Source organism: Phodopus roborovskii, unplaced genomic scaffold, assembly GCF_943737965.1.
Source record: "Phodopus roborovskii unplaced genomic scaffold, PHOROB, whole genome shotgun sequence".
Lineage (NCBI taxonomy): Eukaryota > Metazoa > Chordata > Mammalia > Rodentia > Cricetidae > Phodopus > Phodopus roborovskii.
Window position 1 is genome coordinate 14,946,653 of NW_026126424.1, and position 66,398 is coordinate 15,013,050.

General features: G+C 39.8%; 1 protein-coding gene across 1 annotated transcript; it reads left to right on the top strand.

The window, feature by feature from the left end:
- Window positions 1-10,713: 10,713 nt before the first annotated feature.
- Palmd (palmdelphin) lies at window positions 10,714-58,909 on the top strand. The gene is made up of 8 exons (XM_051185606.1): window positions 10,714-11,150; window positions 25,688-25,768; window positions 30,073-30,197; window positions 50,174-50,288; window positions 50,423-50,456; window positions 50,574-50,687; window positions 53,138-54,232; window positions 58,536-58,909. Exons 1-8 carry the CDS (start codon window positions 11,106-11,108, stop codon window positions 58,577-58,579), a joined length of 1,653 nt encoding a protein of 550 aa, XP_051041563.1. The 5' UTR covers window positions 10,714-11,105; the 3' UTR covers window positions 58,580-58,909.
- The last annotated feature ends 7,489 nt before the right edge of the window (window positions 58,910-66,398 follow it).

Genomic DNA, 66,398 nt, shown 5'->3' on the forward strand with positions numbered 1-66,398 from the left:
CTAGGGCAGAAGTCTAAGCTGGAGCTATAAATAAACTTGGACATCTTAGCATTTAACAGGCATAAACTCTGTAAGATACATAGAGAATATACCAAAAAAAAAAATCATCAGCAACTAGGCACCAGCCTATGTCAATTTTAAGAGAACTAAAAGAAGGAACCAGCAAAGGAGGCTAAAGGGACACTGTAAAGAGTATGGTTTTTGGCCAATAGGAAAAGAAGATAGGAGGGACTAGGAGAAAATGAGGAAAGAGGAAGTAATAAGGAGGGTCAAGATGGAAAGTCTGGAGAAAACAAAATGCCGGCCGGCTCCTCGGTAAGAAAAATACATAGATCAACAAAAATGGGTTAATACTTAAGACAGAGCTAGCCGATAAAAAACTAGTACCTGGCCAACAGAATTATATCTAATACAGAGTCTCTGCACATTATTTGGGACTGGCGTGGCGGCGGGATCAGACCGGCAGCGGGAGGAAAAACAATACTCTTTACTGGACACCATTGGAGGGGGATCAAAATAGAAAGTAAGATGTTGGGTGACCAAGAGAGAAAAGGAAGAGAAGAAGGCTGGACTCTGCACAGCAGCACTATGTACCGTTCAAGAAAGATGAACAACTATACTGTAGACCATACCAACGTTTGTTTATCCTCTCAACCTTAAAGGTCAAGTCAAAGAGCAAAGGAATAAATAGTACTGTAGTCCTGACAATATAGAGTGCCCTGGAGTGAAAAAACACCAGTACCAGAGATCTCCTGTGGCATGTGTGGCTCCCTTAGTCACAGACCACTGCATTTCTTGCCCACAGTAATTCAGTCCCATTGAGGGGTCTAGAGCACTAGGGCGGGGTGTAGGACAGTAAGAATGAGGAAGAACTGACTCTTAGGATGGATTAACATGGAAACCTGTGATTCCAGGATAGTCTGGATGAGCCTTCCAGTGGTAGTTTAAGGAGAAATCTACTGAGCCAACTGTGCTAGCACACACCTGTGATGCCAGGAGTAGGCAGATGAGGCAGCAGATTGGGAGTTGGGCACTAGCCTGAGATCCTTAACAAGTTCAAAATCAGCTTGGGCTAGTAAGGAGACTCCACCCCAAACAAAATTTATAAAGGACAAATTTCAAAATAACAAAAAATCTACAAAGGAAACCAAGTGAGTATGGTGGCACGTGACTACAATTCCAGCACTCAGGAGGCTGATACAGGAAGACTGCCACAATTTCAAGGTGAGCCTAGGCCTTGAACAGTTCTGTGGTAGTTTGAATGCAATTGGCCTGCATAAGCTCATAGGGAATGGCACTATTAGGAGGCATAGGTTTGTTGGAATATGGCCTTGTTGAAGGAAGTGCACCACTATGGGGGTAGTCTTTGAGTTCTACTATGCTTAAGCTACCCCCAGTGTCACAGATAACTTCCTGTTGCCTTCTGATCAAGATGTAGCCAGCAGCATGTCTGCCTACACTCTGCCATGAACTCTGCCATGTTAATGGACTGAACCTTTGAACTTTAAGCCCCCATCTCAATTAAGCAATTTCCTTTATAAGAGTTGCTGTGGTCATGGTGTCTCTTCACAACAATAGAAACCCTAACTAAGGCGGAGAACCTGTATGGAAAACAAACAAACAAAAGAACAGTTTTGTTTTGTTTTGTTTTGTTTTTTGTTTTGTTTTTTTTTTTTTTTTAACTCTTATCATTAGACTTATACCAATTCAGGCCTCCAGAAGTCTGAAAAAGTTAGAAATCAATTTCCACACATGAGAACTGGTTTCAAAAAATTCTGAAAAAATGTTTCAAATATTCATCCTATAAATAACTATTCTAGGGTATGTATAAGTACATAATATTCATATTTATATCTATGTGTATACCTAAGCACTAAGATCTCATTTGCTTTGTCATTTCTATTCACACTTTTTTTTGTGCTGTTATAACATCTGCCACTGACTGTGTAAATTATAAACAACATAAGTTTATTCGGCTCATAGTTCTGGACACTGGAAATTTCAAAGTCAAGTGGTTGATCTGGAGGGGCATTTGGCTATATCATAAAGTGATGGAAGTTTTCATATAATAAAAAAGCACAAGGAAGAGAGAAGGGGAGAGAGAGAGGAAGAGAGAGAGAGAGAGAGAGAGAGAGAGAGACTCCCCTGACACAGATACTTTTTTAACTAGTGTAATACACTCACAAAGGTCCCTTGAATATAACCACCTCTCAAAAGTTCATATGTGTTGCTGAGGTGTATGTCCCACCATGTCCTGCCATTGCTTTAGCCCCAAATAAATACACAAAGACTTATATTAATTATAAAACTGTTGGCCGATGACTAGGGCTTCTTATTGGCTAGCTCTGTCTTAATTACTAACCCATCCCTATAAATCTTTCTATTCCACATGGTCTTATCTTATAGGAAAAGGGTCAAAACCTATTACTCCTTCCTCCACTACATAGTGTCTCTTTTATGAGCCTCTCTGCCTACCTTTCCCTGCATTCTCATCTCCTAGTTCTGCCTATCTTCCTGCCTCTTTTGGCCAGTGTTTTATTCATCAACCAATAAGAGAAACACATGTATAGAAGGACATCCCCATCACACACAGATTAAACTTTCTCCTACATTTTGGAAGGGATGCTTAAGCCACACCTAGCTTCTGAGTCCAGGCCTTCTTAAGACTAGGAAGAACTCTGAGTATTTTACCTCTTAGCAATTATCAGTGATATTTCAACATGTTCTCATAGGCACCCATTCCCAGTGCCTATTTCCTACCTTGTAGTATTAGTATTATTACTAAAAATATTTCATACAAATATATTTTAGCATGTTTCCCCTTCCCTAGTTCCACCCAAATCCTCCCCATCTCCCTGCCCATCCCATTTTATTCTCTCTCTCTCTCAAAAGAAAAAGAAACACAAAATGAAAATCAAAACAAGATTAAAAACAATATAGAAAAAAAAAGCCAAAACAAAGTCCACAAAAGTCCTGGGTTCCTTTTGGGTTAGTGACCTACTTCTAGGCATGGATACTGCCCTTATTTGTGGTTAACAAACAAACCCAATGGGACTCCATTGGAGAAAACTGATTTTCCCTTTGCCAGCAGGTATCAATTGCAGCTAGCTTCTTGGTGAGGAATGGGACTCCTTGTTCCATTCCCTTCTCAATGTTGGGTCTCCATCTGGCTCTAACCTGTACGGGTCTTATGTGTGCTGCCAGTCTCAGAGTTCATGTGTGCATCAGTGCTGTTGTATCTGGAAAAAACACTAATTACTTGGATTCATCCATCACCTTGCTCTTACAATCTTTCCACTTCCCCTTCCCTGTAGATCCCTGAGCCTTAAGAGGTAAGGTTTGATGAAAATAAAAACCTATTTTTTCCTGAGTATCACCTCCGTTCTAAATTCCTCTGGCTTGCCTTCCCTACCCCAAAAGAAAAATCTTTGTGCTTTCCTACAACAGAAGTGAGATCTGGGTGATAAATTGACTTTAGAAAAAGATCCACATTATTAATTGGGTGACTGCCCATTAGTTTGGGCAAGCAAATGCAGGATTCTGATGGATATATTCATCATGGCTGCTTTCTTGTTCTTAACATCAGTCAGGGTCTACAGTTAAATAAATATAAACAAAAGCTTTGAAGATTTCATCTTTGTTTTTTTTTTTTTTTCTCTTTTGTTTAAATATCCATCCAACATGGCATTTCCCTACATATGGAATTGGGGTGGGGGGATGGGAGGGAAGGGTGTTTAGAGTGCATGTGAGAGGGCAGAGAGGGTAAAAGGGAGGGAAGGAGGGAGGGAGGGAGAGGGAACTGGGATCGACATGTCAAATAATAAATTAAATTAAAAAAAAAAATGCTTTGACTCCAAAATTTAAGTTGAAGGACAAGTTACTGGGGAAAAGGATTTCTATTTTTGTTTCCACAGAAAATGAAAAGATGTGGATTCCTTCCAGACTAATGTGGCTTGATCACGCCAGATCGCCTGAAACAGAGTACAAGCTAATCCTACATTCAAAACAGCTGGACAAAACAGCCCTACAGACTACAGCCAGGATATCTGAATCTTCTTCGAATCCCCCCAAGACAGCGCCCCTTACCAGCAGGAAGTAGTTTGGAAAGAACGATGCCCAAATTCCAAAATATAGTGTATAAATGTTTGTTTCCATTTAATTGGACTTTGTTATATAAAATTAAATAAAATAAAAAAATCCATCCAATAATAATCAAATTTGATCCTGGACTAAGTCAGACTCTTACTATCTACTCCTAATTGTCTCTCCAGAGTAGAAAGAGAATAGAAGAACAAAGACCAACTTTTCTCAAGTATGATCTCGGACTCTTTTTGAAATGTATTTTTAATCATGTGTGTGCATATGCCTACAGAGGCCCTGGCATCAGATCTCCTGGATCTGAGGTTACGGGTGATTATGAGCCCCTGACATGGATGCTGGGAATCTGGGAGAACAAGACATGTTCTTAACCACTGAGCAATCTTTCCAGACCCTGAACTCTCGTTTTGTTTTGTTTTAATATTTTAAGTTAGCTTACAATGTAATGTATTCCCATATAGGATCTTCAGACACAATTCATTTTGGTTTGTTCTTCAACTCCCCACTCCCTGTCCCCATTTTTCTGACTCCCCTTTCTTTCATGGTACTCTCCCATTCCACTTAGATTTATTTTCTTCTCCATCCCCCTCCCTCTTTTTTTCTAGTCCCATGGGACCTGTGGTGGTTTCAGTAAGAATGACCTCCAGAGGTTCATACAAGTGAATGTTTGGTCTGAAGTTAGTGGAAGTTAATTGGGGCTGGCCTGGTGGCGGGACCAGACCAGACGGCGGGCAGAAAAACCATACTCCTTACAGATGGCACCACGTGGCTAATAAGAACGTCCACTTAAAATTTAACAAAAGCTTTAAAAAGGATTTTAGAAACAAAAGAACAGAGACAAGCAAGGTTTCTTGGTAGCAGGATTTTTCTTGGTTGAACTCTGCTTTGCGAGAAACAAGCAGATATTTGCACAGCTCCTTTAAGGGAAGATTTCTGACTCAGCATAAGCAGCAAAAAACCACACGGCTTTAAAAAAGCACTGCTAACAATTTATTGATGTGTATCAGAGCTGGCAATGGCTGTGACCACATCTCCAAGCTGGCAACCTGCTGCTTGCTGCCCGTAGACTAAGGCAGTGACCACAGCTCTCATTGCTGGTGGTAAAATAGCCGCCACCATCTTTGATAAACCGTGGCAGAAACAACAAAGACTTTCATTTTAGCAATGTTGTTGTTTACCTGATAAAAGACTCATGGCTAGAAAAAGATAAAGATTTACAGTAAAGACAGATTCATATTACGAAAAACCTCTAAAGGTTTACAGTGTGTTTTAAAAAATACGTAGGCTTGGGAGAGAGAAAAACAAAATGGTTTTTAAAAAGCAGAGAACAGCTGGGTGTGGCTGCATGCCTTTAATTCCAGCACTTGGGAGGCAGAGGCAAACAGATCTCTTGTGATTTCAAAGTTAACCTGGTATGCAGAGTAAATTCCAGGACAGATAAGAGTTACACAAACAAAGCCTGTCTCAAAAAATAGAAAAGAAGCAGAATAATAAAAAAGCCACAAATGGAAAAAATTAGGACACTGTATGGTATTATATTGTCTTTGTATTGCTTGACTGCTAAGGAAACAACAACTGTTAAAGGAAATGCTGCTGAATTAATTCAATTTATATATTTTAAAAATGCTTTGACTCCAAAATTTAAGTCTAAGGACAAATTACTGGGGAAAAGGATTTCTATTTTTGTTTCCACAGAAAATAAAAAGCTGTGGATTCCTTCCGGACTAATGTGGTTTGAGCATGCCAGACCCCCTGAAACAGCGTTCCTGGTGATCCAACATTCAAAACAGCTTGAACAAGGCAGCCTTGCAGACTACAGCCAGGATTTCTTCATCTTCTTAGGATTCCCCCATGACAGCACCCCCTATCAGCAGGAAGTAGTTTGGAAAGAACGACGCCCAAATTCCCAAATATTGTTTATAAATTTCTGTTTTCATTTAAATGGGTTTGGTTATAAATGGTTAATGATCACAACCAATATTCTTTTTAAAGGTAAAAAAGGGGATTATGGTATAGATATGAATACTTTGTTTTGGAATGGATTTCATTTATTGATACAATTTAAGGTCAATTTTGTGATATGTATATTTCTCTTCTTGTTTATGTATTGTGTTTATATAGCTCACTTAGAAATTTAATGTATAATGTAGTACAGATAATAGATAATTACCTATGACAGTCAAAGCTTAGAGTTAAGTTAGTTAGGTTTTTCAAGATACACAGAGATGTATTTGAAATAGATAGGCATTCTTCAAACCTTTCAAAGACCTATAGAATATGGCATTTAAAATGGTTTAGGGTTTTTCTTGACAATGAGACATAAATGCTCCTGGCAACACCACCTACATCAGAAAGGAAGATGAAAGATGGACATTGAAGAAACACGTTATGGAATTTACTTCCAATATGGCAATACTAGCCATTTGGACAAGATACTGCTCTTTTCTGGACTGTTTGACTTTATGCTGTATAAACTGGACATGCAGGTCCCACAGAAAAGTGACTGTTGATTCAAGATGGACATTGCTACAGAGTTCCTGCTTCATGGAAGAGTCTGCCAGACAGTCTGCAGGACACAGAGAAAAGTGACTGACAAACTGCCAATACAAGAAGACAGTTTAAGGTTTCCCGCTTTGCTGAAGAGTCTGCTAGACACACTATGGCCTATGGGCTGAAGATGGAAGATTACAAAAGAACTTCGGGTGACCAGGCAGTGAGTTGTCTCTGTCATTTCTAGAGTTTATATGTTATCCTTCTATGGCATTTGAAGGAGTTGAAGACAGATGGTTATGGTTATAGTTTTCCTTAGTTAAGCTTAGAGATAAGTTACATATAGGACTTTAGACTCACAAATATAGGATAGATGATAGAATAGTTTCTTTTAATCTTGCTAAATGTTAGTGAACTAAATATTGTTAACTGTGATTCTTATTTGATAACTGTTGTGTTATATATTTTGCTATGTTAAGGTTAAAACACTTCTTTTTATTTAGACAGAAAAGAGGAGATGATGGGAGATGTCATTCTGTATATATGTTTCTCATACTGGTTAATGAATAAAGCACTGTTGGCCAATAGGAAAGGAAAATAGGAGGGACTAGGAGACAAGGAGGAAAGAGGAAGTAGTAAGGAGGGTAAAGATGGAGAGACCAGGGAGACCAGACGCCTGCCCCACTCCCCAGTAAGGAAACCAGATGAAAATACATAGAAATGAGTTTATAATTAAGACAGAGCTAACCGATAAGAAACTAGTAACAGGCCTACAGAATTATATCTAATACAGGGTCTCTGTGTGTTAACTGGGCTGGCGCAGCGGTGGGACCAGACCAGGTGGCGGGCAGAAAAACCATACTCCTTACAGGAAGTGTTTTAGGAAGGATTAGGATATATGGCCTTGTTGGAAGAGGTGTGTCACTGAGGATGGGCTTTGGGGTTTCAATCTGCCTGCAGTCTGGGAATAAGATGTAAGCCCTCAGCTACTACTCTAGCACCATGCCTGCCTGCTGCCATGCTCCCCAACATGATGGTCATGAACTTGCCCTCTGAAACTGTAAGCCATCCCCCCCAATTAAATCATTTATAAGTTGCCTTGGCCTTGGTATCTCTTCTCAGCAAGTAGAGCAGTAACTAAGACAGAACGCTTTCTAGTTTCCTCATACTTTGCTCATATTAACTTCCATTTGTATACATAGTCAACAGTTAGACATGCTTACTGTTATTAGCTCCTGTCTGTATACACATAGTTAACAGTTAGACGTGCTTACCCATATTAACTCCCATCTGTATACACAGTCAACAGTTAGACATGCTTACCCATATTAACTCCCACCTGTATACACATAGTTAACCGTTAGAGGCCACAATTCCCATGTGAGAGAATGGGAATATAATATTTGTCTTTCTGAACCTGGATTACTTTACATGAAATAATGTTTTTCAGTTCCATCCATTCCTACAAATTTAATAACTTTGGTTTTCTTTATAGCTGAAGAAATCATCACATTTTCTTTATCTATTCATCTATTGACAGATGTGTGGGTTTTAGTCCCTTGCTACTATGAAATGAATTGCACTAAACATGGATATACAATTATCTTAATGGGAGGATGTGGCATCCTTTGGGTCTGTCTTCAGGAGTGGAATAGCTGGATCATATAGTAGTTCTGTTTTTATTTTTATTTTTTTTCTCCAACCTTCACACTGATTTCTACAGTAGCTACATTAGATTACACCCCCACCAAAAATGTGTGCTCCTCTTCCCCAAGTATTTACCAGATTTGTTGTCACTTGTTTTCTTGATAGTGGCCATCCTTGCTGCTTTAATTTGTGTTTCTGACGGCATGAGATGCAGAACACTTTTTAAAATACTTGTTTGCTATTTATATTTCTTTTTTAATTTAATTTTTTATATTTTTTTCTTATTTTACATACTGATCCCAGTTCCCTCTCCCTTCCATCCTCCCATCCCCCTTGTCCCCCCATCCCATCCCCCATCTACTTCCCAGAGAGGGAGATGTCTTCCCCCAAAATCTGTAAAGTCATTTGGAATAGGGGCTAGGCTCTCCCTCCTGCCTCTAGGTTAAAGGGGTATCCCTCCATGGGGAATGTGCTCCCAATGTCCTTTCGTGCACCAGGGATACAGCCTGGTTCCACTGTCAGAGGTCCCATAGACTGTCCAGGCCTTCTGACTGAGACCCAAGTTCAGGGGGTCTGGGTCGGTCCTATGCTGGTTTCCCAGCTGTCAGTCTGGGGTCCATGAGCTCCCCCTTGTTCAGGTCAGTAATTTCTGTAGGTGTCTGCAGCCTGGTCATTACCCCTTTGCTCATCACTTCTCCCTCTTTGCAACTGGTTTCCAGGGGTTCGGCTCAGTGTTTAGCTGTGGGTGTTTGCTTCTGCTTCCATTAGCTACTGGATGAAGGCTCTAGGATGGCTTATAAGGTAGTCATCAATCTCATTATCAGGGGAGGGCAGTTAAGGTAACCTCTCCACTATTGCTCAGATTGTTAGTTGGGGTCCCTGAACATTTTCCTAGTGCCAATTTTTCTTCAAATTTAAAATGGCTCCCTGTATTGTGGTATCTCTTTTCTTGCTTCTCTATCTCTATCTCTATTTTTTTTTTTTTTTTTTTTTTTTTGAACTGTACTTCTTCTGTCTAAAACATTGGCCCATTTATCAGTTGTCAACTTTATTTCTTTGGTATCTAATTTTTGCTGTTCTTTATATATCTAGATATTAAACCCCTTGTGATTTCAGATTCTTGAAAATGATGAGTTTCCTGTGCAGGTGACTGACTCAGGGTGTGGCCTCTGTGGTTAGGGAGATCAGAATAAAAGCATGAAGCAATCTTATCTCACTAAGCTCTTTAAATTTCTCCAGAATAGAGTAACATAGGGTTCTACGTAAAGTTTTCCATCCAGCTGTTAAACATCCTGAGAGGTTGATGGAGGAGAATCTTGGGGTCCAACTCCCTCATAAAGATTGATTAAAACTTCAGCCTGTGTCTCTCCTTGCCCTGTGTCCTTGGGCATTGCTTAATGAATGTCTGTTACAAAGTCAGACAGCTGACATTCCCATCCAGGCTTTGCTACTCATTAGCCATGTGGCAAATGATATCCCTGAGCCTGTTGCCTCATTTTAAAATAGGAATAATAGCACCTATCACTCAACACCTCAAAGATAAATAAGATGAAATGCTTTTGTCTATGGGCAAATATTGGCTACTACTATTATAAATATCAGAAAGACCAAAAAAAAAAAAAAAAAAACTGTAAGCCATGCATTCAGTACCAGGCTTGTCTATTTAACCTCTCCGGCTGAATGGCTATATTAAGGAGCTGATAGCATCCAAACAATAATAATGTGGTGGATGGTAATTGGGGTTCGCTACATCAAACTGCACCTAAAGAATAGGTGGGGGGGGGGGGGGGGGAAACAAAGTCAATTGCAGAGCTTCCTGACCTCTGCTTTGACCTGAGTTTCACCGGGCTTCACTGCCTTTCTCTAAAGGGTAGGACTATCCACCTAGGGTTACAGAGCTTCTGGTTGCACTTTCACAGGCTCTCTCTTGCATAACTACTGAGGTCAAAGTGGGCACCTTCCCGAAACTGAAGAGTGCCATTTCTGAATGGGATCCAGAGAAAAGAGCTGCATTCCCCAGACATCCAAGGTTGGCACCAAGAACTCCCAGGGAGCCAACTTTTTAATACCAGAGCCTTAACACCTTTGAGTTTTGCAAGACCTAAGATTCCAAGGTCTGTGACAGAAGGCTGGAGGTGGGACTTAGGGAGGGGAGGGAAGCTTAATGTAAATATTTTATTGTCAAGAGTTCCTAGGTAACTAACTGCTGAGAGACATCATTATTACCTAAAAGCCAAGCAGGGGGGAGGATGACAAACAAGTGACTTGGCACTTCTGCCCCAGTCTCTCTCCTCTGTCTCTCTCTGTCTCTGTCTCTCTCTCTCTCTCTCTCTCTGTGTGTGTGTGTGTGTGTGTGTGTGTGTGTGTGTGTGTGTGTGTGGTAAACTAAGTGAGGTAACTTTAAACACAGACTCACAACACACAGGGTATTGTGCGGGAACAGTGGCTGCCCTGACCCTCCGCACGCACGGCAGTTCACTGTGCCACTCCTGGAAAATAATGACCTGGATAAGGAACAGTTAATAAGAAAATGTGCCTCACTAACCGTGCGCAGAACAACAAAGAGCTGGCAGCCCCTGAAGGAAAAGGGCTTGTGCGGCTGCCGTTCAAACTTGTCAGTCAACTCGTGCCAGCAGCCTCAGCGTCTGCCTCCCCAGCACACTCTCATTACATGTGTCTGTCTGGTCTCATCTGTGCCTCGGCTCAGAGATCCCCTGACAAGCCGGGATTCTCTTCCTTTCTCACTGGTGCAAAGAGCAGATTTCTCTCAGTGTCTCTCCTGTCACCTCTCGCTCCTCTCCCCAAGGAGGCACCTTGATTTATGGTAGCTTGGGACTGCCTTCAGCGTCTGCCCGTCCTTGACTTCTAGAATGGAAGAAGCTGAGCTGGTGAAGGAACGACTCCAGGCCATCACAGTAAGTCTGCATAGAGTTTTAAGTCATGAAGGTGGTTGCTTGGATGAGGGGCACCCTTGCTTGCTGTCCTTCGGTCCTCACAAATGGAAAAAAGGAACTGTCAGCCTTCATGGACTCCTCTGTTTCCCTTAACCCTTGGGACCCTCTGTGACACTGGGGCTTCAGAACCTGAGATCAAGGAAAATATTTGTGGATTTTACAGATGGTGTTTGCATTTTAAACAGCAATCAAGAGGCTTTGGGGGTTTTGTTTGGTTGGTTGGTTGGTTGGTTGGTTGGTTGGTTGGTTGGTTGGTTGGTTGGTTGGTTTTTTTTTTTTTTTTTTTTTTTTTTTTTTTTTTTTTTTTTGTACTTTGTAAAGCCTCACTCACCTTCTGTGGATATAGAAATAGAGTTTTTCCTTCAAGTTCCTTCTATCTGACAAGAAATTTTAGTGGATACTGAATCACAAAACTTTTCAAAGCAATGCATATAACCCCCAAAGTTTATTCGTTAATTTATTTATTTATTGGTAAGGAGGAGAGCAAAGGAAGAGAATCTAAAACTTTCATTCTTAGTGTCATAGTATATTCCAGAAAAACCTAGCCAAATTAAAGCAAAGCTTGGTGTATACTCAAGCGAAGTGTTAAATGTTAAATGGGAAGAACACATGAGAGTAATTCTCAGAGATCAGTTTTCCAGGGCAGACATAGCCCAACTAAGATCTCGATAAAGGAATGCCATGCATGAGATGGATTGGAAAATACTTCCCTAATGCCAGGAAGAAAAGTAGTACATTTTGTGTTTATTCTGGGAAAGGATCAGAACAAGAAAGGACTTACTTTTCTTAAGTGATACTATTCTTTTTCTTTTACTTCCAAAGTGTTGTATCTGGCAGTAACCTGGAAAACCATCAACCATCATTAGCTGTAACTTGTGATAGAATTTTTCTGAGGAAAGGCAACTTTACAAACCCACACCCCTATGTGTCACATTTTTCTGCCACTGAAATTAACAGTCAAAAAGAAGTAAATACTGTTTTCAAAACTGATACTAAATCATGAAAGACACAAAGTTATTCCTCTCTGTCCTTTAAATTCTCATATTAATTAAGCTAATTCTAATATAGGGGTTTTTTGTTTGTTTTGTTTTATTTTGTTTTTTGTTTCCTGGTTTGTTTGTTTGTTTGTTTGTTTTTAACTAAGTGAACATAGTGGGGATGTTTTTTTCTTCTACCCAGAAAGGAGCCAATAAATAAAAGCATTTCTTCCCCCATTGAAAAGAAGCTAAGAGTCCACAGATAAGATTGGGCACTTTTCTATCGATAGAACTTTTTAATTTCTGAATCCTAATTACTGCATTTTTCCTTTCATCAAAAAAACCTTGGCCTGGATTTTCGTTTGTTTTGTTTTGTTGTTAAATGCAGCCCCGGTTTCAGCTGTCCTCCTTGAAGGGACAGGAACTCCACTGTGCCCTGTTGTTCTTGGCATGGCCCTTTCACGTTACAGCTGTTATCTAAAGGTTACTTCACTGCACTGAGTTGTTCAGTGCAGTTTCTTTTTGTTCCCCCAAAGAGTCTATCTCCTAAATTACCAGACGGAACCACACACTCAATGAAGTGCACTTCTTCTGTGCTTGTGCTACGGAAGTGGGGAAACATCTCATTTTAAAGCCTTGATAGACATGGTGTGCAGCTAGACCATTTAGTAAAGGGGTGCATGGTCCAAACAGATGGCTGCATGCAGTCAGAGAGCCTAGGAATTTCCATTGAGGGTTCAAATGCAAACAGCAATAGTAGGTGGGTCAAAAACACCTTAAAAGGAATTGAGTGGGCTGGTTCCTCAATATAGAGAATTTTTAATTATTAAAAATAATAAACTTTTTAAATTATCCTATGAGCCTAAACATATCCCATTAGCGTTCATTAAGTCTTTGAAAGAAGGTCACAAAATTAAGCTTGAAAGTAAAATTCTTGCTTAAAGCCCATAGGGCAAAAACTGGCAAAAGTTTATAGGAACAAATTTCCATTAGCCTACACCTCACAGGGCTCAGTCACATTTGTCACCACCTAGAGGGGAAAGGGAGCAGTGCGGTGTCCAAGGACACAACACAACTGCTCTCCTCCTGGCCACCCTGGGAAGTGCCAGCTTTCTCCACCCTGGCCTTGCCCAGGAAGCCACCCCAGCTATTCTTTCTACCCAGGAAAAGAAAATGCACAGTACACAGGGAACTTTCAAGAACTCTCTCATTTTGTGGAAGGCATTAAAATTATGGAACTCTGATCTAGACTAAAACTCAGAGATAACCATTTAGCCATTCTCCTACACTGAAATAATTTCTGCATACATCAATGACAACATCAGAAGCATTTTCCTAAGGCAGCAACAGACAGCAACACACTGACTTCATTTTGTTAGAAAAAAAAATGAAAACATACTTGACACTGTAAAGTTTGATTTTTTTTATTAATCTATGATCTCCTAACTCCCAGCAACAAAAATAAGTTCCAATATTATATTTACACTACAGTGTTACAAGGTTCTGTTTACTATAAATAATTTTAAAAAATCATCTGTATATAATCTGGCTGAACCAAGTGATAATATTACTTTTAAAATATTTTAACCCTGTGATGATGTCTTTCATTTCTCATATCAGTGAATTTAATTTTAAGATAATTAGTAAATTTTCACAAAGATCTAAAAACAATGCAGGCCAAATTATGAACGTACTCGGAAACAATGCTTTAAAGGAGGGTGTGTCAGTCTGCATGCTCCAAATAGACTTTTGTATTAACTGCATTCACATTCTCCCTTCATTGCGCCACCCTGTAGCAACTCCCCCATTTGCTACATTGATGACCAAAATACTCACTAGTCAATGAGTTCCATTTCCAACTGTCATTTGAAAACAGGGCAACTTTACACTGACTAAATATTATACTTTGAACCTCAACAGTTTCTTGAGGCTATTTTCAAGTTAGTACACATTTAACAAGTAACTGATTTTTTATATAGATGAAGAGCTGTCGAAGTAGATTTGTCATCCCGCTATTTAACCCTGGTGGCTTGGAATTCACCATGTGGACTAGACTAGCCTTGAACTCACACAGATTTGCCTGCTTCTGCCTCCAAAGTGCCATGATTAAAAATGTGGGCCAACACACTCAACTAGAAATTGATACTTAGTGTTACAGGCAATAATGATATCAAAGAGGTCTCTACAGAGCCCAAAGTTAAGAACAGGAAAAAAAAATCCTGAATGGATTCCTAGAGAACAGAGAGATCCCCCTTAGGTGAGTAATATCCAGTCTGTCCACATCCCCTTCTATGGGAACATACTGTCCTATCTTAATTCCTTTAGAAATGTCAGAAAGTACAACACCTAATATAGCAGGAATCAACAGAAAGACTCCTGGATCTTAAACATCTGGAAATTATAGACTTGGGAACACATGGTATTTCTGGGAAATGTTCTGATGAATTCTGAGAACTAATATCAATTTGCAGAGAACAGACCGAGTTAGGAGATGAGAGGTAATGAGTTAGCTGGTATATTTATTCTCACTGAAAGGCTTAACTTTGATGGTTAAGGATTTGCTTATCAACCCATTCGTTCACACCTTTACTCAAAGTCTGATAATATATTGAGTCTGGTGTGTTTAATTTGAAAGCTTTATGAGGAGAAATCAGGGGCATCTGGTGTGAAGATGGAAAAGGCCTGCAACTGTGAGTGGAGTGATGGCGTGAAGTGGTTTGGGAGGGCGGGCCTTCCAAAGAATCTTCCAAAGCACCTGGGTATGGGCATGAAGGAGATGGGCTCTGTCAAGAGTTAAATCACAGCAGGAATCCAAAGCCAAAGCACCTGCCTAGGCCTCCCTCCATTTGGCAAAGGGCCACAGAAAGTTCTGACATTGCAATCTGAGCATCGGAGCCAGATTTGCAGGCCAAAGCTGTCCATGACGTGAAATAAGAAGACTCTCTCACATTTCTCTGGATCCCCTCCCTATTTCTCTCCACTCCCGGTGAATATTTTCTTGACTTGTAAATATAGGAATTTAGGAGGCAAGAAGTTCTTGCAGAAAACAGAGGAACTCTCCCCATTTTTTAAAAGCAAATTAAAATCACAATTTAATACCAATTCTCAGCAGCTCTTTACTTCACAATCCCTGTCCCTGGGTGCCCTACTCACTGTGTTCTGGTTTTGTCAGTATTTGGGATCATCTAACAGTTGAAGTAACTGATCACCCAGAAGAAGGATGTCCTGTAGAAATGTCAGAGCCCCAGCACACAACCAAAATGCAAGGACCTTGAGATTTCAAGGTAGTGACACCAAAATATTAGACTCATACCTGGCCCTTTATGGACACAGTGTCTCTTGTGATTTCATGGGCCACAAACCCAAAAAGCCGTTTCTGCTTGTATATTCCACACTCAGCATATCCAACCTCCTTGTTTATTCTGTCTATGCAAAGGAAAGAGTGAAACCCACAGCAAGCCAGCCTGGTTACTGGCAAACTGTATACCTCTTAATTGGGTTTGGGTCACTGTATTATGTAAAGGTCTGAAGACTTCTTAAGGCACCAGTGTTTATAGGAGTGTGTAAGGCACCATTGTTAACCAGCAAACTTTCAAGTTAGACACAGCTATAACAACGGCATCCAGCTTGTCAGGAGTGTGAAGACATGGCAATTTCCTAAAGACACCCTGAGCCAGAATGTTCAAACAATGACTCTCTGCCCAATCTTTGACAGTGCTGTACCAAGATTACATGTTTCTTCCAGAATAGTAGAGGTTTCTTCTAACAAATGTGCCACGTTTCTCTGCCAAACACAACAACCCACCCTACAGGAGGTCATGTGATGAGGTACAATAATCTTGATAGCTCATTAAGGAAACTTGTTTCTGATCGTGGGAAAGTTTTTCCAATGTGCTTCAGAATGATAAAACTATTCTGTTAGATCCTTTACTGACGGAATTTTCTGGACCTCCCTGGATGGTCTAAAGAAAAATATGCTTCTCTAGAAAACTATGACTAAATCAAATTCTAGTGTCAGTGTTTAACCAGTCTAAACAAATGATGTCACCTGTTTCAATGCTAATATAGAAACAGAATTTCCACCTTCCCATCTCTAAGTCTCAAACCTTATTCATCATGTGTTTAATGTGAGGCAAGAAAAGTCCTTGATGGATTCTTCACTAAACCATGTCTTCTACTACCTGTAGTATCCTCCCACCTTTCTCTATCTGCTATGACTAGAAGTGGACAAAGATACTCTAGTGCCATTTCAAAAGCACTTGGTACTGTTTCTTAATGTTTGAAAGACTCAAAGTCAACTCTCAGAGTATATACTGTTCTAGCCTCCATTACCTCCTCCCCATCTGACATCCATTGTGATCATTTCCCTCCTGCCAGGACTTATTAAATCTAGGATATCTTTGCATCTTTCAGCTACCCCAGCAATGCACTCAACAGTAGCTGATATAAAATAATAATAATAATTTGAGCAAATACAATCAAGCTGCTAAGGGGAAGGAACAAACTAATGGTCATGTGACCCACTAGTAGAATTTTTTTCCACTGAAGACCCAACCAATCTTACCATAGCCTCTTAATAATTCAGGAACTTGTTTTTGTTTGTTAATTTTCATATTTGCATTGTGACTATTCATTAGAATAAACAAGGTTAGACAGAGGAGTGAAAGGACAGAGCCTAAACTATTTGAACATCCTGTAAGGTTAGAAAATGAGATTAAACTTGCAGGATGAAATGAGGTTTAGAAAACTAGAGCTTTTGAACTCGTGCTGTAGGTAGTAGTGACAGTCCAAAGCCCTACTGCCATGCTGGGTTAAAAATGTAGGTACTGGAGCAGCACTGGCTGCTCTTTCAGAAGACTTGGGGCAGATTCCAAGCACCCGCATGGTGACTAACAGCCATCTTTAACTCTCTTTCCAGGGGATCCCAATGCCTTCTTCTATCCCCTGTAAGAACTACACACATGATACACAGACATACAGGCAATCAAAAGACATGCAGGCATATAACCACACATTTTTTTAAAGATACAGAAATAAATATGAATAAAATAAAATAAATATCAATTTAAAAACTAAAAAAAATGTAGTTAAGATGCACATTAACTACATGTAGAAATCATCACAGGGCCCAGAAGTCAGTGATTTCCTTCTCCATGCATGTTCTCATCCTCTCTGTCCATTCTCAGTTACTGCATATCTAACACTTCTGGTGTGTGATGGCTCTAAATGATCTTCCACATGAGAACAATTCTCTGGCTTTATCTCTTCTATTCATCCACCCTGGCTCCAGCCACTGAGGCCACACAGTTTCACTTTATGATCTTGCAAGTTTCCTAAAAAGATTTCTAACAATAAAATCCCACCCAGTCCACTATTACTTCATCCTTGAAAACTTGATACAGAAAGCTATCCGGGTGGTTTGTTTTATATGTTTGTTGCATTTGGTTTCAGTTTTCTATCTGTCTTCTTAGAGAGCGCTGCTTCAAAAATACTGAGAGTTGATTTCAGAGAGGTAGCTCAGTTAGTAGGTTCTTACCAAGTAGATATTGTTAATTTTAACCCCCAGAAACCACATTTAGAAGCCCTGTTGTAGTAGAATATGCTCGTAATCTTGAGAATGTAGAAACAGGCAGATCCTGAGGCCTCATGACCAGTCAGCTATAAACCAGTGAGAGATCTTGTCTCAAAAAATAAGGTGGGTAGAATCTAAGGAGTGATTCTCAAAGGCTGCCTACAAACCTTCATATCTGTACATGCACACACACACACACACACACACACACACACACACACACACACACAACAGTCAATTTCAAATTGCTATCCTTTTCTTGTTAACATTTTCACAAACTTGAAAAACAGTGTTGTCTTAGTTAGGGTTTCTATTGCTGTGAAGAGACACCATGACCATGGAAACTTTTGTAAAGGAAAACATTTAGTTGGAGTAGCTGACAGTTTCAGAGATTTAGTTCATTATCTTCATGGCAGGAAGCATGGGAGTGTTCAGGCAGACATGATGCTGGAAAAGGACCACAGAGTTCTATCTATCTGTCGTCTGGATTGGCAGGAGCAGGAAGTGAATGTCTAGACCTGGCTTGAGCATTTAACACCTCAAGTCCTCTTCCTTAGTGATACACTTCCTCCAGCAAAGCCACATTTACTCTAATAAGGCTACCCCTCCTAATGGTGCTACTCCTATAAGCCTATGGGGGCCATTTTCATTGCTGTGATACCTGAGAGGACAACAAAGGGAAAAAATATTTATTACAGCTCAGAGTTTCAGGGATGTGGTCCTCTATTGCTTGGCCCCATGCCCCTGGTGGAGCATCACAATGGCAGGGGTCTGTGGTGGAAGAGCAGAGAAGAAAGGACTGAGAACAAGATGGCAGAGTCTTCACAGGCCCTATTCCCTGGAGCCTGCTTCCACTAGCTAGGCCCCCTCTCCTGAAGCTCCCCACTCAAATGTTTTCCTTTATAAGAGTCGCATGGTCCCAATACCTCTCACATCAGCACCACCAGCTGAGGACTAAGCAATCACCACAGAAATCCATGAGGAACACTTCAAAGTCAAGTCATACAATGAGGCTTTATTTAAGGTCACAGGGAAACCAGGAAATACTGCATTCCTGTGATCTAGGTGTCTTGGTTCCTAGGTTCTTTTACATACATTATAGAAATAAAATGGTTTCCAACCTCACAGAGACCTGAGGAAAACTAAATAAATTAATGTGTTTTTGTGCATTAACCGGTTCCTGACACAAGCACTTCATCAGTGTTAGCTATTATTTGGACTGTCATAATCCTCATCTCCTGATCTTGAAATAATTAAACCACACAAGGTCTGACAGGTGGGAGAATGAGTTTCAAATATTTAGGGTTTGTTTGTGTGTGTGTGTGTGTGTGTGTGTGTGTGTGTGTGTGTGTGTGTGTGTGTTGTTTTGTAGTGCTGATGATGAACCAAGGCTGCAACACATACTAAGCAAATAGAAACACTAAGCTATAGCCCCACCCTGTCTTTACTTTTCAAAACTAAACCCTGACTCCCAGACATTTCTATATAAATACAACATTCCTTGTCTAAATACAACTCATTCTACAATGTTGCCAGGAAATAGTCAATAAATTTATCAGTCTTCAGATACTCATAATACATCGTTATACCTCTTCCAAAAATTGGGACATTTGCCAGATGGTGTCTTTTGGTATCTTTCACTTCATCCAAGATTCCAAAGGGTTTGCATCACATAATTTTTTCAGTTGTGTTTATAAAATTTTCTTGCCTCTGAAATGAATCCCACTAGAGACTGAAACCTAGTGTAGCTGTGAGAGGTTCCACTTCCCCTCAAGCACCAATTTTTCCTTAGGTATTCAAGTCCTGCCCTTTCTGGGATCAGGCTTTTTCTCCTATATTAAAAAATATGAAAACAAAACATGAGTGAAACAGTCTTGTTTTATTTATCATTATAACATGTTATAATGTATATATCTTCAGTAGTCTTACTACCTCTCCCTCTCTTACTTTATCAGTGCAATGCATGTGCACACACACACACACACACACACACACACACACACACACACGTTGTTCTGTGTTTCCCATCTTCATGTCATTCTGAATTTTTGCAGCATTTACATCATTAAAAATGGTCATCACCATCTTATCTTTTTTGTTTGTTTGTTTGATTGGTTGATTGATTGGTTGGTTGGTTGGTTGGTTTTGGGGGGTCATTGGGAATGTGCCGGTTAGATGTTAAACTACTTAATGTGGCTTGTTTTGTTTCACATCTTTCTTCTTATTTCTGAGATAATTATTCATTGTGTTTAGACATTTCCATTCACAAATTATCTTTGCTTCATGATCTGTCTTTCCTATTGACACGTTTGTTCCTTTTCAAGAATTCTTTTCCAATGCTGGGATCAAGGCATCCTATAAGCTGGGCAAGTGTTCAGCCACTGTGCTATTCCTCCACCCACCTTAAGAATTATTTAAATCACTTTTTCTTTAAGTCTACTTTTACTAAAATCTAGCAAACTTCTTCACAGAGTCAGAATTCATCTTTAAGAAGTGTGTGTTCACATATGCCTTCCTCTCAGGGCTATCACTACCTACACATCTTCAACCAGCTCTGCATGTTGGTAGTATTTCAAGTCAAATGAGCAGCTTCTCCTGTTATTATTCCTGTTATTATTCTGATCCTAAGGATGAAAATAACAGTAAACTAGTCATGGCATCTCAAGCTACTCAGCTTCCAGCAGAATGAATATGAAAACATTTGCCTAATCAAAACCTCCCATGGCTGTAACCTGCCTCTTCGAGTTACTTCAGCTGGTTTTGGAAAGGCCCCCTTTCTGCTCAAGTAAGACCTAGTGCAACCACAGGATGCTTCTTTTTTTTTTTTTTTTTTTTTTTTTTTTTTTTTTTTTTTTAACTTTCATCTAAATTTACCTCAGTGCTCTCGTCCATGCTTCTCCCTTCTTTTGTGGAGATAGTAAGGAGAAGTGAATGGAGCCCAGAACTGAGAGTTCATGAGATCTTCTTACTTTGAGGACTCCCCATGGAAGGCCTCACCCTCCCTGGGGAGCAGAAAGCAGATGAGATGGGGGTTGTTGGTAGGGGGAACAGGGGAGGACAGGAGGATTCAGGAACTGGGTTTGACATGTAAAACAAGCTTGTTTCAAAATTAAATAAGAAAATATAAAAAAAAGAAAAGAAAAAGGAAAGAAAGGCTTATTGAGCAAGTTGACTTACTAATAAAGGTAAACTACTTAGAAAACAAAGTATGTGGACCATGTGAGCTATAAATCTCTTACATCTTACAATACCACAGTACAGTTACTGTTGTGACCTTTTGCTTCTTGCAATCTGTTTGTCTTCCAGTTGCGTCTTTTAGTCATGTGGCCCAATTCATCAAGTCGCATTACAAATATCATCTGACTGAATCTAAAATAAAATTCCACTTGAAAATTTCTACTCCTGAAGCCTAAGGATCTTACTCAGCCTTTCTTCTCTTCTCATTTGGAAAAAAAAAAAAAAGACAAAAACACAAAACACAAAAAGGTTTCCCATTGTGGTCTCATCCATCCCTTCCAACTGCCCCAAACTTTATCTCTAGTCCAGAATCTTCATCTCCCCGCCCATCCTTATTTCAAGCATTGAACAGCTACCTCCACCAAGTGGTCCCAAGGGCACCTCCAACTCGTTAGGAGTCCCAGAGTCTTCTATCCTTCCTCTGAATGCCCTGTTGTTGTGAATGAACCTGCTCTTCACTGTTACTTAGCACTGCATCCTGCATGATCTTTGCCTCCCCCTCCTCCAGATTTCTCAGAACCCATTCATTCTGCTTCTTCAGTCCAAACACTCACCACCTTTTGCATTGTTGCAATAGTCTAACCAGGTTTCCCCTTCAATGTCTCCCCCACTATACAATGAGGCTACATTCAACTTCTAAAAACGGAATTTTAACTGTTCTACCTGAAAACTTTTCATTGTTTATTATCTCAAACATACAAATTCCAAGTCCCTTGTCACGGAAATTCAAAAATCTCCATCAGCAGCCTGTCCTTTTCCTGTAATTCTTAGTTTATTGCATGCTACTCTATATAACAATTTAGATTCCATATTTGCTGTTTCAAATAATGTCTACTGTTCCCATTTTAGTGTGGGTCACACTAAACCTTTGACTTTAGTGCCCTTTCTCCCTGCTCTCCAGCCACCACCCACCTCACCCACTCAGATGCTGTCCCATAATGTCCCCTAATAGTATCAACCTTGTGGGACCTTCCTTTTGTGTAAGTCATGACCATGTTTCTCAGACTACAGTTTCTTGCTGAAACTATTGTTCTTCTTCATGAGAATGTAAGCATCTTAGAAAAGGTATCTGCTTCAGAAGCATATATTTATTTATTATAATATGTGTGTGTGACGTGTATGTGTGAATGTATGCCACTGTGCATTTGTGGAGGTCGGTAGACAATTTTCAGGGGTCAGTTATCTCCTTCCACTTTGTTAAGGCAAGTGTCTCCCTTGTCTCTGTCCCCAATCTCACCATAGGAGTGATGGAATTACAAATGAGTGCCACCACATCTATTTATGTTTATTTGTTTGTTTAAGGCAGACTCTAACTTTATAGCCCTAGCTACCAAGTAATACAGTGTGTTGACCAAGCTGTGCTCAAACTCACAGAGATCTTCCTGTCTCTGCCTCCCAAATAATAGGATTAAAGACATGTGCCATTACATCTGGTTTGGCAGGATTTTGGAGGGGAGCAGTTGTTTGGTTGGTTGGTTTTGTTTGCTTTTCTTTTTCTTTTTATAGACAGGGTTTCTGTGTAGCCCTGGCTGTCCTGGAACTCAGTAAGTAGACCAGGCTGGACTGACACAGAGATCCACTTGCCTGCTTCCTGAGTGCCGGGATTAAAGTCACCCACCACTACACTCTACCTAGGTCTTTTTTGTTTGTTTTTGTTTTTGTTTTTGTTTTTATGGGTTCTGGAGTTCAAACTCAGGTTATAAGTCTTGCATACTAAACACTTTTATCCACTGAATCTTACCAGAACCTCAATAGTTTTGAAATACTGTAAAACTCCTATTGGTATGGATATTACATTTGCACATGTAAGTATCTAAGTATTGGATAAATTAATAATAAATAACAATACAAATCCTGCTTGGAAGAATCAATCATATATTAATATTACTCATCAATAATTAATCAACATCTCCACAATACATTCTTAAGTATTGTGCTTACTTTTATGAAGTATGAGATGGAATAATATCATTGTATACTACTTGGTCATCATGACTTTCAATTGCACAAAGTTAAGTAGATTAATTTTCAAAATAAGTGGTAGTCTTTTATAGAATTGGAATTTGTGGCTTTCATCTACTGAAATGAGCTAAGTAAAGCAGCCAAAAATCCAGGCAGTTGCTCATTGAACCAAAATCTAATTGAGCAAGAAGTCTAATTGTACATTGATGAAGTAATCAACAATAAAAGTCACTCGGAATAGTCATAATAATAAGGGTTCAGCATGCCAAGTCCCCTTCTAGGGAAATGGGGGAAGCAGGTGGCATTTCACATCTATTTGTTTCACACCTGGTTGGAGAGGTTCTAGCTGGCTGGTATCCTTTGGTACAGCAGCAGGAAAACCCGTATAAAACTTAAAGTTGATTCACAGTTTATTTGGCAATATTGAAACTAAATTATTTCCAGAGTATTTTTTTTAGTAACTCATATGTATTACTATCAAACTTAGCAAAAGAATAATAACCTGCTGCTGATTAATACTTTATAGGAAAAAAACACTCCTATCTTAAAATAGGATCATGCCTATAACATTATAAAACTACCTTCCCACCTTCCTGGACTGATGGGTGAGAGGCATCACATTGCCTCCTAGTGACAAAACACTAGTATTCCTAAGCAACACTTGCATAATCCCTGTGTTGTCAAAACACTTTAGAAGTCTCACCTCTACCCATAGCTTCCATTACTTGATTACTAACCTCAAGAGAAAATCAGCACTGGCAGCCAGGGAGAGTAGGGAGGCATTGCTGGGTTGGGCAGAAAATGAATCACATGTTCTGTGCACTTCTCTGTGAGCAACTCCGGGAGAAGAGTGGGGAACTACACTAATAATGGGTCCCACTTCTGACCATCTGTCCTGAGGCTGCCTCCAAACCTCAGGGCTTCAAGATGCAGAGAACAAAGACAGACAATGGAGTTTGCTTGATGAATTCCCTAAGAGAATGCTAAGGTGATTTGGTTAACTTAGTAGTTATGAAAATTTGAATAGTTAATCTCCCTAAACGTCCATTTCCCCTTTTGTGAAAAGAAAATCATTATGGCATATCTTTGTTATTACAACTTATTAAGTGAAATAGTGCCTCTGAGCCACTTAACAAAGTATTTGGCACAAACAAAATGCTACTAATATTTGCTCACAGAGGTTTACAGAATTTTGTGACAAATGACTAGATAGTATCCCCCCCAAAAAAAAAAAATCCTAAAATTTGTAAGTTATTCTAAGGCCCAATCTTGTTTGTTGCCTAGTTGTTTTTCCCCCAGAGAACTATTTATAAAAATTTAAAAAGCAGTGTTGATGAAGTCATGTATTCTTCCCACACACAAAGGGAAGCCCAGCACAACAGCTGGGAACAATATGTTGTTTTCCTCAACAAATGTACCTGAACTTACACATCAAAAAAGAAGAGTTTTAATCTTCAAAGGGATCACCTCAGGAAGCTGTGTACTTTCAATAACCCTGCCAAATATTTTCATAATCTCCCTTCTGCATTAGCTCCTGGCGTGGCCTCAGATTCTTTCAGGTGCCTTTGTTGGCAACCAAATTTTATGCACTGAGAATTTTCAGTTCTGAAAGCATATTTAAGGCATGAATAAGATAAAGAATAATATCACCTTGGTTTTTAGGGGTGTTGGGGTTTTATATTTGGTTGGTTTTGTTGGTTGGTTGGTTGGTTTTTAATGAGAAAATGAGACTTTTTTTTTCTTTTAACTTGGATAGTCAAATATATCGATTCCAGCCAGTGCATCTCTAGGGCGTTTAGGATCAATAGAAGCCCTGTCAGTATGAGCCGGCTGCTTTCTGTACGAATGCTAAGTTATGTAGTTATTTATTGAATTTCACCAAACAGACACCTCTTGAGCACTGAGATCTTTCACGAGTACTAGTTTATCCTGTGTTCATGTCTTACTAGGTAGGTACTTTCAGTTTCCGGATTTCACAGTCAAGGTCACTGAGGTACCATGGACTTTTCTGTAATGACAGGGAGCAGAGAAATGGAAAAGTTAGAAACCAACCCAGGCTGCCTATTTAGCATCTATTCTGTTTTCCAGAGAACAGAACCTATCAGCAGTAATGACCTGCTCTTCTGTTCTGGCATAGATTGTAAGGTTGTTTAATTTTGTTGTTTGTTGACTCATTCATTGAGGTTGTATGTTTAAATTGGGTGGAAAATACATCTTGCCATGAATTGTTATTTTTCACCCTAGCTAATGGAGAGTAGCATTATCTAGGCTCCCTTTCTTCATTGTCTTGCCTGCTACACCAGGAGGAAGCTGTCTCACGCTCAGCTTCCTCACTCTCTGAGGATCTGGCCTGGCTATCTTTCCTGTTTTCCACGTGTGTAGGCCCTTTCACCCAGCAACATCTTCAGCCTGTGTCAGGAGCAGTCTCCTCCTGCCCTTTCAAAACTCCCTCCTTAAAACTCACCTTTTCCCATGACTTCACTTCTAGGCCTATGTCACCAATCTGATGGGGAAGGAAGAAAGAAAGATAGTGAAATGTCCCTTCTCCATTAAAACACACTTTTGTGTTATTTTCCTTAAGCTGAAACTTTATGTCACTGCCCCCCCCCACCAACTTTTCTCTCCTTTGTTGTCAAACACAAGTCCCAGAGTATATTGCTGCCTATCCCTTCAGACACTGGCACCCTCCAGATCGCATTCCTGTGGAAACTTTTAAAATTAACTATGTTTGAACGTTCCTTTAATTTCAGGATAAAAGAAAAATACAGGAAGAAATCTCACAGAAGCGTCTGAAAATAGAGGAAGAAAAATTGAAACACCAACACCTAAAGGTAACTTCTGACTTCCTTTTCCTTTTTTGTGTTCAAATAGCCTGACAGCATTTACAAGCCCACCACCATAAAGATGCCTTAGGAGAGAAAGGTTTCCCAGGTTAGTTCAACCAGTTAGTGACCCATAATTATATCTGAGATTAATACCTTTTGGCAAACTTGAGGAAAGTTTGGAACATGGTTTTATTGCATCTATGACTGAGTTCAGAGTTTCCAAATCTTCCTCAGTAACCTTGAGAAGTCAGCCTTGAGAATTTGGCCCTGGTGCAGCCTTGCTTAACATCCCTGGGGAGTGAATCCAGCTAGGAAGTTCCTTTTGAAATCAATGAAAGGCCAGCCCTTCCCCAGGGGCTGCTGCAAAGCAGAGTCTCGTCTGGTCAAGGATGCTTGTTTTCCAAAGCTCCCTGCAATGAGTCCAATGTTGTTTGCATATGGTTGGGTTTCTATTTTATTTTGTTTTGACAGAACATGAGATCACAACTATAAATAAGTCTCCATTTGAAAACTCAGACTTTACGTCTTCCACAGGGTGTGGCCATTTTGTAATTAAAGCACATAGGGTTTCAACATTGTATTACGTAGTTTGGTCAGAGGATCCAAGTAAAGGACAAACAGAAACTCCTTTTGAATAGGCCCAAGCAGGAAACTTCTTATCTGGCAGGGGTGCTATCAATAGATTGAATGAATTCCCTCAATGAACAATGCCACACAGTCATAAAAATCTCCCAACTTAAACTTGCTGGCTTCAGCTAAATCCATTTTTCTAATGGAAAAAATATTGCCCTGGGTTAAGCACATCATTCAGGATTCTGGTTAACCTTTGTCTTCTGGATTCTGTTGACTACTGTGCTCCTATCCAAGGAGACATTTCCACTGTTTCATGGGTGACTGAAAGCTTGCTGTTCTTACAAAGTATCATGCCGAATTTATGTTGCATAGTAGACACACTCAAGAGATATAATATGTTAGGTGAATGTGATATCACTAGGGATGGGGGGGGGGGAAACCAGGAGGAGAACAGAATTGGGGTATGTGATGTGAAACCCCCAAAGTTTAAGAAAAAAAAAGAAATATAACATATATATCCAGAAAAATCAATGAAATAAAAACAAAGCTTAGCAATTTAAATGAAGTCAGTCAATTCTCAAACATTTGGGATGGGTCCAGAATTATTTGTGCTCACCCCTTCCCTCCCAAACACACACACACACACACACACACACACACACACACACACAGTTTGAGTCCTGCCATGAAGAGGTTCCTACTTCAGAGTAAATGATACATCTCTGGCACTCAAGAGCTGCCACTCCTTCCTGCAGTATGGAAGTCCACATAACTACCGAGCTCACAGTAACAAAAAGGGCTTAACTATTCTCTCAGCTCTTTTGAGGAAATAAGTTTCACACAGGAAAAAACTAACTCACTCAAAGCTTCATTTCCAAGGTGCCTTGGTGGCAGTACATGTCAAAAACAGTCCCAACAAGAATATATAGTATGTCCTAATTATGTGCTTTCTGGAACCAAGGAGTATCTTCTAACTCAACTGATGTGTGTACCAAGCTTTGGACAGCTATCCACTGTATACCACACCATAAAAATGAGCCGCTGAAAGCCTACCCACACCTCTTGCCAGCTGCTCCCTCCAGGACCTGCCTGTACCTGAAACAAGAGATTTTCATTTTTTCTGTTCCATGGTGTTCTTTATGTTCCTTCAAGGACCCAAAAGGAAGTATATGAGGGGAAAGAGGAAAGTTTGAGATTTAAAGATTAAATTTAAGAAGACAAATTAAATGGCAGTGCATTTATTTAGACAATAAACATTAACTGTGAAATCTGAGCAAATCAATGAATATTTTCATAAAGATGCAGGCTTTAAATAGAGTCTCACTTAGATGGTTAAGTGGAATTTACTAAGGTGCACATGGGGCCTTTCAGTGAACATAGGTGAACACAGCACCTATTACTTTTGAAGTACTATACAAGACCCTAAAAATATAACAAAGCTTGTCCTGTGCCTTGTGAAATAATTGACACATGACTCCTAATGACATTTGTCCTGTGATGAACACTATTCTGGGGAAATGCAGGGCAAAGAGTGGATATTTCAACATTCTTCCAAGTTTGCAGAAATTGCTGGCTATTCCAACAAAAACCAGGCCCAATTCCAAAATTAGGCTCAAAAATGGGCAAAAGTATTTTTTAAATTGATTTTATGCTATTTCACTGAGTTTTGAAAGTTCTATTATCTATTTTCTTTTCCTTCCAGTTGACCCAACTCCCACGACTCTTTGCTGCTTCCCTGATCACAAGCTAGTTTATTATACCACAATGATACACATAGACATTTGTAAGCTTTGCTTCCTGTAACACACACGCATGCACACACACACACACACACACACACACACACACACACAGGGAGAGCAGAATAATTGGAGTACTCACTGTCATCATTAACTTCTGATGCTTTGACACACAGTGCATGTGCAAATTTCCATTGACATTCATTAAAATTACTATCAAGTAATTCTGAAGCATGTGTACTACAAACCTCCTTGCCTGTTACAACATTCATCAGGAAAAACAAATTACAGTTGATACATTTTTTTTCTTTTCTTTAAGTCCATTCAACGCACTGTAAGAAAAACCAATTTATTCCAAGTCTGCTGTAATTGTTAAGTCAGGAGAACGTTTTATAAAAACTGACAAATATGGCTTATATGTCATTATATCACTTGGCTTTTCATTTAGTTACTAGAGATATTGGTTCTATTATCTGTCTTTGTGGTGATGGTGATTAAACCCAGGGCCTCGTAGTCACTGGGCAAGCAGTCTCCAGTGAGCAACATACTCGGCCCATACAGCTTTTGATTCTGAACTTCACTGTCATGAAATTGATAACCTGGTGGCACCACAGATTTCTATCTGGCTCACTAGTTTAGTACCCTCAGACTGTGCCATCTGAGTGTTTCTCAGATAACAGGCAAGCAATGGCACTGTCCTTATGGATTCATAAACACTAGAATTTACTGATGGGTAAGAATGGATTCGCATGTAAAAAAAGATTTAAGGGCAAAGAAGATGACTCACTTGGTTAAATGCTTGCTGTAGAAGCATGAAGACCTAAGTTGAGATCTCCAGCACACATATAAAAATCCAAGCACACCAGTGTACACCTATTACCCTAGCTCTGAGGAGGTGGAGACAGGGGCTTGCTGTTAACCAGTCCAGCCAAATCATGTCTCAAAAATAAGGTAGAGAGCAGGCAAGATGCCTTATTGGGTAAAGCTGCTTGCTGCCAAGCTTGGTGACCTACATTCAACCCTAGGACCCTTATAGTTGGGGGAGAAAACCAGCTCCTGCAAGCTCCATATTCATCATCACATACTGCATGCGCACCGCCCCTGTACACATGCGCAAGTATATACACACAAGTTGTACACACTCATAGACCACACACACACACGATTTAGAAGTCTCAAAACTAGCTTCAGAAAAGACTCTAGAGTTTTCACAGAAAGAAAACACCAAAAAAACACCAAACTTATGAGGGCAGGTTAACAGGAGAAAATGAGTCCTCTCTACTATGACCACTATTATAATTCGTGAAATTTGAAGGCAACAAGAGATTTTTTTAAATTGTTGATGGATATAAGGAAATAAATGTCTTCTCTACTATACATCAACTGTCCTCACATTCCACCAATAAAAAATAAATTAAAATCCAGGTAAATTCTTAAAATGCTCATCAGTTTTCTTGGTGTCTTAAACCCCAGGAGTCAAGCACAGGCTTATATTATTTATTGTTCACTGGTTCTGGAGAGGGGAAAGTTTTGTAAACAGCTAACCAGCTATTATTATAAAGGTCTTGATTAACTGGGGGAAGACTCTCTGGCCCCAAAACAGACTAACACGAACTTCTCTTGAGGTGTGTGTTACACAAAATGACTGCAAATTCTGAAAGAGTCAACAAAACATTAGGTAGGGCTCTTACCTCATCTAGTGGTCTGTAACCCAGGTTCTGTAGTCTTCACACCTCCTCACTTTGACAGATGTTTGCATGATCGTGGTAGTTATTTGTAGTTATCGTAATATTGATTTGGCTTCTTATTAAAAAAGAAAGGGTCCAAGGAGGTTACAAAGAAGGAAATACTGCCACATTCATTAAGCTCAGTCAGTGGGAAAAAAGTAATCCCCTTTTAATACGTCCACTGTTGCCATTCATAAGACTTGCAAGCAGTAAGAGATTTGGGGAATTGTTGGCAAATATAAGGACATACATTTATATTTCCTGACATCAGAAAAAAGCATTGAGGGAGAAATGGCTCCTGGAAGGAATCGGCAGTGGAAAAGAACAGGAGGAGATGAAGAAGCAAAATCAACAGGACCAGCACCAGACCCAGGTTCTAGAGCAAAGCATCCTCAGGTACATCCTTTCTGGGGCATTTTTCAAATCCCCTTTCCTAAAAGTGAGCTAATGGTCATGAAGTAAACTGGAAAGTTTAAATATGAGATGGGATTATCAGTAATGCCACAAACATTGATATCATGGGAGAAAGACGTAGAAAAGTTATTTTCTAACCTATACACAGAAGACAGATGACATCTTGTGTGTGTGTGTGTGTGTGTGTGTGTGTGTGTGTGTGTGTGTGTGTGTGTGCTTATGTGTATGCAGGGGTGTGTTCTCACATAGCTATCCTATGTGTGACAGAAGACATCAGGTTGATGTTGGCATGTCTTTCTCTACTGCTTCTTCCCTTATTTTTTTAAATATTGTATTGCTTTTGCTTTTTTGAGACTTTTATACAATGTATTTTGATCATACTCACCCCAAGTTCTCCCAGATAAATCCCTTCCTCCCTATCCCCAGAACTTCATGTCCTTTTTTTTTTTTTTTAAATAAGGCATGGACTCCAAAGTGTGATGAGCTGGGCGTGGCAAACTCCACTGAAGCATGGTCACACTGCCAGAAGCCACACCTTTATACAAAATTGGATCTCCCTCTCACAGAAACCACAAATGGCCCACAGCTCCTCATTTAGAGGTGTGGGCTCATAGACTATTACCCATCCCATGCTAGAATGTTGACTGGCTTGATCTCGTATAGTCTTGTGCATCAACTGATGTGTGCAACACGTCTTGGTCCTTGGAACCTGACTGGGGACAGTGTGGGAATGGAGAAAGGACAGATATACATACGGAAAGACTGGGATCAGGAAGGGTATACATGTCCTATAGGAGCTGCATGAACTGCCACATGAGCCTGAAACCTCAGCATATCTATTCTGGACTGCACAGAGGGAGAAGTTCGCTGGTCTTGATAGGTTTCTGTGAGTGAGAAGTCTCAGGCTGTAAACATCCAGGAGCAGAAAGCTACAATTGCTACTGTTTGCACACACTGATCAATCATTTGTAAACACTTTAACTTGTACCATAGGAGAGCTTTGCCATTCTAAGCTGGACCTATATGGATAAGACTTTAGCAATTTTCCATGGGTCTGAGGCATAGGTCCTTGACATGGATGTGTTCTTGTCAACAATACCCATTCACTCTGGACTTCATCTGCTCTTCTAGTATTCAGTCTGGGCTTCCTCAGCTCCCCAAAGGCAATCACAGCTGCTGTGTGCTCATGAACACATGCTCCTATCATGTCCAGAAGATGCTGTTTAACTCCAATCCTCCCAGATGTTAGGCTCTTGCAATCTTTCCACCCCTTCTAACTTGGTCAGTGTTTCTATTGCTGTAATGAAACACCATCACCAAAACAACCTGAAGAGGAAAGGATTTAATTGGCTTACACTTCCACAACATTGTTCATCACCAAAGGAAGTCAGAGTAAGAACTCAAACAGGGCAGGATTCCAGAGGCAGGAGCTGATGCAGAGGCCATGGATGGGTGCAGCATACTGGCTCGCTCCCCATGACTTGCTGAGCCTACTTTCTTATAGAACCCAGGACTGCTAGTCCAGGATTGGCACCACTCACAGGGTTTCCCCATCAATCACTAATTAAGAAAATGCTGTACAGTCTTGCCTACAGCCTGATCCTATGGAGGCATTTTCTTAATTGAAGTTCCTTCATCTCAGATATGACAAGTTGACAGAAGCCTCTCCAGCACACTTTCTTCCCTGATGGTCCCTGAGTAAGCAGATGTAATATGGATGTGCTATTTGTGGCTTAGCACTCCATGGACACCTATTCTCTGCACTATGACCAGTTCTAAGTGTTTTTATTAGCCACTGACTGCAGTACAGAAATTTCTCTGATACAGTCTGAGCTCTGCACTCATCTATGGGTAGAGAGACACACATTTTGAAGGCAATTTGGCATTGTCCATTTTAGCAGAGTAATAATAGTTTATCAATTCTGGGATCTGTGAGCTCCCCAGTCATGGATTCTTGGCCAGATTTATAGTACCAAGCATGAATTCCCCCCATGGAACAGGCCTTAAATCCAATCAGAAGGTAATTGGTCCACCCTGGTTTTTTTGAAACAGATTATCTTACATAACTGATGAGTCAGGATGTCTCACAGCATCATCTAGGCTACTGACAAGCAAGCTACTGGGATGACAAGTGTGTACCATAATGTCCTGCTTTTAAATAGATGTTGGGGACTTGAACTCAGATCCTCATGCTGTGCAACAAGCACTTTATCCACTAAACCCTCTTCCCAACCCCCAAAAGATGGGATATCTTGTGGCTTAATCATGACAATAATTTAAAGCCTACTCCTCTCTAAAATATAAGGATCTTCCAGGGCCTCACTAAAGTGAGAACTGTGGGAAAGGGCTGGGCAGGAAGTATGATGTCAGAGTCTTCAGCGGTCCTGCTGTGACCACATTCTACATGCTCACCAGAGAAGACAAACAGATTTCATTAGTCCTGAAATGAACGATTTGGGAGAAAAGCCTTTTTTGTTTGTTTATTTGTTTGTTTTCTGGTGACTCCCAGTGCACTTGCTCGTTTGTATATGTCTTTAATAGATTAGATTCTGGCTGCACTGCCTTGCTTAGATGCCTTTAAATGAACAATTCTTAAATGATAATGTAATTCAGATTTTTAACTCTATCACCCCCCCTAACACTAGTTGTTCGCTCAGTATGTTTCCAAACAGTAGATAATAAACATTGTCTTAAAAAACAACAGCAAGGCCCAACTGCCTCTACAGTTGAACACTCCATCCCTTCTGAGGCCTCCCTCTAGCTGGAGTTTCATACCCAGAGTCCATCCAGCTTAAGCTGATGATGTCTCTCACTCTCTAGTCCCCAACTCAGGATCCTTATCTCTAATGACTCTTTCTAGTCCCTAACTCAGGATCCTTATCTCTAATGACTCCCAGGCTAATCCCTGTAAAGCTCCTCACCATGCTGACACCTCCTTGCTTCATGGAAGAACCTCCTTTTCTAGCCTGTCCACATATTGAACAGCTACAACTCTCCCTAACTCTGATGATAATTGAAGTAGCTATATACAGGCAGGCTGCAGGGATACATCCACACAGCAATTCTCTGTAATCTCAGAGTATTTACTAGGATTCTCTGATTGCCTTTCAGCCTTGCCTGAATGCTCCAAGAAGCACATAACTTCTAACCATACTGATAGTGGCTATCTAGACAGAGCTCCTGTCCAAGCAAGAATTTTAAAGAGAGAGGAGATGTTTAATGAGGTATAGAAGATATGCTGTCCCCATTTGGTCTTAATAACCTTTAGAGAAAGACATCCATCACCTTTTGCAGAGAGATCTGACAAAACCAGACAGAAAGGTTTTCCCTCATCCAACTCTCTCAGTGACTACAAAATGTCACACAACAACCACTGGGGACTCAAAAGGTCTCTCACAGAAAGGTGTTGTCTCTCATAGGAAGTCTTTAGTGTTCGGTCCCTTTGTTCTTGCTCTAAAACCCGCCCACCTCCCTCTGTTCTCTTCACCAAACTGTCACTCATGTGCCCTGTTTCCAGCATCTCACTGTAACTTAATTTTGGACTTTCAGGATGCTGTTAAGCCATAGGACACCTTAATGAGAACCAGATGAAGTTAGTCCACAGATATAAAGAATAGTAATAATCTCTCTTTGAAGAGTGCTTCATACAATTTATGACATACTCTCCTAAACAGGAACTCTTAACAGTCACAGTAATCCTAAAAAGAAAACCCTGGCAGCTCCATGTTATAGGTGAGGAAATGACCTTAGAGAAGATATGAGACTTTGCCCAGCCACAGGCCCACGAGGAACAGGCCAAGCACTAAAGCCAGAGCTCTGTGGCTAGAAAAGAAAGAAATTTTGAAATATAAATGTTTGGTAGGAATGATACAGTTGATATGGCCAAGTACCTAGAAAAATCAATACAGAGTTTTTTTTTTTTTTTTTTTCAAGGAACTATCCTAAAGAGATGTATTTGCAAGGAATTAGTAAAGAATTCACATCTTTGTTGGCCTTTAGAGACGCGTTTACCTTGTTCCTTAAAATATGTGCAGGAACCGGATGTTCTAAAACAAACTTTGAGTGTGAGTAATCTGTGTGCCCTTGTCTGTATTTCAGCAGCCCTGTGAGAGCTCTGCACCACAGAATCACATTGCCAGGCAGCTTTACCTGGCAGCTGAACACTTTTCCCTCCGTTATTTCTAACGCTGCTAAATAATCAGGTGCATGCTTTTCAACTCGATATTCTGCCTAAGTAACTACCGCAGTGCTTAAGAAGCTTTTATTACCAAAGAAACCAGTAGGTTCCTGCTAGTTCTCCATAGCCAATTGCCACAGTGAAACCCAGTTAAGCTGTGCCTCCTTCCCTGAGCAGAGAAAGAATCCAAACTCTGCCTGTGATTTATCACTTAGGTGCCTGCTCGGGAGTGACATTTGCCGCTCTGCCAGGCCCCAGGCAAAAGGATAAGAATTAAACAGTAACATCAAAATAGAAATGACGCCATTACCTCAGGGTTCGCAACAAGGCCAGCCCCCGCCTGTGAAGTGTCCACTCCTTCTATGTTCATGGTTTTGTGACAGTTCACCTTCAGCATCTTAATCTCTTCCACTACCCACAGTCTGTGAGCTTAGCTAGTCTGCTTGCACCACTCTCAGCCTCAGTTTCCTTGCTTGTAAGGTGGGGAAATTGGAGTCACATCACAGAACTCTTGGGAATACAGTCATTTCCCTAACACACAATAGGTGACCATGATAAATATATTGAGAGTTCTATAATTCTATTCTTTATTGAAAATATAAATCAAAGGGCTAGGGAGTTGGCTAAAGCCATTGCTGTGCAAGTGTCCTAGTTTAATTTTACCACCAAAAGCAACACGAGGAAGAAAATAGCTTATTTGGCTTAGTTTCAGCCCATTGTTGGGGGAAACCAAGACAGAAACCTAGAGGTAGGAATTGAAGAAGAGACTATAAAGGAATGCTGCTTGCTGACCTGCTTCCCTTAGCTTGCTCAGCTACCTTTCTTACACAGCTCAAGTACACTGTCCATTAATTAACAGTAAAGAAAGTTCCCCACAGATCAGTCTGATGGAGGAAATTCCTCACCCTCACCCGAGGCTCCCTCTTCCCAAATATGTCAAGGTGACAACCAAGATCAGCCATCACAGCATCCTGAGTTCAGATCCCCAGCATCCATGTAACAAGCCAGGTATGGCAGCCCATTCCTGTAACCTTAGCAGTAGAGGCTGACACAGGTGGATGGGAAGGGAACCTTAGAGCTAGCCAGCCAGTCTCACAAACTCCAAAAAGTAAAATAAACATGCCAACATCAACCTCCAGCATTCATAAACACTCATGCACAGGCACACAGGAGGGGGTGGGGGGAGGGGGGAAGGGACAGAGAGAGAAGAAAGGTCTACTGAAGGCTGAGCCTTAATTGATCCAGTACTTTGCAGAGGAGTACAATTTAAAACCAGTCTCAGATATAGGCCAACTAGGCAGGGTGACATAAGACCCTATCTCAGAAATAATTTTTTTTTTAAGAAAACAAAAAACCAAAACCTATTTTTGTGTAACAGAATATCACTGATCATTCATTCCAGGATACTTACTGTGCATCAAGCACTATGTACATATGTACACTTTATACATATGTATCATTAAATCTTACAACCACCTGTGAAGTGGTTAACAGAAAAATTAACATTTATAAGGGTTAACTCACCTTTCCCCGCCCCCATTGTACTGCTAAAAATATAACAGTCTAGATTTAATCTGAATTCAAATTCCTAATCATGAAACAGAACTGTGCCTTTAGTCCTTCGGAAATATTCTAGAAGTTAAGTCCTGAGCACTCTGACAGCGTTTTTTTGTTTGTTTGTTTGTTTGTTTGTTGTTTGTTTGTTTTGCTTTGCTTTGTTTTGTTTTTATTTCTGATACAAGCAGTGGCTTCACCCTTAAAGCTATCTCGTTATTTAGATGTTCACCTGAGTATTTAACACAGAGGAAAGGGCTCAAGGATTTCCAAACTCACATATAACCTTTAAGTAAAGCCATGTCTTTTACTCATCCTTGGGGTTTTTTCTTCCAAAGTAAAACAACACTGCACAAACTAAGTGGGTTTCCATGGTTTCTATCCCTGAATCCCAGTTGTAGCCCAGGAACATATTACTAAGTATTTTCCTGGTTCCCTGATTAATACCTGAGGAGGCAATGTTCCCAGAAGAAAGCCACATTAGACATCTTCGAAACTACTTTACTCAAAGCTTCGGTTTGCCTCTTAAAGGATTGCTGCTCGTCTTGTGACCTCTGAACCATTTACTTCATGATTGCTGGCACAGCTACTCTGACCTTTTGGTCCAGACTGCCATGCATACAAACATGTGGGCTAGTATAGACATCCTCTGACACTTTACTGCTAACCTGCACCCTACACTTCTTAGGAAGTTCAGGATTCCCCACACACACTCAAGAAGTCTGCAAAGGAGCTATGCTCCCAGCAAACTGTCATTACTGTCCTGGGTCCTTTCCTGCACCTGTCCTATAGTTCTGTGTGACCAAAATTGCCTTCAATCAAGCTCCTCTCCAAACACTTTTTACTTCTTGAACTGCATCCAAAGACCTCTGACTTTAATTGGCTGATGCAGCATGCCTGACAGAAATGTCATAAGCATAAAATGTAAAAGGTTAACTGCCAAGGAGAATGGTGCAAACACACCACATTCCCTTCGAGAAGGATAAGCTAAGCTACTTAAGATTAAATGTTCACTAAGCTTTTTTCTTTTTCTTTTTTCTTTTTTCCTTTTTCTCTTTTTTTCACATTCCCAAGGACCCTTCTGACCTTTTGGCTTCTGTTAATAAAGCTTTCACTGGTTCCCAAATAGTCAGAAGCTGCTCTCTCCGTATAGTGCCTTGGGCAAAGGTACGTGTGAAGTCTTGGATTTCTGTGTACTGCACATTGTAAGCCAAGAAGTGGGATGTGATAACAGCTGAAGCTGTGTCCCACAGAACAAAAAAGGAAAAAGAAAACAACTCCACAAAGGAGGATAGAATATGAGACAATACATTTCTGTTCAATATTGTATAACAGGAATCCAGGAATCCACTTGGTTAGCTCAGAGGACAGTAGGCGAGATTCACAAAGGGAAACCTGAAATATAAGTTCAGTCCTTGTTTGTTACTTAATGATCTTATTTACCTATTGCAAGGCACCTCTACCTTCATGACACTAATGCTTCATAAAACAAGTGGGAGACATGGATGAAAATAACACATTCTAAATATCTCTGCCTTCCTATTTTGACCCAACTAAGTATATCTAACAGCATATACTAGGGACATAATCAAGCTGTTCTCTGTAACATGAGAGAGAAGAGAAAGAAAAAGAGGAGGGTGAGAAACCCACCACTTGTCTCTTATTAAAGTTCCGTTGCCTAGAAACACGTAAGGAGCTATTCTGAGGCAATTACATGAGTCAAGATCATTCCAAGCATGTTTTTCACTCTCCATCTTTGACTAATTGGTTTACCAGATTTGTAATAGTTCATCTGCTGTTGTTTTTAATTTCCCAGAGAGACCAGTTATTTTTAATTCAGGAACCTCGATTTTTAACTTAACCAAATAAGCTAAGTAAAAACCAAACTTCCAACAAAAAAAGGCTGCCCATCACCAAACACACACACACACACACACACACACATACACACACACACTACTCCACATACTAAGGATAACTATTAATATAAAGGTTTTAATAACAGAAGTAGCTGATAGGTCAATAGGTCAGTGAATGGATAGACTTTAGAATAGTGAATAACTCAAACTGAAATTAAAAAAAAAAAAACCTCCTCAAGCTTCTTTCAAAAACAAAAATAATAAGCACACAATTATTTTGGCGCCAAGAGAAAGTTATATGATAGCAGTGCCCAGTGCTTTGAGTTGTTGATGGCATATTTTTGACATTTCACCATCACTTTGTGTTCTTTCCCTCTCTTCATGCACTTTTACTTTCTCAGCCCATCCCCATTCCTTCTTTCTTGCTCATACCTAACAATCTCATGCCATCAGACACTGATGCCAGAATAAAACCCACCACTGTGGTAGGTTAGAAGGTAGCTAGAACAACCTTTGAGGGTCCTTCCATGACACCACTTCAGCCGAATGCTACCAGCATCCTAAGCACTACTCTAACCCATCCTCCAAAGACAGTCTCAAGATTATAAAGGTAGTAACAGCCAGACCTGAGAAGGCTGATTTTGAACTCAACGTGTTCTTGAGACATTTCATTGAATTTTCTCTTCCACTCTTTTGAAGGTGATTCCAGAGCCATGTACTCCCCCAGAAAACGCATAGATTTGTATTTGCCTCTCTTTAGATCCCTTAACTTTTCCAAGTATTTTTACATTTATTTTTCTCATTCCAAATGACACTCCAGTCTTAAAACACAGATTTAAGAGCCTTTGAAAAAATGTGTAGATCCTTGGCTCTGGTGATGTAAGAAAAAAATGGGAAAAAGCAAGAAGTGAAATCATTTCAAGGATCCATCCTCTAAGTCTCAGTTACAGGAAAAAGAAAAGCTTCAAAAGCAGAGACATTGCATCAGAGGAAGGGTCTGTGCTGCCATGGGGATCAGGCTTTTCTATTTCTAGGAAGGATTTACCAACTTGAGAATGAACCACACCCACCCCTTGCAAAAGCATCCTTTGTCTGCCATCAGATGCTGAATTGGTTTGGACCACCCACAGTGGACTGCCCCTCCCCCAGTTGTTTATCAAATGTTATATTAGGATTGGAATTTATTCTTGCGTGTCTTTAAATTAAAACAAAACAAAACCAAAAAAAAAAAAAAAAAAAAAAACCTCTTCTTGAAATCAAGCAAGAACAATAATACTAAGAAACAAAGTAAAACAGACGTGCATAGAAAATATAGAAGCTACTCTGTGACACATTAGAGACAAATGTTAAGGGTTACATATCTCAAAACCCCCATGACCATTTCTGAATGAAGAACGTCAATGGCTCTGTAGATCCCTGACTATCCTTTTCCACGTCATGAAATTGGCTTCTTTACTAGAAAGATTTTTCTCCCCCCACTCCACCCTTTTTTATTTAAGTATCTAAAATTGATATGGAATGCTTGAGAGTAGTTAAACTGTCACTACTTATACAAAACACATAATTTTAACATATAATATGAAAATGCCTCCTTCATTGCCAATAAAAATGTTTTTAGGGTTTGCAGAATGAAGCACTGCCCTTAGAATTTGAGCAAAGTTCTGGGCAGGGTAATACCCTTCTGTAATGCCAATCTCTGGAGATGGAGGCAGGAGGATCAGCTTTTCAAGGATAGCATGATCTAAGGAGTTCAAAGCCAGCCAGTGCTACGTAAGACTCAGAAATGAATGAATGATTAAAAAGAAATAAATGCCTTTGAGAAAACTTTAACAGAGTGCTAAGGTTCTCCCTCAGTATTGGCACAAACATTATCTAAATTTAACTTGTGGAAGAAACAAAACAGAAGAAAAGCAGATAAAGTGGGGGACATGAAACTTTCAGAGCAGCAGATGATCTGTCCTCAGACTACTACTGTCAGCATCTTTTCTCCGATTTTTGTTACTATTATTCTTTCATATGTTACAAAGTTTCCCCTTTTTCCCCTCCCCCAGTCTCTCACCACCACCACTCCATCTCTCCTCTCCCCCACATCCATTCCCCTTCCAACTCTCCTCAGAAAAGATCTTGAGACATGATCTTACTAAGTAGGTTTTGCTGGAACTTGGAACCATGCTGGCCTTGAAATCTCAGAGACCCACCCAACACTGTTTCCCTAGTGCTGAGATTAAGGTTCACCATGTCTGACTCCTCCCAAAATTTATAACAATTGGGGGGTTGGCAGGGTAGCTGAACCATGGCTGGGCAATCCTGTGTTAACTTACAGTATGCTGGCTGCAACCGTCCTTGAATGTCACTGAAGAAGCTCAAGATAGAGTTTTGACAGAGTTTGGGCAGAGATGGAATCTAGTTTTTGTTACAGTAATTTTGCTCTTGTTAGGTGTTGGACAAGTACTACTAAATTCTCCACATGCCCTAATTAAAATCCACACAGACCACTGCTGTCCCGCCAGATCATTTGAGAAGCCCCAACCTAACCAATTCCCTTTTGCCACACCAGCCCCCAGTGCTTGTTGTTGGCATTCATTTGAAAATGGCTTTTCTAATAACTTGCATATGGTGTGGATGATTCTCTAAAAACCAGTTTTGTTTCTTACAGTGTATGATAATTGACACTCTTAATATACAAAACCTTATTCTGATTGAGCAAATGGGCTTCTCTATGAACTCACTCTATTCTAATGTCACTTGTCTGCACAACAGTGGCAAACTATGATGTTCTTATCAGCCTGTCCAATAGTTATGAGTATTTACAGAGTTCCATTAGGAGACCAAACTCAGCCTTGCACAAGCTGTCTGCATATGATTATAAATTATTTAGCTCTCTTAAACACCTGTTTCCAGTCCTCAGCACAGGTTGACATTTGTTTCCACACCATTGTGTTGCCTCTCAACTTGTAGTCATTTGAGAACTACATTGTGTCTTTTGCCCTATTCTTAAATGCTCAGGATTAGAGTCAGTAGTTCTAGCTCAGGGCAAACTGCATGAGTGCCCTTTCTTTCTGACTTAGTTACCCATAGCCTGTGACTGTTACCCTGGTAGGTGTAGGTGGGTCTTCTTTATTATATACATGCCTTTTTTACAATTCATTGTAAAAAAAAAAAAAAAAAACAGCAATTCATTGTAAATTCATTGACTTTAACTGCATATCTATGCAATGTGCATCATCTTTTTGATATGCCTTTATGTCAGGTGAGCCAAACAAACAAATTTGACATGTAATCACATTCTTCGTAAAGATGTTATTAGTGCTTAAATTTTTAAAATAAAATAATTTTTTAATCTCTATCTCAGTTAATTATATACCCTCAATTTTACTTTTGTTTGCTCCTTTTGGGGATAGGGTCTCACATTATAGCCAAGCTGGCCTTAAATTCATAATAACATTCCTACCTCTCCTCCTGAGTGCTAGGATTACCAGTGTAGGCCAATGTATCAGATCATGTTCTCAGTTTAATTGGGAAAACCTAGTTTGACTGGCACCACAATATCTTTAACCATTGTCCCATTAGTAGTAACTAATGTTTCCAGTGAAGATATCTGACTAAGGTTATCCATTGTGTATGATCAGTTGATCAACTGAATTTCCAGAGGGAGTCATTCAAAATCTGAGTCTAAAAAATAAAATACTCTCCTTTTTCATCAGAACTTTTAGCCATTTATATTTGAACTGTTTCTATTTTTTTCTAACTAAAAAAGCTAGACAAAAATCTATGAGCTGTCAATATAAACCATATCAGATTTCACTTATCATTAGGAAGGCTGGTAGATCTTTTCATCACTAGGAGAAAAAACTTCTTTTTCTTCTGCTGATAGTAAATTACCCAAAGTGCAAAGTGCTACTTAAGAATTCTTCAGCTCAATGAAAGAAACTCAAAATGTGTCACATCTTGATTTCTCCCCCATGAAGTTATACAATGGTTGGTACACTAGTTCTGTTGACTTAAAGGTGTCTGCCTAAATGCTTTTTAGTATCAGATTAAAAATCTCATTTACCTCAAATCTTAACTGGTAAGCATTGAAGAGGAGAGGGTACCAGTGTTTTGAGAGGTCTGAGAAAGCCTGCTCATTTCCATTTGTTGCTTTGCCTATGCTTGGCAATACACTCAAAACCAGCTCACCATGGCATTCTAAATTAGGTAAGGGAGCTAAAGGGAGGGCAAGCAGCTCTATTTTAATGATATGATCTGAAAGCTACAGGCATCTGCTATATCCTATCTGAATACACAAGAGAATGGGATGTCTATCTACCTCCAGATATCCACTGAGGCAGATGAAACTCAGTGAAATATATTACTAAAAAAGAAAGGAGGAATGGATTTGGGAGCAGAGAAAATAAGGGTCTCAAAATAGAATCAAACCAGGGATAGTGGTGTGACCCCAGTACTAGAAAATAGAAGCAGGAGGACTATGGAAAGTTCAAGGCCAGCTTGGTATATGTGCAAGTTCAGGCCAGGCAGAGATATGTAGTAAGACCCTCAAGAAAAAATGAAAAGGAAAGCTTAGAGCAGGATGTTCTTTCTGCCAAAATTCATTAGAAGACTACATCACAAATATTATTGCAAAGCTGATGCTGGAGAAGTGTTACAGTTTTCTACCTACAACAGTATTTTTAAGGACAAAGCTTAAGGTGGAAGAGTTCCTTGATAAGGACAAGTTACCCTTTTTTCTACTGAGGCAGAGTGGACCATCTATGACAATCCCAGTGAGTGGACTAGTTTTGGTAGATGGGGCTACCTTCACTTTGTTACCATGAGCAATAACACATCCATTTTACTGCCTATCAAAATGAATGTTATATCTAAGTTCACAGAAATAAATTTTCAATTTTAAGACTTATTTCCATGGTGCCTAACTGAGGAAGACTAAGTGGAGATCTGCTTTTAAATTCCATCCAGCCTCAGACTACCTATCAACTTCAGGATCAGCTGCCTTTTTAGGTGACCTGCTTGCTCATATGTCCAGTGGAACTACCAAGCTACTTGTAGATGGCTGTAAGAACTAATCATGCCACAGTTAGTACTCTGTCAATATGGAGCACTTGTTGAACATTTTTCTAATCACTAACATGTCCAGTACTGAAAGGTTTTAGCTGTAAACTTTTGAATTGCATTGGTGATTATTTTTTACCCCCTGAGATACAGTCTGTTTGGCCCCTAATGGCGAACTTCATCAGACTGTTAATCCTTGTTAATGCCACCAAAAACTAAAAGAGATAAATGGGCCCTTAGTTGCAGAAAAATTGCCTTCTAAATTACTTCTTCTCGAAATATCCAGAATTTAAGTGCAGCGGTCTTTTTCTCTGAGACAAAAAGAAAAAAAGAAGAAGTTTTCTTGTTGGAATTGGATTGAGGACATTATCTCCCAATCATTAAGGGAGGTTATTACCACCACGGAGCACAAAAATGAAAGCCACCAGTTTTCACATAGGGAACTCTTTGAAATAGCCCTCTTTCCCCCCTGAACAAATGGGCATGGAGAAGAAGGGTTCCAATAATGGATAGCATTGAGAATGCTTTCTCCTGTGCTCCATTTATCTAAATTGGCAAATGAGGCCTGCCCACCATCTCTCAGAAGTTAAGAGAGATGCTGACTCATCCATTAGGCCCCACCTCACAGCCCAGAGGTACCAGAAAGGAGAGGGTTTTTCCTATGCTGCCTGCCTCTCACTAAACCTAATCAGCAGTTCAAAGAGCTCAGTTCCCTTTCTGAAGACCAGAAGACAGCACTTAAGGAAATTCTAAGCTATCCATTGAAACACAGGGAAAAGTTAAACTTAGCCCTAGAAGCATCCTAGAAGAGTATATGCATAATACTCCTAAGTGTATTATGCATATACACCAATATGTATATCACACATGTGCAGATATAGGAATATAAAGCTACATGTATGTGCTTATAAATGTATGCATGTGCACATGTATATAGCTCCTCAGTATCTCAGTTATTGTTTTAGATCTACTTACATAATTGTATGTGTACATGTGTTTAGCATGCATGTAGAGACATATGCCAAGTGTTTGTCTAGTACTCACAGAGGTCAGGAGAGCTCATTGGATTCTCTGGAACTAGAGTTACAGATGGTTATGAGCCACATGTGGGTTAGGAAAGCTGACCCAGTTCCTCTACAAGAGCAACAAATGCTCTTAACCACCACGCCATCACTCTAGTACCTCAATACCTCATTTATAATAGCTCATTTCTCTTTCCAAAATATATATTTGGAAAAGGTTTGGCCTGAGTCCCAAAGGAAAGCACTACATTATTTAACATTTAAAGCAGAAATAAATATGTTCTTATGTACCCATTGAATTGGAGTTGGGGCAGACAGGTGCATTCATATGTGAATTGGAAAGGGGGAAATATATGGCCATTGATTAAGGGGTGGGGAGACAGATCCACACTTGTGTATTTTAGAAAGAGAAAAAGGAGAAGGAAGAGGCAATGATGAAAATTTTAAAACACCAAGCAAGATGATGAATGAAGCTTTCATAAGACATGTAGCAGGAAAACTACATTCCTCCAGGCATTGCCTTTTGAAAGAACTGTTTCTGTACATTGTGGGATGTTTAGCAACATCCCCAGGACCCAACCATGACAACCAAAAAACATCTTCAGACTTTGCAAACATCCCAGGCATACCTGAGAACCATTCATTCTACCAGGAATATTCAAAAAGTTCTTGCCTTCTAGTTGTAATGCTGTCATACACCTCTATGATTCTCAAACTCCTGTAGCAAGTGTAGCAATTAGCAGACTACCTCCCTTTCTTTTTTTAATTGATTAAATTTATTCATTTATTTTTACAACTCTACTCCAGTTTTCCTTCCCTCTTTTCTTCCCATCCTCTCTCCCACCCTTCCTCTGCCCCCACTCCCCTCCTGCCCCACCCTGAATCCACTCCTTCTCGCTTTCTGTTCAGAAAGGGGCAGGCTTCCCATCGGTGTCAACAAAGCATGGCATATCAAATTGAGGTAGGACTAAGCTCCTCTGCCTGTATGAAGGCTTGGTAAGGCAATCTAGTATGAGGAATAGGTTCCCAAAAGCCTACCAAGGTATCAGTGTTAGATCCTGCTTCCACTGCAGGAGTCCCATAAGTAAACCAAACTGTACAACTCTCTCACATATGTAGAGGACTTACGTCAGTCCCATGTGGGTTCCTTAGCTGTCCATCCAGTGTCTGTGAGTTCCTCTAAGCCCAGGTTAGCTGTCTCTGTGAGTTCCCTTGTAACTACCTCCCTTGTTATTATTGGCCTTTTCTTGTTAGACTTTTAAAGAGAGAAAATAGAGGTCAAGAGAAGGAAATGCTGAGTCAAGTTGTCTTTCAGGTGAATGATTTATTAACAACAAAGCAAGCAATTTGACAGATGTCTAAAATAAGAGGTTTTACTCCCATCAGACAAAGCAAGGTGTCTATTCTCAAAGGAAGAGAAGGTCTTTCACCAAGAGGAAGCAGACTTAGTTAATATGTAACCTAGGCAACCAGGAGTGAGGTAAGGACACTGGTCATACAAGACTTAGACTACATAACAAGGGGCACTCTTTGTTGTATATGAGAGTGGGGCTTGTGTCAATGTGTGGCACAGGCACTGTGACAGCAGTCAAGTGATCTTTGACCTCAAGGTGGCAAAGGATAGAGCAGGGACTGAGTGTGTTCCCACCCTGCTCTCTGCCATCCCTGCTACATAAGGGGTCTGAGTTCTTGGATACTGCTGAGTCCTAAGCAAGTGGATGGACTCTGAGAATTTCTAGTTCTTTATTCTCAGTCACTGTCCTTTAGATTCCCACCAGTAAGCAGACATCCCAGTCATTTAGGAAGCTTTCAGAGAAAAAAAAACAAAAACAAAAACAAATTTCTGCCATTGATCTCTTCATGGTAACATCCATACATAAGAGGCATAAGTGAGAAATCAAGATAGAATAATAAAAAGCTGAGTTTTTGCACTCAATGGAAACTACAAAAGAAATTCTCCAACAATAAGCCCCTCCTGCCACAGGTTGCTAAGTAATTTACCACCAAGACCTTTCCTTACTGTGGTGGTTGGAACCGGGGAATGAGGACTGGGAGAGGAGCATTTGTTTTCGTTTGGTTTTCACAGTCATCACGATGTGACACTAGACCCATGTCTTCCAATAATTCATCTCTCACCAGAGACTTGAAAAGTTTGACAAACCTTTATTAGCAAATACTTTGATGGGGTTAGCAAGCCTCAGGCCTCCTTGTATTATATTATTCTCTTACTATATTATTCTAAAACCATTCATGTGACTCACACAGCATTACCTTATCCAGTGCCTTTTCTTCAGAGGGAAACAATACCTGATACCAGTACACGCAATAATTCGCCACAGTGACACTGGCCAGGTAGACTAAGAAATGAACCAGGAAGAGGCAGACAGGAAGAGAGCAGCATCTGCTGTACGCTCTGTTTCTTCTGTTTCTTAGTTAAGCTCTGATGGATATTTAACATTGACCAGACCTCTGTCGATCTTGATGTTTTAAAAATACATATTTATTTACTTGTTGGGGGGTTGGCAGGGGATCTACGTGTACCACAGTGTGACTGCAGAAATCAGTTCTCTCCTCCCACCATGTGAACCCTGAGGATCAAACTCAGTTGACAGGGCTCGGCAGCAAGCACCTTTGTGTTCCATGCCATCCTGCAGGTCTCAAGCTTGGAGTTTTTAATCTATCACTTTCACTTTCTAGGATATCTTACCCATGCAACTGGCTGTACAGACTTATGCCTTCCAAATTCATGTCTTCAAACCGAGACCCTATCACCTCCATACCACACATTGACTGTCTAAGGTTTAACCGAGCCCCACCAGCCTCCTGCCTTCATCTTGCAATTATATTTTCAGATTTCCAGCTACCTGAGTCCTAACAATGGATGTTATCGTTCTTCTCATCTCTGCCCCCCCACTCCACCTCTACTCTATAATCTATCATCAAATTCTGGAGCCTCTCTCTTTTAAATATTCCCAGAACCCCACCATTTCTCACCCTTCTATCAGCAACCACCTTAGATTGGGCCATTTTCATGCAGACTATTAACAACAGATATCCAATCTTGCTTCTCCAGCTCTGACCCCACTTAGCTTCTGAGAGTGAGAGCAACTGAACCTCCAGTCACCAACCTATCTATGTCCAAGGTCTTGTACTACTACCTGTAGTCTCTCCTCATTTATCCGCTCTTTCCTCCTTACTCTTTCTACTCTTGCCTCAAGAATTTTAGGTACCCTGCTCTCGGAAGCATTCTTTGTGCCCTACTCTCACTTATTATCAGAAATAACATTTCTATAAAGAGACTTTCCTAGATGATGCTGTGGGCCTTTAGTCCTGGTAATCAATTATCCTGCTTTTTTTTTCATGGAAATATTTTTCTTTATATACAGATGTATATGGGCATATATACACATACATTTACTATATGTATCTATGAAGAAAGTAGGTGTGTCCATCCATATACACATATACATGTATGCAAAAATACACTTGTTAAGGCAGGGGCTGGCAAACCATGGCCTAGAACCCATCTAACTCTGACCTGTATTTTTACGGAAACAAAATAGGAATGGTATAAACATCACACACACACACACAAACACACACACACACACACAATAATAATAATAATAATTATAAAATTAAAGGTCATACAGCAAAAAAAAGGTCATACAGCAAACATAAGGGGGAATGAATGAATAAATAAATGCATGCATCCATAAGCCATATGTGGACTATAAACCTAAAATAGTTTCCATCAAGTCTTTCACAGAACAACCCTGCCAACCTGTGTATTAATGTGTTGTCCCCTGACAGAATATTAACTTCTCCATTTTTCACTATCATATCAATACCACATAGAGTACTTCCTGGAACAATGAACAATAAATAAACATTTTTATGTGGATGCGTAAATGATGACAATTAGTCTCAGTGACCAGTCTCACATCACACAGGAAGTTGGCAGAGGAAGCAGAATTCCACCCTAACTTTCTTCCATTCCACAGCTGGGTCCTGGAATTCAGGAGCTGTAGTCATTTGAACCTGTTTCATTTGTACCCAGATTCCCTTATATACACCATGTCTAACACATATCTTAGGAAGAGAACTCAGGTGGGTGGAAGAGAAGACAAAGGTGGAATGTGTTGTGGAAAGCCTTGAGAATTCTCTCATGGATAAGCTTATGCCTGCCACCCGCCTTGTTCAACTGGCTTTCATTCTCATTCTCTCTTCTGCCTTCACCTAGCATCCGAATAAAACAAGGCAAGCAATGTTGTTCTCATTATGCACATTGCAAAACTGAGTTTTGAGGAGTTTTAAGAAATTGACTGTAATACATAGCAAAAACTATAGGATCCAAATCTATCATTTTTAGTGGTTTTCCATTCTACCAAACCGGACCAACACATATTTCATAATTCAGCACACATCTAATAATTCTGCTGATGGGAAAATGCGACCAGAGACCTGTAAGAATTTTTTTTGAATGGCAGGAATCTCCTAGAAACTCTTAAGAAACCAGGGATACTATAATTCGCTTGAAGTTTTATGGTGTGCAGGAAAAACTCCTCAGCTATAAATGGCCTACAGATGGCCAGAGGTAGCATCAATATCAGAACGCAGAGCTAAAGCAATGAATAGGATGGCCAAGACAATCACATTCTGGGATTTTTATTGGTGTGACAATAGCCTAAGATTCTAGAGCAGCCAGGCCCATGGCCATCTTTAAGAAGGGCAAGAGAACTGACAATTATGTCACCTGACATAAATATCCCCAGTTGTCATCTCTTGGACCAGCTGGCACATCAAATCAGCCATCCTTTGAAGCAGCTGACTTTCGAGTTCAGAGTGTCTAAGACTACACATGTTTCATGGCTTAAGGGCCAGCCTTGGTAACTGAAACTGCCAGGGTCCATTGCGTTATGCAGGGAAGAGGTCATGATGACACATCCTGGAGTTCATCTGAATGCTGGTTATGAATTCAGTGTATGTGTAACAGTCGATTTTCAAATGTGACCCTTTGACTAATTCCCTCAAGCATTATCAGGCTATACATATCTACTGCCTGTCACACCCTCTCAACTCCCCCTGATCTACTCTCACATCACAGAAAATGTAGTCTCTGTAACAGAAATGGGATTTTATCCATTTCTCCATCTCTTTACCCTATTCAGAAAATAGCACAGTGCTCAAAGAGCTTGAGGCAGTGTCATTTTTGAAGTTAGAATATGCTAGGGCTGGAAGTGATAGTGCACACCTTTAATCCCAGCACTCAGAAGGTGGATCTCTATAAGTTTTAGACCAGCCTGGTCTACACAGTGAGTTCCAGTTCAGTAATACAGTGACAGCTATATAGTGAGAACCTGACAAAAGAAAGGGAAATTTACTCATTAAATATCTGTGATTATTAAGCCAAATTTAATAATAATTATTTTTCTAAAAATATGCACTCTATATCATTATGTAACTACATATATACTATTTCTTTTAATTAATACCTCTCTCTCTCCTTCCTTCCTCCTCCTTCCTACCCCCATCTCTCATTTCGAAACAACATTATTTGTAGCTCAGATTATCCTCAGACCCTCAGTCTTCCTGCCTCAGCCTCCTAAGTAATGTAATCACCTCTGTGCTACCACATCCGGCTTAAAAAAATCTCTTTATAAAATGAGTTATTCTGGTTTATATGGAAGCAACATCAGTCATTCACTAATGTGCTAGTAGTTTTCTCATCACAGTAACAAAGGAGCAACTTGAAACAGGGAAGATTCACAGGGGCCCATGATTTAAGGAGATACAGTCCATCAAGGCTGTGAGGGCATGGCAGCAGGAGCAGCATGCAGCAGCTGATCACATTGAAAACAGACAGAGATGAATGTTGATGCTCAGTTAGCTTTCCTTTTCCCATCTCTGTGTAGTCTGAATCCTCAGTCTGGCCCTGCAATCTGGGTCCTCAGTCCTTGGTAGAGTGGGTCTCTTCATTTCAGTTAAATCTCCCTGAAAAAAAGCCCTCACAGACATGCCCAACGGTGTGCTTCATTAATGCCCTGGGACTCTTGAATTGACAATAAAAATGAACCTTTATACCTGTGAAATCCTTATGTTAAAAATAATAATAAAATAAAAGTAAGAAGACGTAGATTGAATGTTGTTCAAGGGTCTGAAAGCTTCATTGTATTAGATGTGATCTCAGTGTGAAGCTGTGATGCTCCATGGATGTTGCGTGCTTGGAAGGTCTGGCTCCCAAATCTGCATATATACCACTTTAAGCATTAAGAAATGTATCATTTTTATTGCCAGGCTTGAGAAAGAGATCCAAGATCTTGAAAAGGCTGAACTGCAAATCTCAGCCAATGAAGAGGCAATTCTAAAGAAGCTAAAATCCATCGAGAGGACTACAGAGGACATAATAAGAGTGAGTGTAACTCAGTTTTAAACTGTGACTCCCTCTCAAAAGAATCCACACATACTATTTCTTCAAAGCATTGCTATAAGTTAGATTTTTATTTTTTTTAACTAAGTTCACCATGGAAATCTTTTATCTTACAGTCTGTGAAGGTGGAAAAGGAAGAAATTCAAGAAGGTATGTTTTGAAGCAACCTGTTCCATGTCAAAGCAAGATAAGTTTCATAAAATCACTGGCCTTGTTTCACTATTAGAAATATCTTACATGTATTTTAAATTAATATCAACTTTACAGAGTCAATTGAGGACATCTATGCTAATATCCCTGACCTTCCAAGTTCCTACATACCTTCCAGATTAAGAAAGGAAAGAAATGAAGGACAAGATGATGATGAACAAAATAGAAAAGGTATTTGAGAATCTACATTCAATGGCATGTTCTCAATTTCAGGTTTCTTCTGATTAATGCATGTATGTATTGTATGTGTGTATGTGTGTGTATTGATGCTCACATCCAACAGCATTCACACAGAGATCAGAGGACAATTTCCGGAGTCAGTTCTCTCTTCTTCGCTTGTCTGAAGCAGGATCTCTCATGTGTCTGCCAATGTGCAGCCTACTGCAGGTTACCTGATGCATGAGTTTTGGGCCAGTTCCCCTGTCTCTGCATTCTGCCTCACCTAAGAACAGGAACATACCATCACATCTGCTTTTTTTTTTTTTTTTTTTAATGTTGGTTCCAAGTATTGAACTAAAGTCATCAGGTAACAAATTTTTGACCTTTGAGCCATATCCCAATGACTCCTCAATGTCATATTTTATAGTCTTCACATTCTGCTTGTGTTTCCAGTTTAGGCAAAGGTCCATTTTACAAAGTTCCCAGGACTATATGGGACAGTTCCCAGGGATTGCACAGTTGGCAAAGGGAAGATGACTATTTCATGCAGTTTTCTTCCTACCAAAATAAGTAGGAACGAGTAAGATAAGGCCTGAAACAGGCAAGAAACACTCTAAATATTTTCTGCTCAAAAAAATTTCATCTAGTAGATATTGAGTTATAAAATATTTTAAGTGAAAAATGTCCCTTGGAAAGGTCAAGCATTATTTGTCTTTATGAGATAATGATTTCCATAAAGCTAATACGTTAAAGCCTCTGGGAAATGAAGGTTTGGCCAAAGAGGAAAACCTTTAATTTTAGAATCTAAGGAGAAGCTATTTTCCATCTGCAGGTAGCAATCACTTATTGAGGCAACAGATATTTAATGAATAACTACTATCCACCAAGCTCACTTAGGCACATGGTAGGTTTTCACTAAATTAAGCATTCGGGGAGTACAATGCAGAAGACAGAGGTAGAGATGTGAGGCAGGGAGAAGATGGGTAGAGATCTTTCAGGTTTAATTGGGTATCCAGGGAAAGCCACAGCACATCAGTCAACAGAGGACACAAAAAACATAAGAGGATCTGGAGGAAAATACAAAAATACACCAAAAGCAAGCACTGACACACTCTAATTCTAAGAAGAATGCTGTTCCCTTCACCTGTTAAAATTCCATCCGCGGGTCTCTTGCCTGGATTCTCGTACAGACTTCAGCTTCCCCACATTTGCCAGTCACCTCCAGTTCAGTTGCTATTGCTCTATTTTAAGCCCTTCATCTGCTTCAAAGTGATGCCAGATTGGGAGGATAAAAGAGAGATGGATAGGGAGGAAACCCATGATTAAGAGCACCCACTCCTCTTACAGATAACCCAGGTTCAATTCCCAGCAGCCACACAGCAGCTCACAAATGCCTATAATTCCAGTTCCAGGTGATCTGATGCCCCTTTCTGTTGTCTTCAGACACCAGTCATACACAAGATGCACAGACATACAGGAAGCAAAAACACACATACCCATAAAATAAGATGGTTTTTTTTTTAATCTTTAAAAGAGAGAAATGGGACTCTATGCTTCCAATTTCTTTGGGTGCAGTGACACATCTAAGCACTCTCCACACTGTGAAGATCTCAGAGCACTTTACAGTTTCAGTGGGCAGCTGAGCTTGCAGCAGGGATGTAAATTACACTGCTAGGTGTGCTACCTGATACAGCTCATAGTGTGACTGCTCTTCTAAAGTAAAGAAGGCAGTGATTCTTTATAACAAGTAAATAAAAGTGGGTAAGTCTGACTGGCTACTTTCATTAGTTGAAAACAGATAACTTCTGATTCTCTGTGAAAATGCCAGCTAAATGGATCTGTTTCTCTTCATCGTGCCTCCAAATTATGTTTCCAAAATTCTACACTTCCTAAGACACCATTTGCAACATGGTTGGTTGCTATAGAACTAACTGGTAAAACTAAGGGAAATCTACAGATGTATTTTTATGTGTATATGTGTGTACCTGCACCTTGTTCATACAGGTGCCCTCAGGAGCCAGAGGGCATCAGATCCCCCTGGAGATGGAGTTATAGGAAGTTGTGAGCTTCCTAACATGAATGCTAGTCATGTAACTCTGGCCTTCTTGTAAAGACATCTGTCTCCAGCATCCAAATCAGAGGGGTTTGGGGTTTGTTGTAGTTGTTATTTTGCTTTGCTTTGTTTTATTTGAGACTTAACATTGAATGAAAATCTTAAAATTGAATGAAATTGTTTGTCTCTGTGTAGCCCGGGCTGTCCTGGAACTCACTCTGTAGACCAGGCTGGCCTCTAACTCACAGAGAGTACCTGCCTCTGCTTCCAAGAGCTGGGATTAAAGGTGTGTGCCGCCACTGCTGAGTTAGAAGTTTTTAAATGTCATATAAAAGACCATCAAAGCAAACAAGCTAGTTTATAAGAGAAAGGGAGTACTAAATATTGTATTAAATTGGTCTTTTAACAGCTTTGTATGCCATGGAAATTAGAGTTGAAAAAGATTTGAAGACTGGGGAAAGTATTGTTCTCTCTTCAATACCCCTCCCATCAGATGACTTTAAAAGTACAGGAGTAAAGGTGTATGATGATGGGCAGAAGTCAGTCTACGCAGTCAGCTCCAATCAGAACACAACCTACAATGGCACAGATGGCCTCGCACCTGTCGAAGTGGAGGACCTCCTAAGACAAGCCTCAGAGAGGAACTCTCAGTCACCCACAGAGTATCATGAGCCCGTGTATGCCAATCCGTTTTGCAGACCTATGACACCACAGAGAGAGAGAGTAAGCCCTGGACCAAACTTTCAAGAAAGGATAATGATGAAAGCAAACGGACTGGGCAACCATGCAAATGAATCCATGCACTATATGAGCGAAGGGCTTTCAGAGGGGAGAAGCAATGGTACATCTCACATCAGCCCTACTCGGCCAACACCTCAGCCCCGATCAACGGTTCGGCAAGCAGAAGAGATGGTCCACACCCAGCAAAAGATGGTAACTCCTTGGGAAGAATCGAACATCAGGCAGAATGAACATGAGGTTTCTCCAAGGACAGGACTGAGCCCCTGCAGAACAAGCCCGGGGAAGTTAGGACCCCAGAGTTCCTCACCCACTTGCCAGGAGGAAGCTGAAGATGTAAGATACAACATCGTTCATTCTCTGCCTTCTGATGTGGATGACACAGAACCTGTCACGATGATTTTCATGGGATATCAGCAGGCAGATGATAATGAAGAAGAAAAGAAGCTTTTGACAGGGTACGACGGGGTCATCCATGCTGAGCTGGTTGTGATTGACGACGAGGGGGAGGAGGATGAAGGACAAGCCGAGAAGCCATCCTACCATCCCGTAGCTCCCTGTAGTCAGGTGTACCAACCAACCAAACCAACCCCACTTCCTAGGAAGAGATCGGAAGTTAGTCCTCATGAAAACACAAACCATAAATCTCCCCACAAAAATTCCATATCTCTGAAAGAACAAGAGGAACGCTTAGGCAGCCCTGCCCGTCATTCTCCCCTTGGTGTCCCAATGGCTGGAGATGGGACTGAGGATCCGTCCTTAACAGGTAATAAAAATGACAAGGCATGCCATTGCTGTTTACTCATGTGACTGTCTTCTGTGTTAATGAACGTTCGTTTTGACTTTCAGTTTCTGTGTCTGCCTCATAAACTAATACACACTGACAGCTTTTATTAACGCTGGTCCAAATTATTATCATCAGAGCAAAGTAAGTCACTTCAAAAGATAACAAAAGTGAAAACTCTGTCTTGCTTTGCTTTAATATTGCATTGACTGCCTTTAGTTACTGGAAATGTGTCTTCCATAAGGGAGAAATACCATATGTGAATAGCTGGGGTTGCTAAGTAATGTCCTGATCATCAGAAGCAGACTTTTCCCAGCAGAATCCAATGACTTACACTTTACTCATAAGTTAACAAGTAGCCTTAATTTTGCAAGGAAATAGAAAACACATACTGTTTTCCTCTCATTTTATTACTCTGCTGTATCTCCTTTCTCTATATTTTTATAGTTTTATTAACTTTGGTTCTTCAATTTTCTATACTTTAAGAATAGAATGTCATTTTATCTTGTATCATCTATGACTCAACTTTTCATAGTCTTCTCAAACAACATTTTTCCCTATTTTCTATATAGCTACATTCCTCATTCTCTATGAAGTTTTTAAGGCTTTGTATGTCTTTAGCTATTTTAACATTGAATGAAAAGTAACCCTAACACTTCTTCTATAAACCAACAGCTCCTCAATTTTAAATTCCCTGTTACTGTTCAAACATCACATCATTTTTGGAAAAATAAATAAGGATCTAACAAGAACAATTAGAACAGCTGAACAAACTCTGCCTAAAAATCTAAGTCAAATTATATAAATGCACAGATTCTAAATATTAGAAATGGAAGGTCATTTTAAATGTTGCTTATTGAAGAATGGTTATTAAAAAGCAATAACTAAATAAATCATTTTTAAAAGTTTAAAAAAAAAAAAAAGAAGCAATAACTACTCAGTAGCAGACAGCCCAGCGGGTATAACCTGATGGTTTTATAGAGGTATGGCAGAAACCTATAAAATCAAGATGTTCCTTCCTTATCAAACCATAAGCCCAATCTTGTGTTGTTAATAGCATCATAATAAGAACCTCCTTCCATTCTTAAAAGCCCTTGAATTGTGTGAGCCCAATGTCAATTTAATTATCTGGAGAATTTCTACCCCCTTGAGAAATGGTCACTCATATATCTTCCTCAGACTCTGTAGTAATATTCCCACACAATGGAAAGCTGCAGATACTAAGTTCCTTTTTATTTGGAGAAGGAGCTTTGTTTGCAGTCAAATGTTTCCTTTGAAATTCACTCTTAAAACAATGCACAAGGCATAGAGAAAAGGAATGCCCTATTTATGGCCAGTTGCATGAACGTGAACCATTGTAAAACACAAAAGCAAAAACTCCCTTTTTGATCTTGGATATTAGCCAGCTCCTCCCAAACACCCTTACCCCTTCTCCCCTAACCATGTTAACATTTACCCCAAGAAAAATGGCAGGAAGTGACTAACATTTCCAGACAACACTAACCATGCTACTGAACTAAACTTATGAAAACAGGAAAACCTATTCCAGACAAAGAAACAATACAAAGACTTGTACTATCAAACGAAATATCTTGTAAAGAGAATGCTCCAAATTCCTTACGTTTGTGTTGCTGTTTTACCTCTCTGCCTTCCAATTCATCACACGGATTAGAGTGGAGGTGTTCAGGATGAATGAGTTTTTAAAAAATATGTCAATCATATTATGCTTTAAGGGACCATCTATGTACATTAAGAACACAGCTACCTATGTATTCAAATTTCACAAGTACATTTCATATTGTGCTTTCAACATTGCACACATGCATACATGCAGAGAGAGGGAGAGAAATGCCACAATAATTAAAAACCCACAATGTAAGTCAATTTCTTTATTAAAGTACAAATATCCTATTGAATACTAATAGTCCTGGTGGACACACTAATTAAGAACTGTTCAGTCTCTCTTCACTTGTTATACGTATAGTTATCAAAGTCTTTTCTCAAAAGCAATTTGTAGAGTTGGGGAAGATAGTTCAGTGGATAAGAGCACCGTCTATAAAATAAGGACATGAGTTTTATCCCATCCACCCATAAAAGGCCAGTCATGTGTGTGCATGACTGTAACCCCACCATTGCCAGAGCAGAAACAGGAAGATCCCAGGACTTTGATGGCCACCCTGCCTAGCCAAAACTGTGAGCAACAAGGCATTGAGTAATAGAGGAGGACACCTGATGTCCTGCTTTGGTCTCCTATGCACACCAGTGCATTCATCACACAAACACAAACACACACACAGAGTTTTTAACTTGAAAAACTATATGTAGGAAGAAGAAAGATAAAAATTAGTCCAGTGTGGATAGACTAAAGATAGTATATTTTAGTAAAAGTTTGAACACTATAAAGCATGACAGAAAAAGTTAAGTAATCTTATGTCTGTCTAACTGATATAGTTCAGTCCACTATTATGTGGCTTCTGCAAGCTTTCCATGAGATCCCACTGCCCCCACCAACAACAACTAGACAGCTAGCCTTCTTCAGTAGACCTCACATGCCTATTCTCATTACAGTTCCGTTCTGTTCTCTTAGGGATGAAGAGGTAGAAAACCCTTCCCTCTGGAGTACTCACACACCACTGAGCACCACTGACTCAGAAACTGACAGCAGGGGTTAAGGAAGACTGGGGGTGAAACATGAATCTCTCTTCCACCAAATTTAAGCAACTAAAACTATCTTATCTGTCTGAGTGGTTGTAGAGAAACAGGACTGGGATCAGAGAAGAGCAGAAAAGAGCGGTCAAGAGAACTGATGGTACAGTGTTTGAGGGCTGCCCTTTGCCTTGCCTGGGCATGCACTATCTCCAAACCTCCAGCTAGAATTTAGAGCTATTGCCACAGGCTTGGAAAAAGAAATGCTGATGCTAGTTGACTTCACTGCATGTCCTGGGACAGAGGGTGGGCTCTATTTACAGACCCTCAAGATCAAACGGAACTCTAGGGAACAGGATTTTGTCCCTGCCTTAAAACAGACCTTTAAACAATCCCTTATCCCTGCTCTCTCCTGGCACTGGTAATACAAGGGGCCACAAAACCCAAGAGCAGCCCTTCATGAAGCCTTGCCTCCTGCCTGTTCTGCTGAGGGACTGCAGGCAGCTCCTCAGAGGTCTCCACCCAACAGCTCCCAGCAACAGAGCCCATCCTGCTGACTGAGCAAAGGAAATTCTCTCAACACATCCTGAAGTCAAAGGAATATTCTCGGTCTTGCTGTTAAAAGTGATCATTCAAGGGAGAACAATGTTGTTTATCTTCCTTGAAATGAAACTCTCACAGAAGTAGCATGGCAATGAAAGTACCTCATGATGGTAGCAGGTCCCCATCCCTTCTTAGATTTTTGTAGACGACCTTTTGGAGATAGAATCATTTCTTTGGTTAATAGGTAATAATGTGTGGCATAAAGATGGGGGAAAATGTACTCCCTTTTATTGTTTCATTAAAACAGAATTGCACAATTAGTTTAAATGGCTCTTTCTTGGGCCATTTTACACATGAATGTAATATTATATAATTAATATAATTATTTGCTCAGTGCCTTGAAAGTGTCTTTCAACTTTCAGAACATGACTGAGGCAGCTATACTCAAGGACCCTAAGTATTAAGGCATGAAAGCAGAACACCAAAGGAGTATTATAAATCCCACACCTAGGTTTTTCAAATGTTTTCTACAGCCAAAACTTCATCAGCAGTAGAACTCAAAAATACACTTGCCATTCAAAAGTCTAAGTACACATTAATGATTAATTATTAGTTCACTTTGTTTCACACATAAATTTATTTTTGTCATTGCATAATCAAAGGTCAGAGAGCCTTTGGACGATCAAGCTTAATGAGATTAAAAACAAAAATCTAATCACTAAATATAGCTTAAATATTAGTATCCTTTTTTATTCAGTGGTACATAATTAAGGATATGCACAAAATTGACGTAAAGGAATACATATCTAGGCTTATAGCAAAAATACATAACATCCACCTGTACTGTGTTTGCTCTGTTCTTTTTTCTGACCTTTGTAGACCTAAGTTCTCCCTAGTTCTCATCCTATGCCTGCCCTAAGCTAACCACAGCTCATTATCTCTACTATCTCTTTATGCTACTAAAACAATGCTTACCCTGTTGGATAAAACCATCTGAGGTATGTTCTCAACTTTCCTGCCTTCTATAAAATAGTCATTTAGAGTAAAAATTATGATCCTATTATAACTTGATTTTTTTTTTCACTTTAACTTACAGCTTTAAGGATAAGAATGGCAAAGCTGGGAAAAAAGGTAATCTGAAAGCTGTAGTGCCCACCTGAAGAACCTTTGCAGAAGAAGCCAAGAAATGCCTGAGAATTTCTCTTCTGAACACTTTTATTTCTTCTTTTTCCTAAAGTCTAAATATATCTATATATAATTATACCCATAGTAAGCTACGTAAATAAATAGTAGTAGTTATTTGTAGGGGAAAATACCCCCAAAAGCTGGGGAAAGCAAATGCTAACTTTTCCAGTTACTTGACATGACTCAGCAGGTCGGGGAACCAGTATATTTTTATTGTATTGATACCAAAGCATTTCTAATAAGAGCTTGTTAAATTTAAGAATAAAGTTATTTAAAATACCTTGACTATCCTGACTGGCATTTAATGTTGCTAATGCAAAGATCATACATAGGTGTACCTCATCCTAGAGATATCAGCCTTCCAGTCTAAAAATCAGTAACTCTTCAAAGCAAACGAATTCTCATGCAAAGATCAATTCAATTGGCTCAGTTGAGACTCCAGACCATTGCATGCATCAAAATATATAACAATTGTCATATAATATATGACTGTTATACTTACATTTTGAGAGTGTGCTTAGATAGATCATTTTGCTAATGCACATGACCTTCTTCTTCAAGACCATTGGAAAACACATATTTCTGATGGTTTTAGGAAACCCCAATCATAAACTTATTTCACTGCTACTCCACAACTGTAATTTTGCTACTGAATGGTGTCTCTATTCCTAAGACCATCAGAAATTTGTGTTTTCTGATGGTGGCAACCCACAGATTGAGTGAGAATCTCTGCCTAGAGGCAATGAGAGGTGAGAACAGCAGGTCTTCTCAGGAGGACAAACATTAGCCCATGAAGCATCTATCTCAGATTAGTTGTTTTTCAAAGTCCAGCTATTCTCTGGTAAGAGAGAGCACCTTCTGCTGGCCTGGGAGATTGTGGACAGTCAAAAGGTTTACATTGCTGAGATGCTCTCAACAGATACCGTATTCTGTGTCCATTTCATGGTCCTTTAGCATGAGTGACCTGCAAATTATCCTTGTAAAGTCCTGCCACTTTCAAGCTTGCAGTATGAGTTTTATTTTAAACACAGCCTGCAACACATGACACTAAGTATGCCTTGGAACCTCTCTGGCTTCCTGGCATACCCCAATAGTTGGCTGGTCTTGCCTGAATTCTTTTTCTTCAACGTTTCTGAGACAATTATCAAAGAGGAACCAACTTTGGAATACAGGTCAGTACATAGCAATAAACTTGTCCCTACCAGTCAACTTCAAAGCTACTATAGAATCTAACTGTTCTGGGTTTGCCCCCCATCGTCCCAATTGCATGTAAGTGTAATTCTTGGAAATTGTCATAACACAGCCTGGCAGTGGCTGTCACCATCCACTTACCAACTTCATTGCCATCTGACCAGTGACTGGACACTCCTACTGGAACTAGTGATTTCTCTAAGAAATGATCTCAAAAGCAGGTAGAAATACACAGGTGAAAACAGCCTTTTACAGAGCAAAGCCAAGATACCGCTGAAGGCAACAAGACTGACTCTGACCATAGCTCTCAACACTGAATTGGACACATTGAAATGTATCTGTCTGGAGGGGAGGATGCTAGAAAACCGACCCACAGATCTACTTAATCTTGAGAGTGACCCTCCCACACTTATGAATTGCAGTTACAGCGAAGTCACACGGGCTCCTTGTAGCCAAGGAGATGGTTCACAGTGAGAAAAAGACACAAGCACAGAACAGACACCAACTGCATCCATCACACTCGCTATTATCATGCAGGCAAAGAGCTGCCCTGACCTTGGTTTCTTATCTCAAAAGTGAAGTCAGTTAATGTCACACACCCTGCAGGGTTGTCTGAGGACTCAGTAGGTCAGTCAGTGGACCATATAAAGTATCCCAGCCATAGTCAGCTCTAGCTGAGAAGTCATATATTTAAGACTAACCCCATAACTCTCATTGTACATTTTGATGTTTTATAGGTTTAGTGCCTAAGTTAGACAAATAAATGTTTAAGAAAGGGTAAATAAAACAAGAGGTAAGGTGAGCCAGGTATGGGGCACGAGCATTTAGTCACAGCACTCAGGCAAGCAAGGCAGGGGAAATCACAAGTTCAAGGCTAACCTGGGCTGCCTCATGAGACTCTCTTGAGAAATTAAAAAGAAAAATCAAATAAATTTAAAAATAACAGAGATTAGGGTAATTTTTTTTTCCAAGTTGCTATCTTGGTTAGGGTTTCTATTGCTATGAAGAGACACCACAACCGTGGCAACTCTTATAAAGGAAAACACTGAAGTAGGGGTGGCTTACAGTTCAGAGGGTTAGCCTATGATCATCATGGTGAACACACAGGCAGACATGGTAAAGTAGCTGAGAGTTCTGCTTCTGGATCCACAGGCAGCAGGAAGAGAGAGAGATTGGGCAAGGCTTGAGCTTCTGAAAACCCCAAAGTCCACCCCCCCCCAGTGACATACTTACCTACCCCAACAAGACCACACCTCCTAATAATGCCACTCCCTATGAGCCTGTGGGAGCTATCTTCATTCAAACCACCACACTTGTTTCAATTCTGATTGTTTAAAAACTGTATTTCCCACTTTGGATTACTTTGACATTTTTCCTAAAAACCTATTTGCCTTTCAAGTGCTGACCTTCAGACAGATGGAGTCTCCATTTGGTTCCCTTCATCTATATCCATCATGCCAAGACCACATTTTACCTCTAGTTGCTAATATTATACCTTTGTAATAAAAAACACATATCAAATGAGTTCACAAATTAGGTAAGCACTCTAGTCTCTGAGAAAAGCAATTCCTCAGTTGATATTCCCTCTTCCCTGATGACCAGAGTTTGTATCAAGTTGACCAGAAACTAACCAACACAGAAATTATTAAAAATATTCAAAAAATATTCATGAACTCATTTGGTGGACCTGTTTTCTTTCCTGCTGCATATACACAAGATTGGTGGGTCATGCCATAACTGTGCTGAACATTTTGCAGAACTCCTAAAATATTTTCCAATAATGCTGCACTGTTTTAACATTCCAAGAAACTATGCACAAGGTTCTAAATCCTCTACATCCTTACCAACACTTGCTATTACCTGTCATTTTTCATTATAGCTATTATAGTGAGCACAATATAATGTTTCATTGTGACTTTAATTTGCATATCTCCAATGAGTAATCGAATTGGGCATCTTTTCATGATCTTGGGGAAATCGCTATTCAACCTGTGTCCTCTTTTAGTTAAATCGTCTTCTCGCCTAGTACAAATTCCTCATGAATGTGTGGAATGTGATCTGCAAAAATACATATTCTCCCAAAGTATTTGAGGGATTTGTTGTTTTGTTTTGGTTAGTGGTTGCATGTTTTGGGGTTGGGGGGTATTTTTGTAGTTTATTTGAGACAGAATCTGTACTGGGTAGTTTTATGTTAACTTGACACAAGCTAAAGTCATCAGAGAGGCAGAAAACTCAACTGAAAAAATACCTCCATGAGATCAGGCTATAGGCAAGCCTGCAGGACATTTTTTTAATCTGTGATTGATTGGGGAGGGCTCAATGTAGAAAGTATTTCTATGTACTGCCAATTCCAACATAATGACACAGAAACTTATTAATTATGAAAGCTGGGCCTTAGCTTAGGCATTTCCAACTAGCTCTTAAACTTAAAAATGCATTTATTCTAATCTAAGTTCTGTCATGTGGCTTGTACCTCACCTTTCTGTATTAATCATGCTGCTTTCTCCTAGTCTGGCAGTCAACCCCACCTTTCTTCTTCTCTGAGCCCTCCCTGTCCACAGAAGTCCCTCCTAACCATTTCCTGTGTAGCTATTGGTCATTTAGCTCTTTATTAAGCCAATACAATGACATATCTTTACATGGTATAAATGAATATTCCATAATATTTCCCTCTTAAATACATAGGAAAGTATTTAACTCTAACATAATATAACTATAAACAATAAGAATATTGTCAGAGAGGTGGGTGGATCTCTATGGCTTTGAGGCCAGCCTTGTCTACAAAGTTCCAGGACAACCAGGGCTGTTACACAGAGAAGACGACTAAAAAAAAATGTTGCCAGGTGGTGGTAGGAGGCAGAGGAACTGGATCTCTATGAGTTCAAGACCAGCCTAATCTATGAAGCTAGTTCCAGAACAGTCGGAGCTATGACACAGAGAAACCCTGTCTCAAAAAAACAAAACAAAACAAAAAAAAATTACATTCATAATGTCCAGGCCATTTGTATCTGGCATATTCAGAGAAAATACTCTTATTATCTATCTTATCTTAGTGAATTTAAAGTTTTATACCTGATTCATTTTCTATCATAACTTGCATCACCAACTTAAAACTACCTCAAAACATTTTTTTTAGATAAACAATTTAAGCTTTTATGTCTCTCAACCTCATACATTTTATACCTCTTTTGTGAGTATCTTTTTTTTGTAACAAAAAAAAAATTGTAACTATAACTATCCCATCTTCAACTCCATCAGAGATACAAGAAGGATATACTATTACTGAGTAAAATGGAAATGTAGAGCAAGCAACTTCCAAAACTATGAAATGACAATGACATCTGTTACCTGGGCAGTCACCCAAAGTTCTTCTACAACATTGGGGCATCCATCTTTGGCCTGTCCGCTCACAAAAATAATGACAGAGAGACTTATTAATTATTAAAGCTTGGCCTTAGCTTAGGCTTCTTTAACTAGTTCTTTTTTTTTTTTTTTTTTTTTTAGATTTTTTTTAGTTAGTTATTTAGTTACTGTGTATATAACATTCTGTCTCCATGTATATCTACATGCTAGAAGAATGCCAGATCTCATTATGGATGGCTTAGGACCTCTGAAAGAGCAAGCCCGTGCTCTTAACCTCTGAGCCATCTCTCTAGCCCTCTCCCACTAGTTCTTAAACTTGAATTAATTCATTTATTCTTATCTGGGTTCTGTCGAGTGGCTCATTACCTCATCTCTCCATACTGCTCATGTTGGTTTCTCTGAGTCTGATTGGCGGCCCCACCTGTCTTCCTCTCTAAGTCTTCTCTATCTCCAGAAGTCCCATATAACCCCTTCCTGCCTAGCTATTGACCATACCGCTCTTTATTAAACTAATTACTGTTGCACATCATCACACAGTGTAAAGAGATATTCCACAAAAGTCCAACCCATTGTGGGTGGTACAATCCCTCGGCTGGTGGTCCTGGATTCTACTAAAAAGAGCAAGCCACATGGAGCAAGGCGGTAAGCAGCTCTGCTCCATGGCCTCTATACTAGGTTCCAGCCCAACTGGAATTCAGTCTTGACTTCCTTCAGTGATGGACTATGATGTGGAAGTGTAAGCCAAATAAACCCTTTCCTCCCCAACCTGCTTTTGGTCGTGGTGTTTCATCACAGCAATAGTAACCCTAACTAAGACAGGATCATACTAGGTAACCAGGCTTGTCTGGAACACAAAGTGATACTCATACTTTAACCTTCCAGATACTGGAATTCCAGGCATGAACCACCATGCCCACCTGGTGTTTATAGTCTTGATACTGTCATTGAAAACAGAAAACTTTTCTATTTCAGTTTTTCTTCTTTCATCTTTTATGCTATTGATGTTACATCTAAGAAATTAATGTTTAATCCAAAGCCAGGAAAATTAGTTTTATGCTTTCATCTAAGGTCTATGATCAAATTTGAATGAATCTTTGTCTCCGGTGTAAGACAAAGATCTTAAGTCATCCTGCTGCATATAGACTTGACTTTCCAAGCACTTTTGTTGGAAATGGCACATAATCTTCCTTCAGATTGCCATGGTGCCTTTTAAAAATGCTTAGATAAGCTGAAGAGATCGCAGCAGTTAAGAGAACTGGCTGCTATGGCAAAGGACCTGGGTTCAGTTCCCTCATGCACATGGAGGGTAACAACTTTCTATAATTCCAATTCCTGGGAATCCAAAGATAAGTTATAGGTAAGACTTTAGACTCACAAAGATAGGATAGATGATGGAATATTTCTTTAAATCTTGCTAAATGTTAATGGACTAAATATTGTTAACTGTGGTTCTTATTTGATAACTGTTTTGTTATATATTTTATTGTGTTAAATTTAAAACCCTTCTTTATATTTTAGACAGAAAAGAGGAGATGATGGGAGATGTCATTCTGTAAATATGTTTCTCTTATTGGTTAATGAATAAAGCACCATTGGCCAATAGAAAGCAAGATAGGTGGGACTAGGAGACTAGGAGGAGAGAGGAAGATGGAAGACGGAGAGAGCAGAATGCCGGTAAAATAAGGCCATGTGGAAATACTTAGATTAATAGAAATGGGTTAAATATTTAAGACAGAGACAACCAACAAGAAACTAGTAACAGGCCAGCTTTACATCAAAAACAGTGTTTCTGGGTGTTACTTGGGGCTGGCATGGCAGTGGGACCAGACTGGCCAGGAAAAACATACTCACAACACAATACTGTCTTCTATCCAATACTAGGTATGTACATAGTACACAGACATACATGCAGGAAAAACACCCACCATAAAGTAAATTTTTAGATGGTCATAAATGTGGAGTTATACCTCTGAGCTCACATTGTGCTTAATTAACCAATACCTAGTCTTGTGCCAAGATCATGTTACCTGGATTACTATGGTTTCATAAATTCTAATATTGTGAAATGTGTGCTCTCCATCACTGTCCTTTTTTTCATAGTGTTTTGGTTATTCTAGGCCCTTTATCTTTGCACAGAAAGTTTAGGGTAAGGGGCTGAAGACATGGTTCTGTAACACAAATAATTAAAACCTAGAGATGGATATTGGGATTCAAAGATCAGAAAAGCAAAGTAGCCAGGCACTAGCTCTTACCTGTGCAATGGCTGAAACGGAGATCCTGTCTTCCCTGTGACTAGAAACTGAATCTCACATGAGACCTTTTGCTTCTTCCTTACATACCTCCCTAGTGCTGGGATTAAAGGCATGAGCTCTGTTACTGACTCACTCTTGTGTAGCCCAGGGTGGTCTTGGCCTCCTGAGTCCTGGGATTAAAGGTGTGTACCACCACTGCCTAGCATCAACAGCTAACTAGTGTAGCTAGTTTTGTATTCTGATCCCTGGGCAGGCTTTATTAAATCATAAATATATTGCCACATGTCTCAGTGGTTAAGAGTGCCTATTGCTCTTCCAGAGGAGCAGAGTTTGATAACCAGTGTCCACACCAGACAGTTCACAACCTGTAACTCCAGTTCCAGGAGCATTCAGTGTGTGGGTATCCACACGCACATTGGCATACCGACACACTTACATGCAAATTTAAAGTATCTTTAAAGTATCTTTAAAGAAAGTTTAGAGTCAGTTACCAAGTTCTACTAAAAGGGACAGCTGGCAGCCTGGCCATGACTGTGCTGACTCTGTAGATCTATGTGGGAAGCACTGATAAAACAGAGCCATCTTTATGGGCCCCAGCAGGTACGTTATTGTTTTCTGATCCAAAAACACAATATTTATGTCCACTCCATTAGATTCTCTGATTGCTTACAGCAGTACTTCCTAGCTTTCCATGTAGTCTTGCATTTCTTTTGCTAAATGCATCCTCATGTTTTTGGTGCAATTGTGAAGGGAAATGTATTTTTCAGATTTCATAGCTGTATCTAATATGGAGAGATGCTGTTGATTTCTATGCACTGGCTTTCTGGATGCCACAGTTGGTTGGTTAGTGGGTCTCTTAGGCTTGGCTATGTAAGAGATTGTGGCCCAGATGCTCTTGCTTCAGCCTCAATTACACAGTTCAAGGTGGAGAGGTCAGATGGTCTTTTTCCTGTACTGCATCACAGGGA

Bases quoted from the DNA above. Each gene is read 5' to 3' on its own strand.
- Palmd (XM_051185606.1), top strand. From the start codon at position 11,106: ATGGAAGAAGCTGAGCTGGTGAAGGAACGACTCCAGGCCATCACA. The intron at 30,198-50,173 runs GTACATCCTTTC...TTTTATTGCCAG, and splicing joins CTAGAGCAAAGCATCCTCAG to GCTTGAGAAAGAGATCCAAG. The intron at 50,457-50,573 runs GTATGTTTTGAA...TCAACTTTACAG, and splicing joins AAAGGAAGAAATTCAAGAAG to AGTCAATTGAGGACATCTAT.